The sequence below is a fragment of the Oryctolagus cuniculus genome, chromosome 7 (genome assembly GCF_964237555.1).
Source record: "Oryctolagus cuniculus chromosome 7, mOryCun1.1, whole genome shotgun sequence".
NCBI classification, from domain to species: domain Eukaryota; kingdom Metazoa; phylum Chordata; class Mammalia; order Lagomorpha; family Leporidae; genus Oryctolagus; species Oryctolagus cuniculus.
This window is the reverse complement of record NC_091438.1, coordinates 14,945,810-15,013,027: the sequence shown is the minus strand read 5'-3', so window position 1 is coordinate 15,013,027 and position 67,218 is coordinate 14,945,810. Positions and strand designations below refer to the sequence as shown.

The 67,218-nt window shown below is 42.7% G+C and overlaps 1 protein-coding gene and 3 pseudogenes across 1 annotated transcript; all 4 read left to right on the top strand.

Annotated features, from left to right (window-relative positions):
• Window positions 1–10,581: 10,581 nt before the first annotated feature.
• LOC127486644 (5-hydroxytryptamine receptor 5A-like) lies at window positions 10,582–28,098 on the top strand (annotated as a pseudogene).
• A 739-nt stretch (window positions 28,099–28,837) lies between these two features.
• Window positions 28,838–32,093, top strand: LOC100340111 (ADP-ribosylation factor GTPase-activating protein 2 pseudogene; annotated as a pseudogene).
• Window positions 32,094–38,739: 6,646 nt separating this feature from the next.
• Window positions 38,740–39,658, top strand: LOC138850338 (syntaxin-18 pseudogene; annotated as a pseudogene).
• A 22,467-nt stretch (window positions 39,659–62,125) lies between these two features.
• Window positions 62,126–62,875, top strand: LOC103350008 (nucleoporin SEH1-like). Its single transcript, XM_070076735.1, has one exon. The coding sequence runs from the start codon at window positions 62,126–62,128 to the stop codon at window positions 62,720–62,722; it is 597 nt and encodes a 198-aa protein (XP_069932836.1). The 3' UTR covers window positions 62,723–62,875.
• The last annotated feature ends 4,343 nt before the right edge of the window (window positions 62,876–67,218 follow it).

Sequence of the window (67,218 nt, the reverse complement as noted above, 5' to 3'; positions counted from 1 at the left end):
GCCTGGGTCACACTGTTCTGTGTGCTCAGAAGGCGCCTTCTGTGACACCCCCCCCCCGGGCGCCCCCTACAGACTCAATGATACTTTGTCTTTCTTGGCCTCTCAGCTCGGTGTCCTCCTTCCAAAGGGCCCACTGGGCCCATCTTCACCTTCCTCTCCCTCTGTTTATCTTGGAAACTCTCTGAGGACAGTGAGTTGGAGCAATGACAGGGCTCCCCCGCTGCGTTCCTGTCACTTCTTTTTTGCTAGCTGTCAAGGATCTTGAAAATACTCTATTTTGTCTGTCGCTGTGGTTGCTGTTATTTTTAGTTCTTTCGGGCAGGAGAGCTAATTCTTGTTGCTGCAGCACCCCTACTTCAAGAATTCAAAGTTGGGGCCATCATGGTATAGGGGATAAAGCTGCTGCCTGTGACACCAGCATTCTGTTCGGGCACTGGTTCCTGTCCCAGCTGCTCCACTTCTGATATAGCCCTGGTAATGGCCTGGGAAGAGCAGCAGATGATGGCTTAAGTGCTTGGTCCTGCCACCCATGTGGGAGGCCTGGACAAAGCTCCTGGCTCCTGGTTTTGGCCTGGCCCAGCCTTGGCTGTTGCAGCCAATTGGGGAATGAACCAGTGAGTTCAAGATTTTTTTTTTCTCTCTCTCTTTCTGAAACTCAGATGTTCAAATAAATAAGTAAATCTTAAAAAAAATTCAAAGTTGGAGAATGCCTATCTGGATTCTGAAAGGGGCTTTCACGGAATGCAGAAAACAACCACAGCCTGTGCGAAAGCTGTAACTAGGAAGACTTTAAAAAGCACCTTGCTTGTTCTAAGGACATTTTCTGCTTGACCCTATATGGGGGGGGGAGGTGCAGAAGCCCCATCAGCCCTGCCCCAGGAGCTGAGTAGACATCCCTATGAGATCCATGGTGAGAGCCTGTCCTTTGGGAGCCACCCCCTATGAACCTTCAGCCTTGTTCACTGCTGCTGTCCTAAGGGAAGGAGGAACAATGACTACAGCAGGCCACATGGACATCTCAACCTTCTCTGAACTTTTTGGGAGATTTTCATGCATAACAACCCATGCTAAGCTGACCTGTGTTCCCTGGAGAGCCAGAGAAGCCATGCCCTTGGCCTTAGGCTTCATCCAGGACCCTCACTGGGTACTCAGAGTCCCCTGGAAGAGAAGGTTCCTCTCTGAAGGTCTTTCTCTCCATATTGCAGGAACAATCAAGTGTGTTATTGGCTAAGCTGCAGGCCCAGCACTGGGTATTGTCTGCAAGTTGGTGAGATTCTGTGCCCATGACAGAGGGTCAGAATGGAAGCAGGAGGGAGACGTGGCCAGGTGAGATATCTGAAACATCTGGCCCAGGTGGGTGAAGACTTGGAGGTGTTTTGCCCCCTTCTGCATAGTGGGGAAGGCTGGGTGAGTGTGAGGAGAGGTGACCAGTGATGGGTGTGGTTACAGAACTCTCAAGGAACTGCAGGCCCTGACAATTGAAATCACAATTAGAGGAGGAAGAAGGGTAGGAGTGCGGGTGGGAGGGAGGGTAGGATGGGAAGAATCACTATGTTCCTAAATTTGTATATATGAAATTCATTAAGTTTGTATACCTTAAATAAAAGGTTCAGGGGGGCTATCAATTAAATAAGAAATGCCAGACAAGGGGAAACTCAGCTCCTCTACTACTACAAATTTTGCTGGCTCAGACTGCACACTATGTCCCCTCACAGGTAAGGTCTCTCCTCCACAGGCAGGAAATTGGAGGATTCTGACTCTCCCAGAGGACACACACACTCCCCTTCCCCCTTATCAACTGTCTTGTTCATAGCCCTGAGCTCACTCCACACAGCTCTGCCAAGTCAAGTTCTAACAGCATCTCTGGCCTACTTCTACAGCTCTGGGATCATTGGTCATTAAGTGGCTGCCTAACCAGTAGCCCTGTGCTGCCTGATCAACATCAGACACTCCCCACTGATGACATCAAGACCTCTCATTTTCCCCAAGATACACCCCACCCTCTACCCACCTCTCCCCTCCACTCTGCACAGCTGCCCCTGGGAAGCACACACCCAAGGGTGCAGTGACATCAACATCTCCACCCACTTCAGGTGCCCAGGCATCCATGGCAAGTTAAAGAGGTTTCTTTCTCTCTTCTTTGGGTGCTTGATCTTTCTCCCAAGTTACACACCAAGGAGAGGCATTCTAAGATCATCTATTGTGTCCATACAAACCTTTTAAGTATAGGAAAACAGGATGTGAAAAAATGTATAAAAATTATAACATTTCTATGAACAGAATAAAAGTTTATGTGGGGGCTGACGCTGTAGCATAGCATGTAAAGCCACTTCCTGCAGTGCCGGCATCCCAGTGTGGGCAAGAATTCAAGTCCTGGCTGCTCCACTTCCAATCCAGCTCTCTGTTTTGGCCTGGAAAAGCAGTGGAAGATGGCCCAAGTCCTTGGGCACCTGCACCCATGTGGGAGACTTGAAGGAACCTCCTGGCTCCTAGCTTTGGATCCGCTTAGCCCTAGCTGTTGGGACCATTTAGGAAGTGAATCAGCAAGTGGAAGACTGTTGCGTCTCTCTCCTCTCTCTCTGTCCCTCTCCCTCCCTCCCTCCCTCTCTTTGATGCATGAAAGGACCCTGTATGGGTCCAGGGTTATTGCTCAGAGTACCTATGGGTGCATTTTCTGTGTGTGTCCTTCTTCCTTCTCTCAGTACCCAAGGAAGCATTTCTCACTGTACAGAACACAAAACATGAAGATTCAGAGAAAGGAGCTGCTGGCTGAAGAAAGGGATAGAGGATGAGTGTTTGCAGAGTGAAGTTAGAGTAGAAAGCTCAATTCTGCCTGTGCCCAAATACTTGGACCCCTGCCACCCACATGGGAGACCTAGATGTAGCTCCTGGCCTTGACCTGGCCCAGTGCTGGCCACTGGGGCCATCTGGGGAGTGAACCAGTGGGTGGAAAATTCTCTTTCTCTCTCTCTCACGCTGACGTTCAAATAAATAATTTTTTAAAAACAATAAAAGAGTAGTGATGTGTACAGTGCAATTTAACTTATCATCAAGACTGGATATCATCATGATAATTCTGGAAAAGATGAACTTACAAGCCATACTAAGTTTTCCCTTTATTTCTCCACCTGTACAAGTCTTAGCTGCAGTCCCCAGTGCACACTGAACACACATCTCAGTCACCCAGGGACTCAGAGAAAACTGAGCAGGAAAGGCCCCCAGACAGGCCCATTGCCTTATCATACTGATGAGGAATATGACTCCCAGAAAGAAAAAAAGATTTTCCCAAGCCCCTACCACAAAAAGTAGGGATTCTTATCTGCTTTAGTTACTCCATATCCCAGAGCCTCCACAGGAGACTGTGGGTAAATCAATTAATAATTGTCATATTCATAGCTAACAATCAGCAAGGATAACACACTTTTTTGTTTCAATAATAAGCATCCCTTTATTTGCTAATGCCATTACAAAAACTGGTTATACTAGTAACAAAAAAGTATCCTCTTGAATTGAAGTCAGAGGCAGTTACTCCCCAAAATGTTAAGTAAAACAGTGTACAACATCAGTATTAAAATGTGAAATTTTACATTGTCTTTACCACAGCTAAAGCTGCTGCGTGCAGTGCCGGCATCCATTATAGCCACCAGTTTGAGTCCTGACTGCTCCAGTTCCAATCTAGCTCTCTGCTATGGCCTGGGAAAGCAGTAGAAGATGGCCCAAGCCCTTGGACCCCTGCACCCACATGGGAGACCTGGAAGAAGCTCCTGGCTCCTGGCTTTAGATGGGCCCAGCTCCAGCTGTTGCAGTCATCTGGGTAGTGAACCAGTGGATGGAAGACCTCTCTCTCTCTCCACCTCTGCAGGACATGAATGTGGGTGAAGCAAGGTTAAATTCATTAAGTGTTTGTTTAATAAAAGGCAGAAGTGAAAACCAATCACTTAGCAAAAGAGACATAAATCATAGGCAACAAAACTGCCAAAGGACTGTTTTAAAATTTACTGTAAATGAAAGAAGTTGAAAATATTTCCATTTGATTATTCTTTATGGGGCTAGCCTATTGTCCAGCCTGTACTTTTTATTAGTTAACTCTTTCTTTAGTGGAGCACTAAGTCTTTGATTATAATGTAAATTGAAAATATATTATCTCAAAAATACAAAACAATAAGTTGAAAATAAAACTGCAGAGAGGGCTACACATCTTGCTCATGGTCACGGATTAGTGACTGAGTTGGAATTGGAGTCAGGTCAGGCCATGAGCAAAGCCCATGCTATCAGCTTCTGTGCTGTCGAGCCATGCTCTGTTTAAGGGTGGCTCCAGGAAAGCACAGGTTACATTTCCAGGGCAGAGCACACCAGGGACGTGGAGACAGTGAGGGTGGCTTTTACTGCCAGAAAAATATGGAGAGCCCGTGAGGGTGCAGACAGGGCAGTTGGGCTTCCTGAGTTTCCTCCCTGTGACCCCACTCTTGTGGCTGTCATCGCCTGTCCTCCTGCCTTCATTACAAGTGCTTGGAGAACAGAAAACTGTTAGGACTTTATCATGCCTCTGAGGGAGGCCACAGCGCAGGCATCAGTTCAGTCCTTCAATATCCACAAGGGTCCCCGGATGGACAGGGTTACTGATGAAAGGTGAAAAAAATCCCTAGGACCCCATTCTTGTCTGTGGTTAGAGTTCTATTTTCAACAAACAATGCTGAGATTTGATGATTTAAAAAATCATTAATAGGGGCTGACACTGTGGTGTAGCGGGTTAACACCCTGGCTTGAACTGCTGGCATCCCATATGGGTGCCAATTCTAGTCCTGGCTGCTCTTCTTACAATCCAGCTCTCTGTTATGGCCTGGGAAAGCAGTGGAGGATGGCCGAGGTCCTTGGGCCTCTGCACCCACGTGGGAGACCTGGAGGAAGCTCCTGGCTCCTGGCTTAAGATCGGCCCTGCTCCAGCCATTGATCTCATCTTCACATGATTACATCTGCAAGAACCTTATTTCCGCATAAGGTCACAATCACAGATAGAGGTGTTAAGATTGTCTTGGAACGGGGAGGGACAACTCAACTCACACGAAGTGGTTATCAGGGAGCTGGATCAGAAGTAGGGCAGCTAGGAATCAAACTGATGCCCATATGGGATGGTAGTGTCACAGGGGGAGGCTTAACCCATAATGCCACAATGTCAGCCCTATGCACACTTCTTTCAATTACATCTTTCAAGGGGCCATCAAAGAAGGCTGCACTCTTCTCTGAAGGGAGGAGAGAACTTCCACTTTGCTTATGGCCCTAAATACTGACAGAGTTTGTGGTCACAAAAGGCTTCTGTAGCCTTGGCAGCTCATGGCAAGAGCCTTGGGTGATCACTGAAGTCATAAGTAAAAGTGTTAATAGTTAAATTAACAACAGGAGTCACTGTGCACTTACTCCACATGTAGGACATCTGTCCTTAAGGAGTTGTACTATGAGAATTAACTGCAAAACTTGTTCCCAAACAGTAATTTTTACATTGTATGTGGGTATGTGTGCAAACTGTTGAAATCTTTACTTACTATAGAGTTGGTCTGCTGTACATAAAGTTAATTAAAAATGAATCTTAAAGAAAAATGAGATGGGAGAGGGAGTAGGAGGTGGGGTGGGAGTGGGGGTGGGAGGGTGGGTATGGGGGGGAAAACCACTATATTCCCAAAGTTGTGCTTATGAAAATTATATTCACTCAATACAAGATTTTTTTAAAAATTACATCTTCCATGATTTTTTGAAGTACCTTTGTATTTTTAACCAAAGATTTCAATACATTTACAACTTTTCTTCTCATCTGTCCAGTTCTACTAAAATTCAACATCAACACAGTGGACTAATGTGCAGTTATGATGAATGCGTAGAACAGGAATTCTCAAACATTTTGGTCTCTGGATCCTTTTATATTCTTTAAAATTTATTGAGCACCCCCACAGAGCTTTCTTTGCATGAGTTACACCTATTTATATTTACTAGGATGTAAATTTAAATGGAGAACACCTAAACATATTTGTGTAGTATTAATTCAAAATAAAACAATAAACCCACTGCAAGTTTATATAAATAATACTAATTTATGAAAAACAACTATATTTTCCAAAACCAAAAAAATGTAAGTGGCATTATTTAACAGTTTTTTCACATCTCTTCAACACAACTAGAATCCCATATCTGTTTCTACATTCCATCTGTTGTGATATGTTATTTTGGTTTAAGTTTGTGAGGAAAATCCATCCTCACACCGAGCTAGCTAGAAAGTTAAGGAGTATTTTAATAGTCTTTTCAGATAGTTAGGGATATTTTTCTGTGATGCCGTGTTAAAATTCAGTTAGTGGCAGTTTCTTAAAGCTTTGTTATAATGTGAAATCTGAAATCATACCATGAACTTTCTGTGCCTGCTAGGCTGTAATTCATTGGTCTTAGGCCTTTTCCCACTTACGATTTTGTGGCAATATGGCCTGGCCATTTGAATAACATTAGATCCCTGAATTATCCAGATCACCCAGCTGTTGAGGAATCTCACATACTGCAATATAAAACATCACAGTTTTGAATATCGCATCCATCTTGTTGGAAAGGTAAATGCTGGGGTGATGTCAACTTCACAATGGTGGATAGGAGTTTTTCCAAATGCTGATTTTCTACCTACTGGTTCCCTCCCCAAATGACTGCCTTGGTGGAAGCCAGGAGCTCCTTCTGGGTCTCCCACACAGGTGACAAGGATGGAAGCACTTTAACTACCAGCTGCTGTTTCCCATGTGCATTTGCAGGGAGCTAGTTCAGAAGCAGAGTATATGGGATCCAAACCAGCACTCCAATATTGGATGTGGGTATCCCGAGTGGTGGCTTAACCTGCTGTGCCACAATGCCAGTCCCTGAGAGCTCCAGTTTTGTCAATTGTTTTCCTTGAAGTGAAGGCTCACTTCATTCATTTTTTTAGAAATGGATTATTTAGAAAATGTTTGCCAAATACCTAAGACCAGATGCTGATAGTTATCTGTTGATAACCCTTTCAAATAAAAATGATTTTATTTTCCTACTTTTAAAAAGATTTACTTATTTATAGATTTGAAAGGCAGAGTTACAGAGAAAGAAGGAAAGACATAGAGATCTTCCATCTGGTAGTCCACTCTCCAAATGGCCAGGCAGAAGCCATGAGCCAGGAATTTTATTCTGGTCTCCCATGTGGGTGGCAGGAGCCCAAGTACTTGGATAATTCTCCATTGCTTTCCCAGGTGCATCAGCAGAGCACTGGATTGAAAATGGAGCAGCCAGGACCCAAACTAGCACCATAACATGCCGGCATCACAGGTGGTAGCTTAAACCTGCTATCCACAATGCCAGCCCCTCATTTCCTTTTTTAAGGTTTATTTTATTTTCAGTTGAATGGTGGATTTACAGAAAGGATGGACATGCACACAGGTGAGAGTGAGTGTGAGAAGAGAGAGAGAGAATCTTCACCTGCTGGATAACTTCCCAGATGGCCACAATGTTCTGGATCCCGGCCAAAGCCTGGAGCCTGGAACTCTATCCAGGTTTCTTTTTCTTTAGAGATTTATTTATTTATTTGTAAGTCAGAGTTACATAGAAAGAGGAGAGGCAGAGGGAGGGGTCCTCCATCTGCTGGTTCACTCCCCAATTGGTCACAACAGCCGGAGCTGCACCAATCCAAAGCCAGGAGGCAGGGGTTTCCTCCAGGTCTCCCACACGGGTGCAGGGGCCCAAGGATTGGGCCTTCATCTACTGCTTTCCCAGGCGTAACAGAGAGCAGGATTGCAAGTGGAGCAGCCAGGTCTTGAACCAGCACACATATGGGATGCCAGCACTGCAGGCAGTGGCTTAACCTCCATCCAGGTTTCTAACATGGGTGGCAGGGCCAAAATACTTCAGCCGTCTTCTGCTGATTTCGCAGGTGTATTAGCAGGGAGCTGGATCAGAAGTGGGGCAGCTGGGACTCAAATCAGTGCTCATATAGGATGGAGGGGTCACAGGCAGTGGCTAAACCTGCTGTCCCACTACACTGACTCCTAAAATGATTTTAATTTCTGCCTCTGCTATTTCACAAGCACTTTTCCTTAAAATAGGCACCTTCTCTCCATGAGTACTCTATGCATACTTTCTAATTTGTTGCACGGAATATTAAAAATGTACATGCAAATGTTAAGATAACTTTATTGTTTTATTAAAGACATTCTTTTAAATTTTTTGTTTATTTATTTATTTTATTTGATTTGAATGGCAGAGAGACAGAGAAAGGGATACAGAGTTAGAGACAGACAGATATCTCTTCTCTGTTAATTCACTCTCCAAATACCTGCAACAGTCTGGGCTGTGCCAGGGCAAAGTCAGGATCCTGAAACTTAATCCAGGTCTCCCACAGGGGTGGCAGGGATCCAAGTACTTGAGCTCTTAACTGCTGCCTCCCAAGGTGTGCATTAACACAAAGCTGGAATTGGGAGCAGAACTGGTACTCAAACCTAGGCACCCAATAAGGGATTCTGGTATCTTAACCACAAGACCAGGCAGTGCCACATTAAGGACATGAATAAGTGAAGCTGGCAGTTTTCTCTCTTCTTCCCCTGTGTTTACACAGAAGTGAATAATGGCAATGAGTGCTGTCACAATTTCCTATCACTGCATCATTGCAATGATCTGTGCTAGGCATTCACAGGTTTATTCATCATCACCAATGAGTGTCAGCACAATGAGGCAAGCAAACCATATCTCAATATCACTGTGAAGATTGCTTTGACCTTGAAGTCCCACAGAAAGGGCCTGGGAGATTCCTAGGGACTCATGGACCACAATGAAAACCATTGCTCTTTGATCTTACATGATACAGGGTTCTTCAGACTATATTATAACAGAGAGAGGGAAAGTTTACACAGTTGTAGAGCAAGAACATCAATGCTTGCCACTGTCTGTCCTAAGTTAGTTCAAACTGCTTTGATTCTCCTTTGTGACAGGTGTGGAAGAGGAGTCGGTAGCCATATCTGCAATGGCATACTTGGTACTGAATGCTGTGCTCATTCCATATTACAATAACAATATCCAATGTGGGGTTTGTAATCATCCCAATTGCATCCTTGAGCACTGGAGAAGTATACCCTGTGGGACCACTGACCCAATGCATTCACCATGAGCTGGATTTAGCCCAGGCCTCCATTCATCAGCTGGCCCCTAATAGCTATTTCTCCTTTAGTGAGACCACATTGGCACTTCGGGTTCCTGAACATCAATGTCAGTCCACTCCTGATCCAGCTCTCTGCTATGGCCTGAGAAAGCAGTAGAAGATGGCCCAAATCCTTGGGCTCCTGTACCCGCATGGGAGACCTGGGAGAATCTCCTGCTTCAGATTGGCATAGCTCTGACCATTGCAACCAACTGGGAAGTGAACCAGTGAATGGAAGACCTCTCTCTTTCTGCCTCTCCTTCTCTCCCCATGTAACTCCATCTTTCAAAGAAAAAATCTTTAAAAAAATAAATTCAGTCATTCAAATAAATAGAAAACATATAGCATCACTTTGAGATTATCAGAAATAACCTTAATTTATATATTACAATGCTTCTGTTCAGATATCTTTAATTATGTAAGTTGCCTAAATTAAGTACTAAATTACTAGTAGACTCAGAAGACAATTTTCTGTGATTTTGTTCTTTCTTATGTTTATGCCTGTACATGTAAAGTTCTCAGTGCATTCTCTGTTAGAAACCGAATCTTTTAACAATGGATGTTTTTGGGCCAGTGCTGTGGTGCAGCAGGTTAAAGCTCTGGCCGCAAGCGCCGGCATCCCATATGGGTGCCGGTTCTAGTCTCTGGCTGCTCCTCTTCTGATCCAGCTCTCTGCTATGGCCTGGGATAGCAGTAGAAGATGGCCCATATCCTTGAGGCCCTGCACCTACATGGGAGACCCGGAGGAAGCTCTGGGCTCCTGGCTTCGAATCACCAGAGCTTGGGCCATTGTGGCCATCTGGGGAGTGACCAGCAGATGGAAGACCTCTCTCTCTCTATCTCTACCTCTCTAACTCTTTTAAATATATAAAATAAAGCTTTAAAAAATGAATGTTTCTTATTTTCTGTGGCTATATAACTTCTGCCCAGATTCACTTGTAAATATGTGGGATTTCATGACACTCATTGTGTGTGCACTTTAACAAAAATGCTTCTTGCCATCTTACTTGCCCTCTTGTGATATCTTTTTCTTTGTCCCAAGTTCCTCTATCTTGCTTTCTCTCCATGAAGTACTTTGAATCCCAACATCTGGGTAGGAGCTTTAGATACTTAATCACTGCTGTGGATAGTGTGTGTGTAAGTATGCACATGTGGGGGAGTGGCTGATGCTCCCTCCTGTTCTCACTGAGGTGGAGCCTTTCTAACGACTTACATGCGAGTTTCCCTGCATGAGAAGCAAATTTAGTACAGCCTGCTGAAGAGACTTCTCGCCTTCTTTATAATTCCGAGGAAATAGATTAATGTTCTGCCGCAATATTCAGCCTTCTCTGGGAGCAGCCGTAACTGCTGTCTTGCCTTTTCTCTTTTAAGGAAAACATCCCTTAAGAGAAGCAGCTCAGTGTTGTGTAAGAAGGAAGCAATCATACAAAAACCTCTGGAGAAGAAGTCCACAAGAAGACAAGCACCTACCGGGACTGAGAAACCGCTCAAGCGCTCCCGACCACCCCTAGAGGGACGGATGTGGGAGGTGGCTAAAAGGATATTTCAAAAGTTCATTGGTCAACTTGTTCCCCGCAGGGGGCCATTTCAGGAAAACCGTGGCAGAACCACGGACAGCACTAAACGGTGCCCTCAGGAGGGGAGAAGCCTAGGGACGGTGCGCTGCGGGCCCAGAGGTGAGAGGCAAGAGCAGCACCCCAGACAGCGCCAAAACGCGCGCTCCCGGAACCGGGAGGCGGGGAGAGGCGACCTCATCAGCTGACCGCGTTCCATAGTGCTGGATAAAGCAGTCTGGGTGGGCGCGCCAGCGTTTGCTCTGATCCGCAGCCCCAGACGGAGTGGGGAGGTTGGACTGCGCAAAGCGAAAGGCAGGTACCAGAACGCTTGGCTTCCCAGCACTGCGCTGAGGCTGCAGGCGGCCGCCTGGGTAGGGGCAGGTAGGGAAGCAACGCTGCGGGAGCTACCGCTCTGACGCACCAGCCCTTCTGGCGCTCACACGCTGCAGGGCTGCTCTGCCCTGCTTGGGCGGACATGGGAGCGATCAGACCGCCGTCTCCTCCAGGTGAGGAGTCCTGAGACAGGTGACAGCCTGGGCTGGCCGCGAGTCCAGCTCCTCGTCTCTGCTTTCCTAGCCTCCGAGGGCTCCAACGTTAACACGGCTTATAGCCCAGGGAGCGCCCTCCTCTCCACCACACCGTCTCCCGGGTTCGCTCACCAGCGGGAGGCTGAAGACAAATTCACAGGCGCTTCCCAGAAACCCCGCCGCTGGCCGGGGGTGCAAACATCTGGATTGGCTCTGGGCGCTGCTTTCATCTTAAGTCCTCCTGAATGTCCCTTCTGCACACACCCCGAGCCGGCTCCTAATCCAGAGATGGATTTACCGGTGAACTTACCTTCCTTTTCCCACTTGACTTCCTCTCCTCTGGAAGAGGAGCGGCAGCCTTGGCACGGAAGACCTGCTGCGCCCCAGCCCGCACCTGCTCTCTGTCTTCGGTGTGCTTGTTCTGACCTTGCTGGGCTTTCTGGTGGCAGCTATATTCGCGTGGAACCTGCTGGTGCTGGCGACCATCCTGCGTGTCCGCACCTTCCACCGCGTGCCACACAACCTGGTGGCGTCCATGGCCGTCTCGGATGTGCTGGTGGCCGCGCTGGTCATGCCTCTCAGCCTGGTGCATGAGCTTTCTGGGCGTCGCTGGCAGCTGGGCCGGCGGCTGTGCCAGCTGTGGATCACGTGCGACGTGCTGTGCTGCACCGCCAGCATCTGGAACGTGACAGCCATCGCCCTGGACTACTGGTCCATCACCCGCCACCTGGAGTACACGCTCCGCGCTCGCCAGTGCATCTCCAACGTGATGATCACGCTCACCTGGGCGCTGTCCGCTGTCATTTCGCTGGCCCCGCTGCTTTTCGGCTGGGGGGAGACATACTCTGAGGGCAGGGAGGAGTGTCAGGTCAGCCGCGAGCCCTCCTACATCGTGTTCTCCACAGTGGGTGCCTTCTACCTGCCGCTCTGCGTGGTGCTGTTCGTCTACTGGAAGATCTACAAGGCTGCCAAATTCCGCGTGGGCTCCAGGAAGGCCAACAGCGTCTTGCCTGTATCTGAAGCTGTGGAGGTGGGTGCTATAGCGATCCTTAAAATACTCTACTTGCATCTGTACAGGCTGTATCCCTGGCACTCACACACACACACCGCATTTGTAGAAAGTGGAACTTTTTGGTTGGCAGGGAGGAGAGACTTTGACAGTTGTGTATCACAGAGATAATCATGTCAGTCATCTCCAATGGGTTATTTCCTTATGCATAAAATGCATTCATCTCCAGTGGATTATTTCCTTATCCATAAAATGAGGCATTTGGGCCACATACCTCTACAAGGTCCGATCTGGCTCCAGAATTCCATGGGTCTGTAACACCCTTGGAACATCTGGGGAAGTGGGTGGCTGGGGGTACACTGGGGTTAGCACACTGAAAAATATGAAGCTTCCTGCACTTAAAGTAGGAATGTCCACGGGGAAAGGGAGTGATGGGAGCCTGGCTGACAGGAAGATTGCCACACATCAAGCACAGCAGATTAGTGTTTATTCCAGTCCATATTCTTCTTTGCAAGTTCTACCAACTGATTTTGCAAAAATATGCCACCTCCTAGGTTACTGTCATTTTGCAGCATCCTGATCTAAGAGTAAAGATGTTGATTATAGTAGTGTCAGAGCTTGCCTTTGTTACCTGCTTCCATTGTTTGTGGAACTACTTTCTGGGTTTTATTTCAATCCCCCACCTCACTGCACTTAGGCTGTCTGTGTGACTGAAAACCACCCCAGAAAAAGCTACAGGAGGAAATTAAAAATCCAGGATAGATGATTCCCACTCTCTTCCTTTCTCCCTGTCTTCGTTTCTCCCTCTCTCCCTCTTTCTTTCCCTCTCCATACACACATACTACTTCTAGACATTTGTGGAAAATGGAATTATAAAATGTTTATTTGGGTGCAGTATATATACTGATTTCTTTTTTCTCTGAAAGATCACTGTCTTGTGTTTTACAAATGTTTTATTTACTTATTTATTTGGAGGGATGAGGGTGGGAGGGAGGGAGGGAGAGAGAAAGAGTGTGAGAGAGAGGAGCGACCTTCTAGCCTCAGGTTCACTCCCAGTGTCTGCAACAGCTAGGGCTGGGAAATGCCGAAGCCAGGAGCCAGGAGCTCCATCTAGGACTTCCACATGGGTGGCAGGGATCCGGGTACCAGGGACATCACCTACTGTTTTCCACAATCACCAGCAGGAAGGCTCAGATGCACGACTCAGTCTCTGGCCCTCCAGCCTCTGGTATGGGATGCAGGGGTCCCATGTGGCAGCTTAACCTGCTGTGCCACAATGCCTGTTCCTGTCAGATCACTCTCAAAATGAATCCTATGGGTTTGCGAGGCTGCCACATGATCTAGGGTTCTGCATATAACACCAGGGTTGCCTCTGCCCTATGTTTTGCTGAAGAATTAATTACAAACCAGGCGTCTTGATTTCTCCATGGTAGTGGGTGTCAAAGTTTCTAAATACAGTTCTACTACTAGCTGTGTTGCCTAGGGAAACCATACTATTTCCTTCCTGTTTCTTTGATGAATTTTATTCAAATACATTCTGAAACCCTAACTTATGTCAGACATTGAGATGGGAACTGGTCTCATAAGATTAATCCAGATTCATCACTCAACAAACATCCGGATTAATCTGGATCCTCCAGGGGGATATTGTGCAACAGATTTCCTCATTTCTGTTTGAACTGCACCATGAAAACTGCTGCTGTCATTGTCTTTTCACCTCATTTTTGTTGAAGTCACATGGTTAGTGTTTTTGATGTGTTCTCTAAGGGAATTTACCCAAATATTCTTTGAAATTACTTGAAATGATAGCCCCCCAGGTCAAAGATGAACAATAAGCAAGTTAACTACTTGTATCTCCTGTGTAACTCAGGAGACGGTAAAAGTTAATGGCTGCTACTAACATCTTTTTTTAGCTATAGACTGAAATTAAGTTTATTACCAAAGAAAGGTAATTGAACACGCTAGAGAACAGTTAATAGTAACGTTTTACTACATAATAGTATAGTTAGTTGACATGAACATACACATTATTATACAGACACAAGAAGAGATTTCCCTCACAAAATAATTTTTTCATTAAAATAACAATTTTTCATTAAAAATTATGTTTGACTTTGTTCTAATGACATATCTTGTGTTTGTATTCCATAAAATTAGCTTAAGTGTCATGAGCAAACAATAAGCTGCTTGTACCTATAAAAAGGCCTTTATACATCTGGAATTGGGGCAAACATTTAAGGTACTTTGTTTTAAATTTGTTTTTAGTTTCAGGGTTTAGGTTCTTTGAAAAGGCAAAATTCTGGGGGGCCAACATATCATATAATAGACTCAAATTCTTATACCTTATACTTTATTCAAAAGAAAAGAACTGTGATACTTAAATGGGGAAAATAATGTCAAATAGAAAGGCTGAGGTTAGTGAAGAAAGAGGAGAACTAGAAAGGTAATTTTGTCTATTTATACTAGTTTGAGTTGGGCTGTCTGGAATTTCAAATACATCATGGTCTACAAAAATCAGCATCACAGATAAAAAGATATGATTAGCCCTAAAATGAGCAGGTGATCAGGACGATCTATCCTGTAACCAAATCAAAATTAATGAAAACTGTGATGATGACTCATCAATTTTTATATAAATTATATTTTGACAAGTAAAGTTTCTTATGAATTACAAATTCAATGTGAATTCATTGAGGGTTTATTTTATTCTTGAACAAAAATCAGCATCAGGTAAACTGAATATCTCACAAATCCTAAATACTTCTCAATTTTACTTTTACATGATAAAACTTTCAGATTATAAATGTTGGCATAGGAATTACTTTGAAATAAAGGGACAATCTTAACTACACCACCACCACTGTTTTTCAAATCTTACTTAATTTCTGAAAACTCCACAGCAGAAAGTAAAAACTATTATTTATTTATTTTGACAGGCAGAGTGGACAGTGAGAGAGAGAGAGACAGAGAGAAAGGTCTTCCTTTACTGTTGGTTCACCCCTCAGTGGCTGCTACAGCTGGCGGGCTGATCCGAAGCCAGGAGCCAGGTGCTTCTCCTGGTCTCCCATGCGGGTGCAGAGCCCAAGGACTTGGGCCATCCTCCTCTGCACTCCTGGGCCACAGCAGAAAGCTGGACTGGAAGAGGAGCAACCTGGACAGAATCCAGCACCCCGACCGGGACTAGAACCTGGTGTGCCAGCGCCACAGGCGGAGGATTAGCCTAGTGAACTGCAGCGCCAGCCACGTTTCCTCTCCTTCTATTTTAATTGAAACTTGCATTTCCTTCAGAGTTCAAATCTGTTTCTAACATTTCTCATTCAGCCACATTATACTTTAGTCTTCAAGATGTTGCCTTGGTAGGTATATTTTTTCTAATAAAACCCATTTTCCCAATGAGATTACAAAATACCATAGAAAATGATGACTGCTTTTATAGTTCCTTAAATAACTATGCCTAAAAGAATTCATCAGTTGAGGAAGTATTAATTTTTGTTGTTGCTAATGTTAAATTAGAAAGGAACTCTGATTAAAATTAAGTAAGTGTATTTATTTAGTAGGAATCATGCTCATCATGAAATTATGAGACATGTATTGTGTGTGAATTTGGGTGTTGGATACTGGTAAAGAGATGGAGAGAGATTGAGAGAGACAACAAGAAAGGGAGTCCATTTTCCATGAGACATAGAAGATAGATCATGTACCAATGAATGATCATTATTGCTATAAAAACACAATTCTTTTTTCCTGAAACCAATTTTTAAATAATTCACAGTGAAAATGTTAATGTTTTATAAATATAATATAATCCTATTTAGTAATGCAATATTAAAAACATAAACCTTTTAAGAAACAGTTGTTAAAATTTTCCATTGTTACTTCTCTCCCTCTCTGTCTCTCAATGCATAAGAGTACAAATATGCATTAAATATGTGTTTTCTCATATAGGTGTATATGTACAGTGAAATAGACATGGGAGCTTGCTATGTACCATTTCTTTTCATTGAGCAATGTGTGTACTTCAGATATACTGTGAGCAGTATATGATAATGCTTTTTGAAGATTTAATTTTTTGAAGGTCAGAGTTACAACAGAGGAGAGACAGAACTTCCCGCTGGTTTGCTTTCCAAGTGGCCACAATGGCCAATGTGGAGACAGACCAAAGCCAGGAACTGGGAGTTTCATCCTGGACTCCCACATGGGTGCAGGAGACCAAGGACTGGAGCCACCTTCTGCTGCTTTCCCAGGTGCATTAGCAGAGAAATGGAGTAGAAGTCCAGCAGCTGAGACTTGAACTGGGACCCATATGGGATGCTGGTGTTGCAGTCTGCAGCCTCTTGATATTTGAAATACAGCAGAAAGTCGGTTTCAGTGAAGCACAGAATATTATTTATTTCTTTCATGGATCATGCCTCTGCTGTTGCTTCTTAAATGTGTTGGGTCAGCACTTTTGTGTAGTGGGTAAAGCCACCGCCTGCAGTGCTGGTATCCCATATGCCAGTTCCAATTCCAGATGTGCCACTTTCTATCCATCTCCCTGCTAATGCACTGAGAAAGCAGTGACAGGTGGTCAAAGTTCTTGCCCCGTGCACCCACTCGGGAGACCCAGAAGAAGCTCCTGGCTCCTGGCTTCTGATAGACTCAGTTGCAGCTATTGTAACCATTGATTGCTAATCAATGGATGGATGATCTCTCTCTCCTTTCTCTTACTTTCTCTCTCTCTCTCTTTCTCTTTCTCTACCACCCCATGTGTGTGTATGTCTCCCTCTATCTCTGTAACTCTGCCTCTTAAAAAAATAAATAAATAATTTTTAAAAATTTTCTGTTTGTGGGTATAGATGTGTGTGTTTTACAAATCTTTTAAATATTTAAGCAGTAAATTGTTGAGTGTTTTTTATTTTGTTATTGTAGTTGTTTTACTGAATTTTTTCCTAAAAATTATAAATTTTAAGGAGGTATCATGCGATGTTTAAACAAATGTAATGTTCAGTCAGGATAAATAAATCTATCTCTCCAAACATTTGTCATCTTTTGTGGTGAAATCATTTAAAATCCTTCTTTAAGATTTTGAAATAATACAGGATACCTTATCATTATATATTGTAACTGTGTTTGCAAGAAAACAGTATACCTTCTTTTTTGTGTGCAGTGGAAGTTAAACTGTGTGTAAAGAATGTGCTGTGTAGCCGGCGCCGCGGCTCACTAGGCTAATCCTCCGCCTAGCGGCGCTGGCACACCGGGTTCTAGTCCCGGTTGGGGCACCGGATTCTGTCCCGGTTGCCCCTCTTCCAGGCCAGCTCTCTGCTGTGGCCAGGGAGTGCAGTGGAGGATGGCCCAGGTGCTTGGGCCCTGCACCCCATGGGAGACCAGGAAAAGCACCTGGCTCCTGGCTCCTGCCATTGGATCAGCGCGGTGCGCCGGCTGCAGCGCGCCAGCCGCGGGGGCCATTGGAGGGCGAACCAACAGCAAAGGAAGACCTTTCTATCTCTCTCACTGTCCACTCTGCCTGTCAAAAAAAAAAAAAAAAAAAAAAAGAATGTGCTGTGTGCACTTGTGTACAATATGTGTTTTACTGATGTTAATGAAATGTTTTGTAGATGGCTGTTAGGTCCATTTGGTCTAAATTTTAGTTTAAATCTGGTATTCCTTCCTTATTGTTCTGTCTGGATGGTCTGTTCATCATTGAAAAGAGAGCATTGAAGTCTTCCATTTTTATTGTATTTCTGTCTGTCTTCTTTAGTTTTGATATTAACTTTATCTATTTGCTGCTTTGATGATGAATGTACATTTATACAATGTTATGTTCTGATGAATCGCCCTCCAGATTCATTACGTAACACTTCAGCTTTCTTTTGCTGGCCATTGGAATGGAATATCTTTTTACATCATGTTACTTTCATCTTGAGTTAGTATAGCTAAAATGGATCGCTTTTAGGCAACATACAATTAAACTTTAAAACTTTATCCAGTCAACTTCATGTCTTTTACCAGTTGACTCGCAATATAACTTTTTTTCCGCCGAGGCCGACCCTCCGCCGCTGCCGCCCGCCTCCGTCGGCGCTGGGCGCGCGTCTCCCGGCTGCAGCGCCGCTCGCCGTCCACCAGGCGGCGCTGCCCGCGCCCAGGACTCCCCGGCCCGCCCCGGTTCCAGGACTCGTTGTGCGGGAGGGGCGGGGCGGGGAGAGGCCGGAGCGCGGAGACCGGCAGGGGGGGCAGGTGTCCGACGGGACCCCGGGAGCAGGAGCAGGGGGTGGGGCAGTGAGGCGCAGGCCGGCGTTCTCGATATAAAAATTGATAGATAAGGACGTTTTTCTTATTATTAATTAATCCCTGTTTTTTGTAGCTACTTTACTGTTTCCTCCTTTCTTGCCAGATATTTTCCTTGTGATTTAGTGAGTTTGTGTGTGTGTGTGTGTGTGTGTGCGCACGCGTATATACTCTGATTCCTTTCTCTTTATCTACTTCAGGTTTGTTTTATTCCTGATTACAATGAAACATAAAACATTTAATGGTTATAATGGTCTACTTTTAATTCTTAACAACTTAAATGCCAACTGCCTGCAAAAACTCACATTTTGACTTCTCTTCCGACCATATTTTGTAATTTTATAACTATTTATATTTAATTATTGCAAATATAGCTTTTTAATATTTTATCTTGTAAATTTTCTAATGTTGTTAAAAATAATTTTGGCCCCAACATTGCAGTTTTGGAATATTCTGAACTGACTCACAGTCTTACCTTTATCATGGACTTAATATTTTCATATAGTAACTTCTGTCCTTTTGTTTCAATGTCAAGAACCCCATCATATTTTCCCAAAAATTAAAAAAAGAGGATAGAAGGAGAGAGGTTCAGGGAGGAAGGCAGGGAGGGAAAGAAGTATGGTTATCTTCTTATAATCACACCTCTGAAATACATGAAATCTGATTCATATTAATAAAATTAAATAAATATATATCACAAAACAAAAGCAAAACAAAAATGAAGTTTGAATAATGACAACATCTCTCTGCTTTGATTTCATGAACAAGGTTTATCTTTCGTATCTAGTGTACAGTATTGGGAATAATCTAGGCTGCATCTTTTGTTATTTTTCTTTCAGCACCTTGATTATATTCTTCCACAGTCTAATATCCTGCAAGGTTTCTCCTGAGAAACCCACCTATTTCTCAGCAAAAATAAGAAGTTGTACATAGGATGGGGTATTAAATTCCTGTAAAGACCTCTAAAGAGAAAAGATGCATGACTTTTTTCTTGATATTTTCAAAATTCCCTCTTTAAAAAAAAACTTAGACTTTTGAAAATCTATCATTAAAATGTCTTGATAAACACCATACATAATCTATTAAGGATTCCTTAAACTTAGTGGAATGAGCAATTATTTATCACTCCAATTTGGCAATTTTTCTGTAATTCTTTTTAAAGATTTATTTATTATTTGAAAGGCAGAGTTACAGAGAGGCAGAAGCAGAGAGAGAGAGAGAGAGATCTTCCATCTGCTGGTTCACTCCCAAAATGGCCACAATGGACAGAGCTGGGCCAATCTGAAGCCAGGGGCCAGGAGCTGCTTCTAGGTCTTCTGCATGGATCAGGGGCCCAAGGACTTAGGACATCTTCCACTGCTTTCCCAGGCCGTAGCAGAGAGCTGGATCAGAAGTGGAGCAGCTGGGACTGGAACTGCATCTCATCCGAGATGCCACCACAGCAGGCAGCAGCTTTACCTGCTATGCCACAATGCCAGCCATTAATTCTTTAAATAAGCCTCTGTTCTTGTCTCTTTATGTGCTCCTTCTAGGATTATAATAACACATAGATTAGTCTTATTGACAGTGTCCTTTATGCCTTCACTCGTGTGTGTGTTTTCTTTTTGTTCTTCTGACTGCATAATTTCAAGTAAGCAGCCTTTGAGATCACTGATTCTTTCTTCTGCATTGTTTGCTGTTGAAGCTCTCTATGGAATTTTCAATTCAGTCATAATATCCCTCTGCTCCAAAACTTCTGTTTTGTTGATGTTACGGTTTGTATGCTTATTAAACTTCTTATTTGTTTTCACATATTGCTTCCCTGATTTCTCTTATTTTTTGTTTGTTATCCTTAGAATTCCCTGAGCTTCTTTTTCTAAATACTTATTTTTATTTATCTAATGAGCAGAGATTCAGAAAGGCCCCTCATCTGCTGGTTTGCTCCCCATATGGCTACAAAAACTGGGGCTGGACCAAGCCTAACCAAGGAAACTGGAGACTGATCCAAGTCTTCCATGCAATGGCAGAAGCCAAAGTGCATCAGTCACTTTGTTGGACTTAGTGTTGGAAACTTAATCTTCAGTACATTAAAGACAGAGAGATAGAACCCCAGCCAGGTAGATGGGATCATAGGAGACCCTTCCCACCACCTGGAGATGGGTCTTAGAGGGCTGCAGAAAAGTCACCCACTGGCTCCTGTGAAGGGCGTTTAAATCAAGGTTTATCTGGATGGTCGCACCTGATCTAGGTAATGAGAGTTTTACACGTCTTGGGTGGAAGGCTTCATGTGCTTTCTGTGGTTTTATTGACTCTCAATTGGAGACTTAGTCACCCAATTAACCAGTCAAAAAATCACTTCTCAATGCCTCTTCCAGACCAATCATGGGAATTTATAGTCTATACAAACCCCAAGACAATCAGCCCTCAATGGTTCCCTCCATTAGAGAACCATTTTACTGCTTGCAGGAGCTCTTTTACATTTGCTTTCCCCTTTCACTTAATAAACTACTTCTACTTTACACATTCTTTCTTGTACCTGTTCTTATTGCTTCATGGTCAAAAGACAGGATCCCCAGTGATTAGAACTGCAGACTTCTGCAACATTTCTTGAGGGCTCACCTGGAATTGTCATAAGGGTAATTGAAATGATCAACTTTCAACTTTTTTTTCCAGAGACTTTCTGAACTCCACCATAGTCTTTTATCAATCAAAAATGCCAAAACTCAGTTAAAAAGCATCTAGTGTGGCTGCCAGTATTAAAAGCTAGGAGGGGAGGCTTGTTGGGGGGTATATCTGATTAACCTCTCTCTCCTTTTGGTGCTGGGAAAGCTGGTCTTCCTTTTTTTGTAAATTCATCCAGTGGGTGATACTGGAGTGTGGTCTTGGAGTAACTGAAATTTCCTAGGGAGGCTCCCTAATAGGAGCTGACTCCAACAGCCCCTTAAGGTATTGGACCAAAATCTACACTCCTCATTCCCTCTCTCTCCTTCCTACCCCTACTCATTCAATGTCAAATGTCAGGAGGAGAGAGGGGAGGCCTCTAGCTACAGCTGGACAGACTGGTTTCTTCACCAAATTTGGCAACAGAGAAAACTCAATCCTTTGATCCTTTTCTAACCTGATGTTTTCATATCTTTTCTCTGCAGTTTGCGTTTTGTAGTGACTTTCTTCTTCATCTCTTGCCAATAGGAGCATATGATTCTCTATTGCTTGGTAAAACTGAGTCTTAAAGGGGTTGGCATTATCTGCCCATTTTTAACTGTTTGATTACCATAACTCTGATTAGATCAGGCTGACAATTTTGTTATTCTTTCTATTCCTGCTGCAGCAAGTGTCCCAATTAGAATCCTGGATCACCGTTCTCAAATGAAATCCTGAGTTTCTGAACCAACTTCGATCTTGGAAGATGACCTCAACATGTCAAAGGAAAATGAATATTCCTGCGAAGTTACCAAAGGACTTGAACTCCTGTATAAAAAAGAGTAATTAAAATGTTACACACACTCTTCCCCAGCTTTTACCCCTCAATTTTGTCATCCTTTAATTCTATCATCAAGATGGGGGATACCGTTGCTACTCAGATTGCTAATTTCTTTTCATCTTATTCTTCACCTGCTTATTTCCACTAATGGTTTGATGCCATGTTTTTAATGCTGTTGACAATGGAATACACTGAAGGATGACAGAATTGCCCTGCATTTCAAGCACAATGCCCTTGACAATCCACTCTTAGAAAGCCCTGGAGTGAGATACTGTACATACAGAAGCCTCCTTTGGTTTGTCAGTATTCCCTCCTTGTAGAGATCTGTCTTAAATCTCACTCTTTTAGTTCAAAAGGGATGGGGGCCACAATTATACCCATCAAGGCTGAACAAACTTCTTTAACTTATTAAGTTCTATGGTCTTGTAGTAAAATAGTAGGCGTTAGACATCCTCATGTCCCAACAAAGTGGGGCATGTAGATTATTAAATGAGACATACTGACTTTGGATTAATACCTCTCATCTGTTATAAGGAAGTACATAAGTTCTAAATGGCAATATCAGGCTCATAAGACAATTAGACAGGTTTAAGTCCAAACTAGCTGAGTCCTTCTTGTCCTATTTAGGACTCTAACATATGGACATGGATTTTTCCTTTTGTAGCTCCTCTTTGCAGTTTTGTAATACCGCTTTTGTTTGGCCCTGTATGCTCAACTTTCTTATAAAGCTTGTCTCTTCCTGTCTAGAGGTTACCAAATGCTTGTAGATGGAACAACAGATACAGACCTTTGATCTGAGAACCCTAGACAGACCTTTGGAGGAGGAACACTTATTGTCTCCAACATCACCCATCTCCAGCTTGAAGTAGCCAGAGCAGTCATCATCCCTCCTCTCTAACAGCAGTTAGGGTACCTCTTAAGAGGGGGATTGATAGACTTCTGACTAGGTAGACAGGGACTGGGGGAGTGGGGGACTCTCGCCATCATTTGGAGATGAGTCTCAGAGGACATGAGAAAAGTCAAGCAACAGACTTCTGTGAATGATGTTGATGTCATGTGCCAATCATCTTATTCAAGGTTTTCCAATGTAGTTGTTACTGATCTAGGTAATAAGAGTTTTATACAATTTGGGGGAAAGTTTCATTTGTGTCTCAACTGTAGAATTAACTTTCACCCAATTTAACAACCAAAACTATCATTTCATAATTTGTTTCTTAGACCAATCATGAGAACCTCCTGTCTTACAGCCTGAAAAATCTAGACAATCAGTCCTCAATGGTTCTCTCCTTCAGAAACCCCTCTCAGTGTGGCTGGGAGCTTTCTATTTTGTTTACATTTTATCTTTTTACTTAACAACTACTTCAGTTTTGCACACTCTTCCTTGTACATGATTCTAAATCTGTGGTCACGTAACACAAACTGGGCATTTGGAATCGCAGACTCCCGCAGCAATATTAGAAAGGTGGACCTAATGGAAGTTCCTTAAATCATAAGGGCTCTGCCTTCATGAGTGGATTAATGGCATTATAGAAAAATTTGTCAAGCAAGAATTTACTGCTTACCATCTTCCACCACCTGAGAATGTAATGACAAACTTTCACCTGATGCCAGTGTCTTAAACTCGGACTTCATCGCCTTCAGAACTGTGAGAGACAAATATTTGTTTTTAAATAAATTACTCAGTCTCAGAGTTATTCTGTTGTAGAAAAGTGAAAAAGACTGAGGTACTTACTAATGCATATATTAAAATGTCAAGGCTTTAAGTAGTCATACATATGTAATAAATTTTAATGTCCTCAGACGAACAAAGGGAAAATAGAATTTAACAAAAGTAAAGTGGTCATATTTAAGATTATAATTTAAGAGATGCTTATGAAACTAAAGGTTTCAATTACTAAATGAATCCTAAACATTTATGGGAAAAATATAACCCTAATTTCTCTAGCATTGTTAGGTCTTTTTTCCTCTCTACATGCATTTTAGATATGATTTGTCCACTCAGAAGTCATGCTAGAATGCATTCTACATTGTGAGATATTACAGAGTGAAAACCTATTCCAACTATGGTGTTTAAAGTTTGTTCCTAGGGCAAGCATTGTGGCACAGCAGTTTTAGCCACTGTCTGGGATGCCAGCATCCCATATGGGTGTTGGTTCATGTCTTGAGTGAGTGTCCCACTTCCAATCCAGCTCCCTGATAATGCTCCTAGGAAAGCAGCAGAAGGCAGTTCAAGTGCTTGGGTCCCTACATCCACATTCGAGATCTGGATGAAGCCCCTGCATTCTCATGTTGGCCTGGCCCAGCCCTGACCATGGTAGCCATCTGGGTACTGAACCAATGGCTGATTTTGTAGGTGTATAGAATGCAAAAATTATGGAATCTTTGCTGAGATTTCTGTGGAATGCCTTGGAGACCAGCAAGAAATTTGGTGAAGAACTAGAATTTTTGCAAAGAACACCCAGTGGATTAAATGTCTGGTAGAGCTATGGGAGGAAAGCCACAGTGGTGATGCCATAAATGGAGAACAACCACCAACATCCCATGCCTTTCTGTGAATGCTGCTGATAAGAGTGTGCAGCCACCAGCGGCAGTCACTTGACCCACGTCTTGGGACAGTGCTGCCTAAAGCCTTGAGGAGTCCATATCTTGCTATAGTACACACAAAACGCCAGACTTGCTACTTTAAGATTTAATACTTTTTTTTTGCTGAGTTTCCAACAGTTTTTGGACCTATTATTCCTTTCTACTTGACTATTCTTCCTTTTTGGAATAGAAATGTGCAGAGGAGATGGACTTGGAAAGTGAGGATATCAAATCCCCATGCCTTTATTGATTGATTGATTGATTGATTGATTGATTTTGGTGTTCACATCTCTCTTTCTCTCTATGGTAACTGATATCCTAATAACTAACAGGTCCACTTTCTCGGCTAGCTGTCCACAGTCTGTTAGATAACATCTTGCCTTTGATCTAATTTTGTCTGTAAATGTATATAAGCAACTGCAGGGGGCATGGCACACATGATTGCCTATGGATGGGTATGGACAGGTTTGTGATTGCTTGTGAGTGGTACTAATGATTGATGTGGCTATGTTTGGCTGTCTGTGGGCTGTATGTAGAAGTCTCTCTCTCTCTCTCTCTCTCTGTGTGTGTGTGTGTGTGTGTGTGTCTTACTGCAACTGTGAACACAACACCAGATAGCTCCTACGGTCCCACCACCATAGGGGCATGTGGCTGTCCTCACTGCCACTGTAAATAAAGGGCATATAAACTCACAAATGACTCCAAGTTGCTCCATGATCTGTTGAAATCTGGATCTGCTTGTCCTGGGCCTTAAGCCCTAGGCAAACAAGATGTGTACCTTCTGCCTGTTTCATTATTGGATGTAAATAATTTCTTCTTACATTATAGGACTACAGAGCAAAGGATTTTGCTTTATGACTCAGAAGAGACTTTGCATTTTAACCTTTTGGATTAGTGCTGGCCTCTGGATATTTGGCCTATCAGTTAAGCCACCAGATGGGAATGCTTGGATTTGATTCCATATCAAATTGATTTGATTTGATTCCATATCAGAGTGCTTGGATTTGAGTCCTGGATCTTCTCCTATTTAAATTTCCTGTTAATGCCCTCCCTGGGAGAAGCAGGTCATGATTGAAGTAGTTGTACTTTTGCCACCCATGTGGGAGACCTAGATGGAATTCTCAGCTTCTGGCTGAAGCCTGGCCCAGCTGTGGGCATTCCAGTCATTTGGAAACTGAACAGTGAGTATACATGCCCCCCTCCTTCTCTCTGTCTCCTTCTCCCACTCTATCTTTTGAATATCAAATTATTTTTTAAAAAATAAAATAATACATTAATGCTGGAATGAGGACTTTGGAATTATTGGAGAAGGAATTATTGTAGTTTTCATACTGAGAAAGACATGGGTTTGGGCAGCCAGGCATGAAATGTTATGACTTGACTATAGCTTGATGTCTGAGTTCAATATTCATTGTGAGTATTAATAGGATGCAAACACCACTCAATTGTAATATTGAAAGGTGACATCTTTGGGAAACAAGGTTTAGATTAGGTCCATTGTGAAGAGTCCCCAAGATAAAACTCAAATGGATTTACAAAAATTCACTAACACAAAGACATGGATATCTGTGCTCTCAGTCTCTTGTCATATGATGGCTCTACACTGTTTTGGGACCCTGTCATCAAGAAGGCCATCACAGGATAACTCCCATAAGCCTTACCCTTCCAGAACCATGAGCCACATTAATTCCAGTTTATAAAGAAAGAATTAAAGAAAGGGAAAATATAAGTATCCTACTTCAGCTATTTGGCTATAATAATGTGCATCGAATATTATGAAATGGGGCCATAGTTCCATGTAACTGACATTTTTCTGTATTGTTTAAATAATAAGTTTACAATTTAAATAAAAAGGAAACACTATTTCATTGAGATAGAGCTCAGAAATCTGCAAATTACATACAACCGGGAAGGTAATTATGATAACTTAGCCATATTTTTTTTCTAGTAAATGCAAAATGATTCAGACAACAGTGACTTCCAAAAGTTTAAGTGTCAAAATGTCTGTATCATGCATGCATGCATGAGTGCAAGTGTGTGTGTGTGTGTGTGTGTGTGTGTGTGTGTTTAAATTTATCTGGGAGAACTCAGTGAGTTGGGAATGGAAATGACTTTTTCTTGCAAAGCAATCAGTGTTTGATTGATTATGCCTGTGTATACACACATTGGGTGCAAAAGTGATAGTATCTTTAATTGCAGATTCAACACCTAATTAATGTTGTTCTGAAGTTTGGTAACCTTTTAAAAGAGAAAAGTATTTCACATCAATCCTGTGTTGTTACTCACCTGAATTCCCATTTTCATTCATTTGAATACAAGTTGCAATTGGACTACATATCATTAGTCCTTAACAGCTAGGGGTAAACTGCTAAATTGCTTTCATAAAGACAAAAAAAAAAAAAAAAGAACTAGAGGTAAACTGTCTGGACTCTCCAGATTCACAGTATTCATTAGAAGCAGAATATTATTTTGGTTGAAAGAAATTTGAGTAGGGCAGTCTATAATAGCATTGAGTTCATGTTTAACTACTATCTGCTAAAGACCTTAGCAACACATCTAGATAAGATAAACTTCACATTTACATTAGTGACAGGCACACAGTATGAATTCATTAACAATTGTGCATAGACATCTATAATACTGATGTTTTATGCAACTATACAACTTTATGCAGTAGTGTCAGAATAACAGAGCTAAATTATACAGGTAAACACTTAACTACAATGATTAGTATACAATTTCAGGCATTTAGGTTATTTTTAAGTAAATGTTATATAAATATGTTTCAGTCAAGAATTAACAGCAAAGCAAACATGCCAAAATTTAAACAACTGCTAACATAAATGCTAAGCTGACACACAACTTTTTTGTTATTTGCTTTGCTTGTCAGAAACTCTGTGATGTATGCTAGGTAGATGTCACTAATATACTTGTATATTACAAGGAAAAAGAAGCAATACATTTTAGTTAACATTTTTAAATAATTACACTTAAATATTTTAAACAATAAGTCACATACTGAAATTTTTTTTTTCTAAAATTTTACTTGTATAGCTCTGAGTCATAGTTGACATACAGTAAATAGCATCATATAAAATATGGAATCTGTGATTTTGCACATTTTTACACCTTAGACATCCATTAATTCATCAAGATAATATTAAACACACCAAAATTCATGTCTTTTCTTCTTTTTTTTTAAAGGTTTATTTATTTACTTGAGAGTCAGAGTTACACAGAGAAAGAGAGGCAGAGAGAGTGATGCCCATATGGGCATCAGCTCGAATCTTGACTGCTCAACTTCCCATTCAACTCCCTGCTAATGCACCTGGGAAAGCAGCAGTAGATAGTCCAAGTGCTTGGACCCCTGCACCCATGTGGGAGACCTGGAAGAAGCTTCTGGCTCCTGGCTGCTGGCTTTGGGCTGGCCCAACCCAGCTGTTGTGGCCATTATGTGAGTGGACCAGTGGATGGAATCTCTCTCTCTCTCTGCAACTCTGCCTTTCAAATAAATAAAAGTAAAATCTAAAAAAAGAATTAGTCAAAATAAAATGTATCTAATACTTTTACAAAGGATAGCTTATAAGATTGATAAAGTATTCTATATAGTTACTGATCTTCCACCTGTTTCTTCTATCCGTTATTGAAGGTTATTGAAATCTCTTTTATAATTAAAGATTTTTAATTTATATATACTATACTTTTGCTTCATATATTTTAGGCTTTTATTAGATACATTTTCAATCACTAGAACTCTTTGTTAATAGGCCTATTTATTAGTGTGTATTGTCTAAATTTATCTTTGTTAATATTCTTGCCCTGAATTTTTTGTTATCTTATATTGATCTATCATTGCTCATCAATTTTAATAAAAACTGTTGTAATGATATGTTTTTTTCACTGCATTTATGCTTTGTATCTTTATATTTAATGTGAATGTATTCATTGGCAGGCTACAGTTGTGTGTTACTTTCTTTTTTAATACAACCTCAGTTTTTTTATTTCACATAGACATTTAGGTCATTTATATTTGGAATGTTTATTGAATAATTTACATTAAATTTTTTAATTTGTTCTTTTTTCTATTTATCTGTTCTTATACATTTCACTTTACCTCTTTTTCATCTTGTTTAAATTAGCTAAGCATGCTCTAGGATTCTAATTTATTTTATTTATTGGCTTATTAGACAATCTTTTGCTTTGTGTTAGTAGTTGCTTTAGGAAATATAATATGTAAAATAATTTACAGGAGAGAAAATGGCGGCAGAACTGAGCAAGACGGAAATCCAGACTCTATAAGAGGCTTTGAGCAATTCCCACCAACAAGGCCTGTTTCCACTGCGGCGCCAGGAATCCGAGCTGCGCCAGCATCACGTATGGTGTTTTCTTGTACATTGACTGCTGCGGGGTCCAGCGCTCCCTGGGCGTCCATCTCAGCTTCATCAGGTCCACAGAGCTGGATTCCAACTGGAGCTGGTTCCAGCTGAGTGTATGCAGACGGCCTTTTTCCACCAGCACGGCTGCACAGCCAGTGATGCCAACAGCAAGTGCAACAGCCGAGCAGCCCAGATGTACCGGGAGAAGATCCGGCAGCTGGGGAGCGCCGCCCTGGCCCTGCGTGGCACTGACCTCTGGATGGACAGCATGAGCAGTGCTCCTAGCCACTCCACAGAGAAGAAGGACTCGGATTTCTTCACGGAGCACACTCAGCCCCTGCCTGGGATGTGCCAGCCGCTGAGCCTGCAGGGATCCAGCAGCCAGCCCCGTCCGCAGAGAGCAGTGGCCTGGCCCAGCCGGAGCACGGCCCCAACACCGACCTGCTTGGCACCTCGCCCAAGGCACCTCTGGAACTGAAAAGCTCCATCATTGGCAAGAAGAAGCCGGCAGCAGCTAAGAAAGGCCTGGGCGCCCAGAAGGTGAGCGGCCGGAGCTTCAGCGAGATGGAGCGGCAGGCCCAGGTGGCAGAGAAGCTCCGTGAGCAGCAGGCGGCGCATGCTAAGAAGCAGGCCGAGGAGTCCATGGTCGCCTCCATGCGTCTGGCCTACCAGGAGCTCCAGCTTGATCGGAAGGAGGAGGAGAAGCAGCTCCAGAATCTGGAGGGGAAGAAGCGAGAGCAGGCGGAGCGGCTGGGCATGGGCTTGGTGAGCCGGAGCTCCGTGTCCCGCTCGGTGCTGTCCGGGATGCAGGTGATGGAGCAGGAGATCCCAGTGACCGCCAAGTCCTCCCGCTCGCAACTGGACCTGTTTGAGGACGTTTGGATGTTCACCTCTGAACCCCCGAAGTACAAGGACACCCCCTTTTCCTTGTTGGAAAGTTTTGGTTCCCGCTGGGATACGGATACCACCTGGGGCATGGACAGGGTAGAGAAGGAGGCAGAAGTGACCATCTCGAGCATCCAGCCCATTTCAGAAAGAGCCACAAGCCGGAGGGATGTGGAGAGCCGGAGCTCGGGCCTCGAGTCCAGCGAAGCAGGCCAGAAGTTTGCAGGTGCAAAAGCCATCTCATCTGACATGTTCTTTGGGCGGGAGGTGGACGTTGAGTATGAAGCCAGGTCTCCGCTGGAGCAGCTCACGGGCAGCAGTGCCATCAGCTCTTCAGACCTCTTTGGGGACGTTCATGGAGCCCATGGAGCAGGAAGCGTGTCTCTGGGCAATGTGCTACCCTCAGCGGACATCGCCCAGTTTAAGCAGGGTGTCACGTCTGTGGCAGACAAGTTGGCTGTGCTGGCCAATGGTGTGATGAATTCTTTGTAGGACCGCTACAGTTCCTACTGATAGCCCCATGGCTCAGGCATCGCTGGGGACAGCAGCAAGAAACCCATGGTTCTCAGGGCATGGGTGCCTCCTGTGGAAGCTGGGTGGCTTGGTTACCTAAGTGTGTGCTGTGCAGGGGGGTGGCCCTAGAGGACCCTGGGGGGGGACTCCTGTGGATTGAGCCCCTCCCCTGTGTGCCGTCAGCCTCTCCTCTGTGCAGTGTCCTTCCACTCCTGCCCCCAGAGCTGCTGCTCACTTGTCCTGCACACTGGAGGGATTTCTCTCAGGGTGGGAGGCCCAGCCCTTCCCCATGCAAGGAAAGGGAAAAGTGTACACCTTCTGCTGGCTCCAGGATCCTTCTAGGTGGTCTGAGGGCTCGGGCCTCTGCCCTCTGGCACCAGGGAGAGACCCAGCAAGAGGGGAGCTGCCGAAAGCCCCCCAGGGAGGGGTTCTGGGCTTGCTGCTGCCTCTGCTGCTGCTGCCAGTGCCTCTTCTGGGTATCAGGAGAGGGTAGAGGAGAGGAAGGACCTTGGTCTGGGCCTTACTAAGGGCTAGAACCTTCACCTGGTACCTAAAGGCTTCATTTGGGACCAGGCCTGAGTGATCCCATGTCCCCTTCCTCCTCCCCCCCTGTGACTGTAATTGCTTGGAGAACTTTCTGGGCCTCTCTGAAGCCTGGCACACCATCTACTGTGGGCCATCGGCCCTCCATTTTCTGAGATGTTTGGCCCTTCCCCTGGCCCGTGGCCGCTGTGGGTCCCATCTGGCCTGTGTCCTGACTCTGGTTGCTGTGAGCCTCACACTGGCCAAGAAAGCAGAAGACATGAGGGAGAGAAGCAGGCTCAGAGGGACCTGGCCTGGCCTGCCCCTGAGAGCTCGAGGGGCTGTGTGCGGGCCTCTCTCTGGCAGCCGGGCCATGCACTGTGTCATCTTTGGTGCCATCCTCCCCTGCCATGCTGGCAGTCTGGGCCCCTCGGCCACCTCCGGGTTGTAGGTTGAGCTCCAAGAAACACAGACCACTCCCTCGACGCTCGCCCAGAGCGACGGGACTCTTTCTGGACTGTTTGTATTGAAACAAAGTGGTGTCAAAATAAAGCCCCCATGGGGCTGGGGTCCTGCCAAAAAAAAAAAAAAAAGAGAGAGAGAGATAATTTACAATGTTTTAACATGATGCTATATTAAACTTCATGTACTGCAATATTATATTTTTGTTTCTCTTTTCCTGGCTTTCATAATAGTGGTTAGTTTTGAAAATTCTATATATTTTTATCTTCTATAAAATATTTCTATTTTTGCTTAAACAACTTATCTTTAAAATAGATTTAATTCCCTAAAAATGTCCATCTACATTCAGTATTTTTAGTGGTTTTTGTACATTTTTTTGGATGCCCAGATTTCTATGTGGTATTATTTTCCTTCTAATTAAAGAGTTTCATTTACCATTGAGTTCCTAGGGGCCAACACTGTGGCATGGAGGGCTAAGCCTCCATCTGCAGCGTCAGGATCCCATATGGGCATTGGTTCTGGTCCCAGCTGCTCCTCCTCTGATCCAGCTCTCTGCTATGGCCTGGGAAAACAGATAATGACCCCCAGTGCTTGGGCCCCTCCACCTGCATGGGAGCCTGGAAGAAGCTCTCCTGGCTTAAGATCACTCAGCTCCAGCCGTTTTGGCCATTTGTGCAGTGAAAGAGTGAGTGGGAGACCTATTTTTCTCTCCCTCTCTCTGTCTGTAATTCCACCTCTCATATAAGTAACATCTTAAAAAAGGAAAAGGTTGAGTTCCTAATTCATTAACCTGGTGCATTTCTGGCAGTTGTTGGTATTTGAGGAGTGAACCAGTGAATGGGGGAGCTCATTTTCTTTCCTATTAAAATAAACATTTTTTAAAAAACCTAAAAGCAATAAATTATTTAATTGTATGGTTTAGAGTCAAGAGCAAATTGATTCTAGCTGAAAAATCTTTAATAATTTTATTTTATTTTATTTGAAAGGGGGAGCGGGGAGGGAGATCTCCCATCTACTAGTTCAGTTTCCAAATGCCTGCAATTAGCATCTGGGAAATCAATTCACATCTCTCAAAGGGATGGCAGGGCTCCAACTGCTCGAGGCAGTATTTGCTGCCTTCCTGGGTGCACATTAGCAGGGAGCTGGAATCAGCAGCAGAACTGGGTTTCAAACACAGACACTGATATAGAATGTGGGCATCACAACTGGCTGCATAGCTGCTCCACCAAAGCCTGCCCAGGTTCCATTGTAGCAAAAGCACATCGGTATTTAACAATGTCAACTATTTTAAAAAACTCATAGTTTAATGATGCAAAAATAGTTTTAGAACTGGAAAGAACTGCACATTAGTGGGGCTGGCACTGTGGAGTAGAGGGTGAAGCTTCTGCCTGTAGTGCCAGCATCCCACATGGGCACCAGTTCAAGTCCCGGCTGCTCCACTTCCAATCCAGCTCTCTGCTGTGGCCTGAGAAAGCAGCAGAAGATGGCTCAAGTGCTTGAGACCCTGCATCCCCAGGGAGATCTGGAAGAAGCTCCTGGCTCCTGGCTTCAGAATGGCTTAGCTCTGGCCATTGCAGTTATCTAGGGAATAAACCGGTGGATTGAAGACCTCTCTCTCTGCCTCTTCTTCTCTTTCTGTGTAACTCTTTCAAATAAATAAATAAATCTTTAAAAACAGAATTGTTAAGTATTCATACATTATTTACTCTTTAAAAAAGCTCAGAAGGATGACTAGATAAAACACTACCCCAAATATCCATTTCTTTTAAAAAGACAGAAATTTAAATCATACAAATATTTTTGTAAGACTAATCGTATAGTTTGCATAAATACAAAACATGACTTTTAGGAGTATTGAAAAGATTCTAAAACAGTCATAGCTTTGTTTTTTTTTTAAGATTTATTTGTTTATTTATTTGAAAGTCAGAGTTACACAGAGAGAGGAGAGTCAGAGAAAGAGAGGTCTTCCATTCAATGGTTCACTCCCCAAGTGGCTGCAACAGCCAGAGCTACGCCGATCCAAAGCCAGGAATCAGGAGCTTCTTCCTGATCTCCCATGTGGGTGCAGGGGCCCAAGGACTTGGGCCATCTTCTACTGCTTTCCCAGGCCATGGCAGAGAGTTGGGCCGGAAGAGGAGCAGCTGGGACTAGAACTGGTGCCCATATGGGATGCCAGTGCTTCAGGGCAGGGCGTTAACCCACTGTGCCACAGTGCCAGCCCCTAAAACAGTCATAACTTTGGATATTAACATTCTTTGGAGAAAAGAATTGCAGATAAATGAGAACAGCAGGTTTTTTTTTTTTTCTCTTGAGGCATTCTTAAAACCATCATGCCAAGAAATTGAGTAGAAGGTGATTGTCAAACAACATTTTTATTCAGAAATCTCACTAAATATAAAAAAAAAAAACTACAAAATTTGCTGTCAAAATCCACTAAAGAGATAGCACAGAAAAACATGAGCTTTTCAGAATTAAGAATTGTTGCAGGGCTATACTTAGAAATAGGAGGAAAAGTACCTAGCACACAATGTTCTCGATCATGTCTAGGGGATCTTCCTGGAACTTAGCTTCCTGCGAGGAAGCACATCTTACTGTTTCTCATAGTGGAATGAGTCTGATGATTTTTTGTGCTTTATTATCACTATAAGACTACTGACAGTTATGACAGAGCTGTCCTTTCCTGCCTTATAAGACTTTCATCTGAACTATTCATACTGTAATTACCTCAATTGAATCATATGCATTGTCAGAATTATACATATCAAGTTTGATTACTAGTCAAGATGTCTTTTATAATGTTCTGGTATGTTTCAGCTTTAGAACACAAAATGTTATTGTGTGTGCAGAGGTACAGAAGTAGAATCCAGGGCATAAATAGAGCATTTGTGCATCAAATATTCATTGAAGAAGGAATGGCTGCAATTGCAAAAAATTTTTTTGAAAGTAAGAAACAATGGCTTAATGGGATGTAAGAAGCCACTGCCAAGTAGGGGAGATATGCTATTTTATTATCCTGCAATAGTCAGAAGGATGTTGGAACACTGGAAATGGGAAAGAATTAAGCAGAGGAAATTGTCAGATTTCTTTTTTTTTTTTTTTTTTGACAGGCAGAGTGGACAGTGAGAGAGAGAGACAGAGAGAAAGGTCTTCCGTTGCCCTTGGTTCACCCTCCAATGGCCGCCGCGGCCGGCGCGCTGCGGCCGGCGCATCGCGCTGATCCGATGGCAGGAGCCAGGAGCCAGGTGCTTTTCCTGGTCTCCCATGGGGTGCAGGGCCCAAGCACCTGGGCCATCCTCCACTGCACTCCCTGGCCACAGCAGAGAGCTGGCCTGGAAGAGGGGTAACCGGGACAGAATCCAGCGCCCCAACCGGGACTAGAACCCGGTGTGCCGGCGCCGCTAGGCGGAGGATTAGCCTAGTGAGCCGCGGCGCCGGCCTAGATTTCTAATAATATAAGAGGAACAAAGAGGGGAGGGAAGCATAGGGGAGAAAGAGAGAGAGACAGAACCCAAGGCAATTTGCATATTGCTTAGGTTGTCAGTTTCTTGGAATCTCCCAGGTACTTTTTACGGAAGTAGTTTAAATTCTAGGAATCGGGGCTGACATTGTGACATGGCAGGTAAAGCCACCACTTGCAGTGCCCGGATCCTATATTGGCACCGGTTTGAGTCACAGCTGTTCCTTTCCAATCCAGCTCTGTGCTATGTCCTGGGAAAGCAATAGAAGATGGCCCAAGTCCTTGGGCCCCTGCAATCACGTGGGAGACCCAGAAGAAGCTCCTAGTTCCTGGCTTTGGATCAGCCCAGCTCTGGCCATGGTGGCCATTTGGGGAATAAACCAGCAGATGGAAGACCTCTCTCTCTCTCTCTCTCTCTCTCTCTCTCTCCCACTCCCTCTCCCTCTCACTTCTGCCTCTCTGCTGCAACTCTGCCTTTAAATAAATAAATAAATCTAAAAAAAAAAAAAAAACCTCTAAGAACAACTAACTACCTTGAGGGAAATAAATCACAATAAGAATCCAGTGAAATAAGATCTACTGATGTAACATCAACATCAAAACTTGAAAAATGGATTGCATTGGCTTGGAAGAAAGTTCTGGACATAATAATTAAGAACTTGTCTATAACAGTGCTGTATAACAAATATTCTATTGTGTGCTCATATAAGAAACTGCCTACGATGAAAGAAAAATATTATCAAATGTTTAGGCTATGAATGAATTTTTGAGATTCCTCATTTATTTTTCATACTGTCCAACATCGATATAAAATAAAAATCCAAGAAATCCAGAATAGCTATTTCAAAAAATGTAAAAATTCAATTCATATACAGAAGTTTAGAAAATAGAAATACTCATCTGGCTTGATAATCATTTACATCTGAAAAGTCACAGAATTTACAGGAATCTGGAATCCTATGACCTTACTGCATTTTAAGGATTATGTAGTCATTTAGGCAAATCAGAGAGCTGAATCTTCCTAAAATAGCATCCTGTGGCCACTGTGGAAAGATAAACATTGTATTGCTGTGAGAGTGAGAAATAAGAGAATATCAGGTTTAGGGTGTGACTAAGGAATACACAACAAATCAGCCATTAAAGTTTGCAGAAAAAAAATCTAGGTAATAACAGTGATTTCAGATGGTTATTTCATCAGTTCATAAGATAATGTTAGACATGGTACAGGCTACAACGAGAATGTTTTTAGATATTGATGACAGTTGAAATAACCATGTGAAAACAATCAAATATGCAATTCATATTTTTATTTCTAGATAGCACTAGTGGCATGCTTGATCACTGAATTAGCCACATAATTTTAGAGCAAACTAAATTTCCCATTAAAGATTAAAAGCATAAGAATGATGTTTTCAAAATATGATTATTAAATGAAGATTTTTGAGAAAGTCAAAGTAAAGAAATGAATATTATTCCTTTACAATGAGAAAGCTATCTTCTGTATAAATGATTAACTGTGCTGTCACAGAAAGCTCTAATTTAGAAATAAAAACTAATAACTAATAGGAATAACTAATAACTAATAACTCTAGGAGCAGACATTCTGCAACTTGAGACACACACGGCCCAAGTGTGAGAGTAGTTGTGTCTCAGCCACTCTGCTTCCTGTTGAGCTCCTTGTTAACACATCTGCAAGGCTAGCATGACAGCACCAGTGCTTGGGACCCTGACACTTATATGGGAGGCTTGGATGGATCCTAGCTTCAGCCTTGCCCAGCCCTGGGTGTTATGGCCATTTGGGGTATTAATCAGCAGATGAATGACCAGCCTCTCCCCTCCTCTCTGCCCCTCCCCTCCTCCCCCTCCACTCTCCTCCCCTCCCCTCTCCTCTCCTCTATTTTTTCTCTCTGTCTTTAAAGTAAGAAAATCTTTTAAAAAATTAATAACTTTAGATTAAATTGCAGATTTTCTTTTTTTTTTAAAGACATTTATTTGAAAGGCAGAGTTACAGAGAAGCAGAGGCATAGAAAGAGAGACATACGTTGTCCATCTGCTGGTTCTCTCCCTGGATGGCCACAATGGCAGGAGCTGCACGCCTCCAAAGCCAGGAGTCAGGAGCTTCTTCTGGGTCTCCCATACGGGTGCAGAGGCCAAAGCACTGGGGCCTACTTCTACTGCTTTCCCAAGCCACAGCAGAGAACTGGATCTGAAGTGGAGCAGCCAGGATTTGAACCAGCACCCATATGGGATGCCGACACTGCAGGTGACAGCTTTACTTCTATGCCACAGTGCTGGCCCGAAATTAAAAATTTTCAAAGAAACACTGTCAACTGTTAATGTAATCATTAGTTATTAGAAATACCAGTGATCGGCCAGCAGCATGGCTCAATAGGCTAACCCTCTGCCTGCGGCACCGGCACACCAGGTTCTAGTCCCGGTTGAGGCACAGGATTCTGTCCCAGTTGCTCCTCTTCCTGTCCAGCTCTCTGCTGTGGCCGGGGAGTGCAGTGGAGGATGGCCCAGGTCCTTGGGTCCTGCACCCATATGGGAGACCAGGAGAAGCACCTGGCTCCTGCCTTCGGATTAGCGCTGTGCGCCTGCTGCAATAACTGGCTGCAGCGGCCACTGGGGGATGAACCAACGGAAAAAAGGGAGACCTTTCTCTCTATCTCTGTCTCTCTCTCTCACTGTCCACTCTGCCTGTCAAAAAATAAATAAATAAAAAATAAAAAAATAAAAAAGAAATACCAGTGATCAACAGATAATGGCAATTATCTGAAGAGTAATTGAGTATCTGTGTAATGATAAGGTATGTTTTTGCAACTAGAAGAAAAATAATACATTAAAAGGAAGCAAATTTTCACAATTTTAACCTGCTGGCCAGTCTCAACATCACTCATATCAGGAGACAGGTGACTAAGTTCTATGCAACATTTTATGCAAACTTAACCATTAAATACCATGTATAATGCAATTTTTGCTGGGAAAGTTTAATTTGAGTCTAATAGTTCTTTACTTTTGAGTTCTCCATTTAAAAGAATTAGAGGGAATTGAAATGATTGAATCATCACCAAAATAGGGAATAGGGATATATGTCTACTCATCAATAAATCAGAATATTATTAACAAAAGGACTGCTGAAAATTAAAAAGTCTGGGTGCATAACAACCACCTACAACTGGTTCTGAATAGATCCTGTTGTGCAAAATGAGCTGTCATAATGATTTTGAGGAAAAATACTAAACAGGAATAGTTGATGAGCAATTTTAAATTTGTGATATGTCATCTTTACAATGTAAGATAATTTTATCTGAAATATGCAAGAATTAAAAATTGAATTATTTATATTTTTGAAATGTTAATATTAACTGTACTTATTTAGAGATGCAAATTAATTTTATGTATACCATAAATAGCTCAGATTTGAAGGAGCTTTACAGATTTGTGTGTGTGTGTGCATGTGTATATGTAGATACATGAAGCTTCTTCAAATCTCAGCACGCACACACACATACACACACAGTAACCTAATACTCAAATAGTTGAGCTAGGGGCTCACTTTTCTCTCTGATCATCGGTATAAAGATTTCTTCTTTAGCACAGCAGAGAATTGTTTTTCCTGCTTAAGTATTATTCAAAGTATTTTGTTTGAGGTAAATGCTGTTCAAGCATCCTTAGTGTCCATGAATAGTATTTATATAAAAATCAGTAGCTGACCCTTCAGATTCACAGGTTAGACAGTGACAGAGAGAGAGAGAGAAAGGTTTTCCTTCCGTTGGTTCATCCCCCAGATGGCTGCTAAAGCCAGAGCTGTGCCAATCCAAAGCCAGGAGCCAGGCACTTCCTCCTGGTCTCCCATGCAGGTGCAAGGCCATCCTCCACTGCCTGCCCAGGCCACAGCAAACTGAGAGATTTTCTTCTGGAGCATAGGAAAGATTATATTAATGCTTATAGCCACGTTCTGTCTGACTGGCAGGATGACAGACACAGAGGAGACCAGATAGACCAGGACGCACAGATCTTCATGAGGACCTGCTCGGAAGCAATTCAGCAGCTCAGGACAGATGCGCACAGGGAGGTCCCCTCCCAGCAGGTGAAGGAGCACAGCACTGCCACTCTGGATTTCATCGAGGATTACTTAAAAAGAGTGTGTGAACTTCACTCAGAACAGAGAGTCATCCGAGTTAAACGAGTGGTGGATAAGAAGAGATTATCTAAGCTGGAACCAGAACCAAATGCAAAAACAAGAGAATCCATCGCTTCTGAGAAAGCGTCACAGAATCCTTCAAAAGACTCTGAAGAGAAACCTGCCTCTGAAGAGTTCCCAGAAAAGACTGTGTCTGAAGCGCAGCCTGACTGGAGTGCCTGGGGAGATGGCAAAGGAGAAGAGGAGTTATCCCCAGAAGAAATGCAAATGTTTGAACAAGAAAATCAGCAGCCCATTGGGGAGATGAACAGCTTGTTTGACGAAGTGAGGCAAATCGAAGGGAAAGTGGTTGAAATTTCCAGACTCCAAGAGATATTCACGGAAAAGTTGTTGCAACAGGAAGTGGAGGTTGACAACATCACCAGTTGGTGGTTGGAGCGACTGGAAACATCAAGGAGGGCAACGAAGACATAAGAGAGGCCATCAAGAACAACGCCGGCTTCCGCGTGTGGATCCTCTTCTTCCTTGTGATGTGCTCCTTCTCCCTGCTCGGGCGGCGGCGCCGGCAGTCTGCACTGGCAGCTTGGCAGGCGTGCGCCTCTGCATGTCTCTGGCACTGTGGCGTGACTGTCACCAGGGTGTCACAGAGCTGCTTCAGGGGAGAGGGGCCTGAGCCACACCTGCGGATTCCCATACGAAGCGACACCCAGACTTGAGTCCTTAGCTGAGCACACGGAAGTGGTCTGTGCAGCAGTCACTGGGCAGGGTGGGCTCGGGGAGGGGCGTTAACCACCTGACCGCGAGGCTGCCGGCCAGCGGCGGCTCCTCACTCAGCAGAGTCTGACCCTGCCTGTCCCCGGAGCTCCAGGGAAGAACGCGTCTAATGACGGCTCTCACGAATGCTCGCTCCCTTGTCTCTGCACGGCTTCCTGTCTGCCCGAGTCAGCGGATGCGCGGTCCGAGAAAATTCCCACCTGCCTTGTTCATCCAATAAATCTGATGACGGCCCTCTGTTGTGTTGTCGGTGAGTTAACAGCCCGGGCCCTCGGCCACAGTCTGCCTGGCCCGACTAAGCCCAGAACCACTCACAGCAGGTGCAGGCCAGGGCACCTGCGGCCTGCTTTCCCATCACTGGGTCTATGGAAGGGGCCACGGAAGCGCGGGCCTACTGCCCCGACCCCCGGAAATGTCATCAGGGCAGCAGCCGGTTGCAGCCGGAAACAAGGCCCGAGTCGGCTGTGTGTGCAGGGTGTGTGTACAGGGTCAGCGGCAGCAGCACCGGCGGCCGAGCGTCCCTGCACAGAGTGGGCGTGGCGAGTGTGCGGCCTCTGCTCCTGATCTCGCTGTGCCTGCGCCCAGGGCAGCACTCGCCCACCTGCTGAGGGCATGGGTGTCAGTCATCCCTGATGTCGCCAAGCGCATTCCGGGGAGCAGCAGTGGGGCTGACCGTGGCCACCGTGCCGGTCTCATTATTTGTGATTTATTTCTGACCTCAGCTGTGTGACTTTTGGAGCACCTGCCAGAGACAGCACAAACAACACGGAGAAAACAGCTGCGAATATCTTTTTTTCTATTTAATTGACTTACACATTTAGTTTATCTAACTGGTGGTTTTTGTAAACATTTTAATGTCGAGATTCAAATTGAAACGTGGTTTTCTTACAAAAAAACAGTCCTCTGGAAGAGGAGCAACCGGGACAGAACTGGCACCCCAACCCCCAACCAGGACTAGAACCTGGGGTGCCGGGGCCTTAGGCAGAGCATTAGCCTAGTGAGCCTCAGTGCCAGCAGCAATGTGACTTCTTCAAGGCTTTTGGCATAACTGACAATCTGCACAAGAGCGACCAGCACTCAGTCCTCTGGTGAGCCATATTTCTGTTTCTGTGTTGCTCTTCCTGTTTGCGTGATCCTGAGAGCAGAGAAATTCTACCCAGGCAGGCTCTGTGGGAAGCAGGAAGAGGGGTGCTTCTTTGTAACAGTTCTTTGTGGAACTGCTACAAACACGGTATCATGCATGTCTCCCTTGGTTTCCTCCTCACAATCTGTGAGCTAGATTGTCCTCATTTCATGTAGAAGGAAACCAAGGCTCAGAGAGGTCAGCCAAGGTGCCTGAGGTCACACAGCAAATGAATAGGATGCCAGAATGCAAGGAGTCCCCACCTGCGCCCTTCTGACTCTGCCAGTCAGCGGCTGTGAGCCTAGGTAGGTGCAGACCAGCAGCTCCTCTCAGTGTCAGATGCAGAGAAGTCACCAATTGCATCGCTGGTCTAGCGCCTCCTTCATCGATGGGTCTCCAAGCTCCAGTTGCCTTATATTAATCAGCGCAATTCCAAAAATGTGACAACTCCAAAATGTAATTAACAGTTCATCTTTTTTTTTTTTTAATCAGCAAAGTGAATGATCTTTCTTTTCTTTTTTTTTTCATTTTTGTTATTTATTTGACAAGCAGAGTTAGTGAGAGAGAGACAGAGAGAAAGGTCTTCCTTCTGTTGGTTCACTCCCCAGATGGCCTCTAAGGGCAGCATACTGTGCGTATCCTAAGCCAGGAGCCAGGTGCTTCCTCCTGGTCTCCCATGCAGGTGCAGGGACCAAGCACTTGGGCCATCTTCTACTGCCTTCCGAGGCCACAGCAGAGAGCTGGACTGGAAGAGGAGCAACTGGGACAGAACCCAGAGTACTGGCGGCACAGGCGGAGCATTAGCCTAGTGAGCTGTGGCGCCAGCCTAGCCCAACTTTTAATCAATAAGATTATGTCACTTGCCCAGAAAAATAATACAAACAGCAGTGTTACTCTAGGATAATGTCACAATACTCTCTAATAAACCTTCCATTCAAGGTTCTTGCACAGGATGAAGTCACACAACTGAGTGTTTTCAAAATATAAGCTACTTGAGTTTATGCCTATTTGCTAATGTGTGCTTGTGTGTTAAAGTCTAATCCTAGAATTGCTCTCACTTGACAACAGGTTTGGGTAGAGGGGAAAAGGAAAGAACTTTAATCCTAAATTGTTTCAAATTTTACTTACATCTAATGAAAGAAAGTAATGTATGCGATTACCAAAACTGGTTTAACTGTTTACAGTATGCTTAGGCCACAAACATCATTTATTCCCTTTGTTATTATCTCTTTCACATTAAAAAGCTCCATTTTTTCCAACTTTCTGTGTTAGGCAAACTTGATCCACTATTATGATAACAACAGTTATCATAGTTATGATAACAACAGTTATAATTTTGATATGATATGATAACAACAGTTATAATTTTAGCTAAAGAAAATTTCTGTAAATGATCCAATGACAGCTTATCATTTTATTTATCATGACAAATATTGCTTCCCTAAATATTTCAGACCATATATAATATAGAGTACACAACATAGTGAAAATGTTGTTTCCATGTTACCCATGAAACAAACATATTTCAATTTACTGCTTAGAAGCTATCAGTACCCAAAAAACCCATGCAACACAAGGTAGGAACATAGTATTAAATTTAATGGAAATCATGGAATGTGGACTTTCTAATTACCATAGTTATCATTTTGATTCCTATGTATTAGCTAGAAAATCTACAGATGCAAAAACAACACAAAGGATATTAATGAAATAGATATTTATATAATCTTGCCCATTTCCTTTAAAGGAAAAAGATTCAAACATAAGCAAGAGTCAGTTACATTTAAATCAGTACTCTTAGAAAATTTTATTCCATCTGTTAATATAAATATGGACACGTGAGTAAATCAATTTCAAAGTCAGTTCATCCTTTATGCTTTAGATAACTACAGCACCTGCAAATGAATGTCATGAGGACATTTAAATTGTCTTGCCAATGAGGTGAAGTCAGCTCAGTTAGTGGAAGGCTAATCCTGATAGTAATTCTATCATCACCAGGAAAACGAATCCTACTTCTGGGAATCACATCTCACTCTCAGCCAATGGTGAGGGGATAATAAGGTTGTGTATCATTTTTTTCAGACTGAAAAAAATTTTCTTAATAATCATCTAAATGAATGCCCAGGTTTCTTCACCTTCAATTATAAGCGTGAGTCATTTTTAAATTTTTTTTTTGACAGGCAGAGTTAGACAGTGAGAGAGAGAGACAGAGACAGAGACAGAGACAGAGACAGAGAGAAAGGTCTTCCTTTTTCCGTTGGTTCATCCCCCAAGTGGCCTTACCTGCTGGCCTGCAGTGGCCAACGCACTGTGCCAATCCAAAGCCAGGAGCCAGGTGCTTCCTCCTGGTCTCCCATGTGGGTGCAGGGCCCAAGTACTTGGGCCATCCTCCACTGCCTTCCCGGGCCACAGCAGAGAGCTGGACTGGAAGAGGAGCAACTGAGACAAAATCCGGTGCTCCAACCGGGACTAGAACCTGGGGTGCCAGAGCCACAGGCGGAGGATTAGCCTAGTGAGCTGCAGCACCGGCCACGCATGAATCATTTTCAAGCAGAACCTTAATGAGAAAGAGAACAAGTGAAATTTCACCTTGGAAAGAAGTGATGTACAAAAGGTCAAAGTACTCCATCAGTGTTGTCCTTAGTAGAGCCATTTGAATAAATGAGGACCAAAAACTTTAAAACAGCAGTAAAATTGTGTTATTCCATCCATTAGCCTATGTGGTTAATGAATTCTAATTACTAATAGTTCATTTATTCATGTGCAGAGACAGTTATTAGTATGTCTCCTAGGCTTATTTCTGATCTGTGTCATTCAATCATAGGGATTCTTGTATTTGAGTACAATAAATGACCTAGTTTCTACTTATGTATTTTTGGAAACAACAAAATTAATAATCTTTCTTCATTAATCAAACTCATGAATCCCAGTATTTGATCAAAAGACACGTCTAATCATAGTACTCATTGCCATTCCAAAATTGATTTACAGAATAATTACCATGGGAAAGGGTTAAAGATCCAAGTAATTTTACCTTAATATTGGTTTTCAATTCATATCTTCTATTAATATTTTATAATCTGTTCCACCCTCTTGGAGGTAAGTGTGTGATTGCTATTTTGAAAATTTTTGATGAGGGAGATGAGAATTAGACTGGTTATAGCTTATGCATATGATCACTTGACTCATTAATGACAATGCAAAGACCTCAACTCCATTTATAATGCTTTGTCTGTCTGATTCACTGTTAGTTCCAAATAATGTCTTAAGCAATGCGTTTCTCTTTGAGAATCACCTTTAAACCATACCTAAAGAATTCTAGTGAAAACTGTCAATATTGAGCATTACTAAGGCCACATATTCAATAGTCATGTTTCATCTTAACAACTATCATTCAAATCTGTCGCTCGCCCTCTTCGTGGAGGAACGACACAGGACCCTGCGCTGTTCTTTCGTCTGCTCGGCCCTCCCCGGGTTTGCTGCTGGTTCTTCCCGGGTTGGCTACTGTCCCTTCCACCTCCGTGGAAGGGCGGTTCCCCCTGGCCACATTCCCCACTTCCGCAGGGGAGCGGCACACCGCCGGCCGGCTCTCTGGGGGGCTGCACAGGTGTTCCCCTTAGATGTTCCCCATAGATGTTCCTGGTGCATGCCGTCTCTCTCCTCCTTTATAGTCCTCTTCCACCAATCCCAACTCTGCTACCCACATGCTGAGTACGCTGCTCTCCTCCAATCAGGAGCAGGTCCCACAGTTTATTGGTTGAACTGGAGGCAGCTGTGCGGAAGCTGTTTACTTCTCTCCCAGCGCCATATTGTGGGAGAGCAGATGCATAGAATAAGTCTTAATTCCAGTAACTCAGTCTAGTCCGGGTTGCTCCCCACAAAATCGCTAATATAATAAAAATTTATAGCCACTCTATATATTCATCTCTCAAAATAATCAACCAATTATTCTTACTTAAATGATACAACAACACTATGATCAACAACAATTTGAAAATGGGCAAGCTAAGATTTACAAAAGCTGTGACTACACATTATAGACCTGCAACCTTAACTGGGCTTTTGATTTGGAACTTATGCTTACAAAAGTGATGTTGATGCATGTATGATAATTCAATGAATGTAACAACTGTGAGAAAATTATGTGAATGCTATTGAAATAATAATAATGATTGTTATTAGGAGAATTTAAACTTTTATCAGGAAGGTGATATTTGTGAGAATACTACTTTTAAAGTATATTTTGATTGTGAAAGACACATTTACATTTTGTCATGGGATTACAGACTTGCTTCCTCTCTGATTCTGAAGGAATTATTTGAACTCCAATAACCTTATTTGCAATATGGACACATTGATGTTCAGTGCTGCATAAGGAGGTTGTTATCAGAATTCTCACAGGTTATCTCATGTAATCCTCACCACCTTCCAATGAGGTGATTTTTCAGATGGTTGAAGAACTAAATCTGGGGAGATTTAGTTAATAAATCTCTTCATTCTTACATAGGAATGAATTCTGATTCATATCCAGATTTCCCTGACACAAAAGTTCATGCTTTTTTCACTATGCCATGTAGTTTACCCAACAGCATAGTTAATAAGACACAATATCACTGATGATGTATTTGTAGAATCTTTGAATTGAATTTGAATGCTGATCATTTTTAGCCAACTATAGAAATACAGAAATTACTCTGCCAGAAAGTAATGTGTAACCAATTCAAGTGATACCAATGAGTTTTTAGAAATTGTGCACAATAACCTTTTTACAAAATGGTTAATTTTTCCCAGTACACACATATGGCTATCTCATAGCCCTTTTAAATAGAGAAATATGATTTTCACAAATATGGGTTTACAAAGCATGGTGGTCATGAACTCTTTTCTATATTTCCAAATTGGACAGCCAGACATAGAGTTCCTCTAAGTGGTTGGCCCAGTGAATCATGTCACAAAGATAGTACTGGTTGAAAGAACTGAGTACCAAACTCAACTCTAAATGTTCTATTTCAATCCAGTAGATTCTATTGGGGCTGCTCTTGGAAAAATGGCAGGCTGGCTTACTTCCGTATTTCTCATTCATCCCTGAATTGGAGGGAAAGAGCCAAAAATTGAGAGAAATAGATGGGTTTTTAAAAAAATTTCTTTCACCTATATAATTTAAAATCATTTTAATTGAGCACCACTGATAGCTAATAAATAATTCAAAAAGGGGTCTTCCTAACTCTTACATTTAGACAGGATGAAAATTGATTCACATTTGAAATAATTGCTTTATGACTAGTGAATTAATCATGTGTGTGGAATATAATAGGTGGTGATTGATTCCATAAGAAGTTTGCAACATAGCTAAATGCAATAGTATTGAATTGGTTTCAAAGTATTCTATAACATGACCAGAAACACTGAGAATTAGAAGTATTAAATAGATTACTTGCTTACAGTCTTCAGGTCTAAGTAGGTATGCAGTCTAAACTGAAGGAGATATTTCAAGTAGTCCACAGCATAATCAAATAGAAGAGAAACTTAACGAGAAAACACAAATACCTGTGTTGTCAGCACAGGCATAATAATTTGTTTTAAACCAGTAGAATTGTCATTCTAATACACAATTTTTAGATTAAATTTCTCAGTAGCTAGCTTCCTACTGACTCCAGTTTTAGAAATAGCAATACATCAAAATAAAGTGTAGAAGCAGTGTACTTCCAAAATTTTAAGAGTTCCCATGTCTTCATTTCAATACCACTCAACTTATATCAAAATCTACATAAGTATAGAATAGATAATACTTTTATATAATTATCATATTTAATTATAAATGGAATGATGTCATAGACATAATGTCTAACATTTTTTCTGGTGTTCACAACTCTATTTGAAAAATTAGATTATTTCAAAGTTGATTTCAAAACTGATGCAGAAATGATAGAGAAAATAGAATATACTATAGTATATAGGTCTTATCATATTTATTTAGCCAAAGTATCTCTTTTTTTATTTATTTGAAAGGCAGAGTTACTGAGAGGCAGAAGCAGAGAGACAGAGGTCTTCCATCCGCCAGTTCACTTACAAGATGTCTGCAATGGCCAGAACTGCACCACTCCAAAGCCAGGAGCTAGGAGCTTCTTCTGGATCTTCCACCTGGGTGCAGTGGCCCAAAGACTTAGGCCATCTTCTATTGCATTCCCAGGCCATAGCAGAGAGTTGGATTGGAAGTGGAGCAGCCAGGACTTGAACCAGTGACCATATGAGATGCCGGCACTGCATGCAGTAGCTTTACCCACTATGCCACAGCGCTGGCCCCCAAAGTGTCTTCTCCATAAGTATGTTCTTGTGTAACTGTAATTACTTCTTTTTTTCTTTTCAGGGTTTACTCTGGTTATTTACTGTTAAGCAAGAATTGGAATCCAGATTGTTCTGTTTTCAGATAGTTATTTTGTTTAACATAACCTATCAAACTCTTTACAAAATTATTTATCATATTCTGTTTGTTCATATGGGTAGTTTTCAAACTTCAGTCATACAAATAAAATTCAGGTAATCAGTGATTCATTTTGTCTTAAAAATTCTATGTATTACTTTAAAAGAAAATCTGTCCAGCTGAACATCATGACACAAATGGACCATTTTTACACACATATTCTTATAATTGTATCCAAGGTTGATAGCTAACAAGAAAAAAAGAAATCAAAGTGCTTCACAATCTTAAGTGTGCTTGGTATTGATTTGCAGATGTTGACTGGATTGTTTTTAGTTGAATGATGAAATTATTCCAATGATGATTTTTAGAACATGAAGTAAAGGATATTGAAGGTTATTTTTTTCTTCTTTCAGTTTAGCCCATTTGAAAGGGGATAAGAAAATTGTATTTGGGAAAACAGAACCTTTAAAGGAGTATTAATTATATTTTTAAAATACTAGTTTATCTTCATCTAATTGAAAGAGAGAGAGAGAGAGAGGGAGAGAGAGAGAGAGATGTCTTCGCTCTGTTAATTCATGCCCCAAATGTCCACAACTGTGAGGACTGGTCCAGGCCAACATCAGGAGCTCAGAAGTCCATTTGCGTCTCACACATAGGTGGCATGGGCCCAAGTATTTGAGCCATCATCTGTGACTCCCAAGATTCACAGTTGGAAGCTGGATAGGAAGTGGAGGAACCAGAACTTGAACCAGCACTCAATATGGGATGCGAGAATCCCATGGGGTAGGTTAACACACTGCTATATGATGCTCATCCAAGAAAATTCAATTTTGAATATAATGTCATCTGAAATATGCTGATATGTAATTGATATTAACAACTGGAAGATGATTAATAAAAAAGTTTACTTTATAGGATAACTTATTAACAGACAGTAGTCAAAGAAACCTTTGAAGGAGATAAATGAGTCGGTAGAAATAACTATATCAGGGAAGCATTAAGTTAATAGAGGGATCTAAGTTAATAAAACCTAAGTCAAGGAGAGTTAACAAATGTGCACTTTATGAATAAGAGGTTTCAAGGCTTTGGATCTGTAATTTTAAGTTGAAGATAAATACTAGCAACTGATAATGAACAATATTAAATTGCCAGAGATATTGTTTCTATTTAACAAACTTTTTATACTACATGTGATCATGATGTTGTCATATTGTGTTACATCAGAAGAAAAAGAATCAAACAAGTAGATCCTTTCATTTATGAGCCTTCAAATAATATTAATGAACTAAAATTTCATAAATTCTCTCTCAAGCTTGAAATTACATAATTGATTTTAATATGAATAAATAAGATTTCCTATTAGAAAATGATGTACTTTATACAATTTTAAGAGTTAATAAAAGTATTATGTAAATCTTTTTAAACTCTCTATTGTATATACCAATGGCCAGTATCCTGAACAAACTGATAAAGGCAAGAGTGAAAATAATAATCCTTAATTTATTTTTTTATTTTGTTATCCCTTAGGACTTAATTTCTTTTTTTTTAAGATTGATTTATTTATTTGAAAGTCAGAGTTATACAGAGAGAAGAGAGGCAGAGAGAGAAAGGTCTTCCATCTGCTGGTTCACTCCCCAATTGGCTGCAACAGCAGAGCTGCACCAATCTGAAGCCAGGAGCCAGGAGCTTCTTCTGGGTCTCCCACACAGGTGCAGGGGCCCAAGGGCTTGGGCCATCTTCTACTGCTTTCCTAGGCCACAGCAGAGAGCTGGATTGGAAGTGGACCAGCTAGGACTCCAACCAGTGCCCACACGGGATGCCGGCACTGCAGGAGGCAGCTTTACCAGCTATGCAAGAGTGCTGGCCCCAGTACTTAATTTCAATAACTAAATGCTAACAGAAATATTAGAATATAGATATGATATAATAAATCTCTCACTCTAAAAGAAAGAACTCACAGATCTGCTTTATAATGCCACTATACTCTGCAACACCAGGACTGTAACAATCATTTCTCATTTCTCAATGCATTGTAATCTGCCTGGTAGATCTAAGGGAGAACCTGCCTTCATTCCATTACTCTGGACTAACACCTTCCAGAACAGTCTCCTATGTACCTTATAGCGACCCTGTAGGACTGCAGTGAGGTGGCTCACATCTGCTAGTCCTAGGACTCATGCTGTTGTTATAAGACACAGCACCGGGCCTGGCACTGTGGCACAGTTGGTTAATCCTCTGCTTGTGGTGTCGGCATCTCATATGGGTGCCAGTTCTAGTCCTGGCTGCTCCTCTTCCAGTCCAGCTCTCTGTTGTGGCCCGGGAGAGCAGTGGAGGATGACCCAAGTGCTTGGGCCCCTGCACCTGCGTGGGATACCCGGAAGAAGCACCTGGCTCCTGGCTTCAGATCGGCACAGCTCTGGCCGTTGCAGCCATCTGGTGAGTGCATCAGTGGATGGAAGACCTTTCTCTTTGTCTCTCCCTCTCACTGTAGCTCTACCTATCAAATAAATAAATAAAATCTTTAAAAAGAAACAAGCCACAGCACCAACTGCACTCTCCTGGCAGGACCCGAGGAAGGGTTCATCCACATCACACAATCCTAGAGCCACAGAAATCGGTGCCACAAGCCCTGATAGCACTCAGGCTTGACAGCAGGACAAGCGGAGAACCATTCTTGTCTCTCTCAGCACCAAGAACAAGTCCTTGGACATCATAATCACCAGGGAGTCTGACACCAAAGTATCTATGGGCTAAAGATACATACTCTAGGAAACCCATATTCATCCCTGTGTTATAATTCTACCCCTATGAACTGCAACAGGGTAGTCTATTCTATCACTTATAGACACAGCTGGCAATGATTAAGACAAAAGACATTATCAACTATACTCCAGGGCTCACCTAGAACCAAAGCCAAACAAACAAGCCAAGTGATACCCTATATTCCAGCTAAATCATAAACTCTTTTCTAACAAAACTTACTCCATGAAGGAGGATGAGTAAACCAGATATGCAGATGTCAACACAGGGCTCAGGACACATGAAGAAGCAAAGTAGGATGATGCCTCCCCCCCCCCACAAAAAATCATAATAATCCTCCAGAATTAGATCTGCACTTAAGGAAATCTATGAAATGTCTGTTATAGAATCCAAAGATAATGATTGTAATGAAACTCAATGAGATGCAAGAAAATGCAGATAGATTAAAGAAATGAGAAAATCAGTGGCATGAATGAAAATATACTAAGGAGCTAGAACTCATTAAGAAGGATCAAATAGAAATTTTGGAGATGAAATTTTCCATCAGTAAAATAAAAAATAATATTGACAGTTTAAATAGCAGAAAAGGCCAAGTGGAGGAAAGAATTTCTAAAGTATAGGACAAGACTCCTGAAATAACCCAGAGAAAAATAAACAGAATAGAATTAAAAGAATGAAGAAAATCTACAAAATAAGGGATGCCATTAAATGTCCAAATACAAGCTTCATAGGTATTCCTGAAGAAGAAGGGGAAAGATGTGTTGAGAACCTACTGAATGAAATACTAGTTGATAATTTACCCTGTCTTGAAAGAGACATGAACATCCAGAAACTAGGAACTCAAAACTTAAGAATAAGGAGTGAATCCTAAAGACAGCAAGAGAAAAGCTTCAAGTTAAGAATAAAGAAAAATCAATTAGATTAACATCAAACTTCTCAGCAGAAACCCTACAGATCAGAAGAAAGCAAGATGATATATCCAGGGTATTAAAATAAAAGAAGTAGTTCTACACTTGATCTTAGCCAAAAGGCTGAGAATCAATAAATGAAGTAATTCTAATACTTGTTAAAACTATCAGAAAATATTGGCCGGCGCCGTGGCTCAATAGGCTAATCCTCCACCTAGCGGCGCCGGCACACCGGGTTCTAGTCCCGGTCGGGGCGCCGGATTCTGTCCCGGTTGCCCCTCTTCCAGGCCAGCTCTCTGCTATGGCCAGGGAGTGCAGTGGAGGATGGCCCAGGTGCTTGGGCCCTGCACCCCATGGGAGACCAGGAAAAAGCACCTGGATCCTGGCTCCTGCCATCGGATCAGCGCGGTGCGCCGGCTGCAGCGGCGGCCATTGGAGGGTGAACCGACGGCAAAGGAAGACCTTTCTCTCTGTCTCTCTCACTGTCCACTCTGCCTGTCAAAAAAAAAAAAAAAACTATCAGAAAATATTGAATAGGATGGAATTCTGCTAAACTTATTTTAAGTCCAGCATCACTTTGATAATAAAACAAGACCTGACAGGAAAAGAAAACTATAGACCTATAGTCTTAATGAGCATAGATACAAAGATTTTCAACAAAATACTAGCAAATTGAATTCAAAATCAAATCAGAAAGATCCTATATCACGATCAAGTGAGATTTACCCCAGAAGTATAAGGATGGTTTAACATTTGCAAATCAATAAAGGTCATACATCACATTAATGGAATGAGAACAAAAACCACATGGTCACCTCAATAGATGCTCAGAAAGCCTTTGATAAGATTCAACACCCCTTCATGATAAAAACCCTCCACAAATTAGGTATTGAAGGAGCATTCCTCAAAATTATAAAGGCTGTACACAACAAGGAACAGCCAATATCATACTGAATGGGGAAAAGCTGAAGACATTTCCCCTCAGATCTGGAACAAGACATGGGCTTCCATTTCTGCTGCTCTAATTCAATATACTATTGAAAGTTTTAATGAGAACAAGTAAGGAGGAGAAAGAAATACAAACAAAATTGGAAAAAAGGAAATAAAACTATCCATGTTTGCAGATGACGCAATGCTATACATGGAAAAATTAAACACTCCACTAAAAGCCTTTAGAATTGATAAACCAACCCAGTAAACTTGTAGGTTACAAAATAAACATTCCTAGAAAGTAGCTTTTTTATATGCTAAAGGTGAACTCAGTGAAGGAGAAATGAAAAAAGAAATCCCATTCACAATAACCACAAAATGATCTAGTATTTAGAAATAAATTTAACCAAAGTGGAAAAATTTTACAATTAAATTTATCAAACATTTATAAAAGAAGCCATCAAGGACACAAAAATGGAAAGATATTCCTTGCTCATGGATTGGAAGAATCAAGACCATTAAAATGTCTACACTATCTGAAGCAATCTACAGATTCAGTGTAAATGCTTTCAAAACACCAATGACATTCTTCACAGAATTAGAAAAAAGCAATCTTAAAATTCATATGGAATCACAAAAGACACTGACTAGCCAAAGCGATCCTGAACAAGAAAAATCCAACAGGAGGCATCAAAATATCTGACTTCAAGGCAATAGTAATTAAAACATGATAATATTAGCACAAAAATTGATACATAGGTCAATGGGACAGAATAGAGTCCAGAAATTAAATCTGTACATACATTTATATCTTTATCTATATCTATTGCTATCTATGAATGAAATCAGATCTATGGCTCTCACTATATACAAAAATCAACTCAAGATGGAGCAAAGACCTAAATTTAAAATCAGAGACTATGGGCCGGCGCCGCGGCTCACTAGGCTAATCCTCCGCCTAGCGGCGCCGGCACACCGGGTTCTAGTCCCGGTCGGGGCGCCGGATTCTGTCCCGGTTGCCCCTCTTCCAGGCCAGCCCTCTGCTGTGGCCAGGGAGTGCAGTGGAGGATGGCCCAGGTGCTTGGGCCCTGCACCCCATGGGAGACCAGGAAAAGCACCTGGCTCCTGGCTCCTGCCATCGGATCAGCGCGGTGCACGGGCCGCAGCGCGCCGGCCGCGGCGGCCATTGGAGGGTGAACCAACGGCAAAGGAAGACCTTTCTCTCTGTCTCTCTCTCTCACTGTCCACTCTGCCTGTCAAAAAAAAAAAAAAAAAATCAGAGACTATGAAGTTGTTGGAAGAAAAAATAGGAGAAACACTCAAAGACATTGGTGTAGGAGACAACTTCTTGGACAAGACCCCCAAAGCACATATGACAAAGGCAAAACTAAACAAATGGAATTATATCAAACTCAGCTTTTGCACAGCAAAGGACACAATCAATAGAGTGAAAAGACGTCCAATAGAATGGGGAAATGTATTTGCAAGCTACCTATCTGAAAAAGGATTAATGTCCTGAATGTATCAGCTTAAAAAACTCAGCAACATCTAAAAAAAAAAAAAAAAAAAAAAAAGACTGCAAAGTGCAAAGGACCTTAACAGACAAATTTTAAAAGAAGAAATACAAAGGGCAAACAAATATATGAAAAAAATGTTCAACATCACTAGCCATCAGTGAAATGCAAATCAAAACCACAATGAGGTATCACCTCACCCCTGTCAGAATGACTAAAATCCAAAACACAGAGAGTAACAGATGCTGGTGAGGATACAGGGAAAGAGGAACACTTATACACTACTAGTGAGAATGTAAATCAGTGCAGCTTCTGTGGAAAACAGTATAGCAATGTCATAAAAAATAGACTTGTCATAGAATCCAGCAATCTCACTACTGGGTATAAACCCAAAAGACATGAACAGGTTGTATCAAAGAGGAACCTAAACTACCATGTTCATAGCAGCACTGTTCACAATAGTCAAAATTCAGAATCAACCAAGGTGTCCATCATCAAATGAATGGATAAAGAAAATGTTGTGTGTGTGTATATATATATATATATATATACACACATGATGAAATATTATTCATTATAAAAAGAATGAAATTCTACCATCTGCAGCAAAATGGATGCAGTTGGAGGACATAATGTTGAATGAAATGAACCATACTCAGAAAGACAAATACTGCATGTTCTCCCTTATATGAGGGAGCTAAAATTAAAAAAAAAAGGAAGGAGGGAGGGAGGGAGAGAGGAAGGGAGGAAGGAAGGATGGGAGAGAGGGATGAAGGGAGGAAGGAAGGAAGGAGAAAAAGAAGGGAGGGAGAGAGAGAGGAAGGGAGGAGGGAAGAAAGAGGGAAGGAGGGAGGGAGGGAGGAAGGAAGAAGGAAGGAAAGATGAAAAATCTGTGCAAATCAGTATAGCTGCAGATATAGTTTTGTGAAATTTTGTTTTACACCTTTGTCAAACCAATGGTTAGAAATATTATACTATTATAGTTTTAATGATCTGTGATTACTTTAAATTTTACTGTATACAAATGAAATGATCATTTGCCATTCAATTATTGTTTATAGCCATTGTCTATATTACCACTAAACTAGGTTTAGTTTACAGAGAAGCACAAACACAATATAATGACTCCACTTTCTATAAATGGTAAAAAAAAGAGAGATTTGATATGACATGAAATAATATACATTTTAACAAGAGTTGAAGCCAAAATGAACTGATACTTTTGCATATCCTTTTCCCACAATACTTGATAGCAGAGAAATAGTCTAACTTGGTTCTAAGAAGCAGTCCTTAATTTCAAGAAAAGAGTAGTAAATAGGATATTATAATATAAAATGAGCATATTCTCTCTCTCTCTCTCTGCCTCTCCTTCCTCTCTCTGTGTAACTCTTTCAAATAAATAAATAAATCTTTAAAAAATCTAATAGCAATGTGTTATTTTTCACAATTTTTTTGCTTTCTTTTTTTTTTAATTTGTAGGTAGATTTATAGACAGTAAGAGAGAGACAGAGAGAAAGGTCTTCCTTCCATTGGTTCACTCCCCAAATGGCCACTATGGCAGCACTGCGCCAATCTGGAGCCAGGAGCCAGGTGCTTCCTCCTGGTCTCCCATGCGTGTACAGGGACCCAAACACTTGGGCCATCCTCCACTGCCCTCTGGGGCCACAGCAGAGAGCTGGACTGTAAGAGGAGCAGCCAGGACTAGAACCGGCACCCACATGGGATGCCGGCACCACAGGCGTAGGATTAACTAAGTAAGCCACGGTGCCAGCCCTTTTTTTCACAATTAAGTCTATTTCCTGCGTAGTCAAATTGAGACATACATATAGGAATTTTAGATCCTATGCAATTATACACTTGTAGCTTAAAGTGATCTTAAGACTACATTCTGGTGTTGATTTGGGATCCTTACATAGTGTATAGTCAGCAACTGAACTGCAGACACATTAATGTTTAACTTTAAAATTGTTTTTCAATCCCTCCAATGTTATGTGATTTAATTCTTTTTTTTTAGAGAGAATAAAATTTTAATGGTATCAAAAACAGAACTTTTTTGGGCCAATTTAGTACTTGCTGGAATAGAGTTGCAAAATGTTACTCAGTAACTGACTTAGCTTCTAAATCAAGCCAGAATTACACATATTCTGTATAATATTTCAGTATACAAGTACATCTCATGATAACATGCAGAGACATGGAAACAAGAATACCACAAAACCCCAAATCGTCATCTCCACTGATGAAATACTGAATGGAAAAGAGACTACCTCTCCAGGAGTCTGGGACATCTATTTTGAAAAGAGGGTGTTGGATGTTGTTCTTTCCAAAAATTCAAATAAACTCCATGTGTTTACATTTGATTTTTTTCGGTATGAACAAAGGAAGAAGACATTCCGATGGGTATAGGAACACATAAAAAAAAGATACCAAACTCAAAGCTCTGACAGTTTTCACTCTTCTCAGGTGGAAAGGGTTCTTTACACTCCAGTGGAAAAGAACGAATCCCGTGAGGCTTAAGCGTCTGTGTCTGACACCACAGCCAGCAACCAACACTCAGTACCTTTAAAAGAGTCGTGACAGGAGTTTAATTTTTATGAAAACCAAACTAGATCTACAAAACAACAGGTTACGAAAATGACCTGAGTTCATAGGAATCTCAAAGTCTGAGAAAGATTGCTTCAGCTGTGCTCACCAAAGGCCTTTTATAGCAAACGTCTCCAGTGAGTCATGCACATGCTCATGGAGCCTTGGGATTATTATTTTTTCTTTTTGACAGGCAGAGTGGACAGTGAGAGGGAGAGAGAGAGAGAAAGGTCTTCCTTTGCCATTGGTTCACCCTCCAATGGCCGCTGTGGCCGGCGCACAGGTGCTTCTCCTGGTTTCCCATGGGGTGCAGGGCCCAAGCACTTGGGCCATCCTCCACTGCACTCCCTGGCCACAGCAGAGAGCTGGCCTGGAAGAGGGGCAACTGGGACAGAATCTGGCGCCCCGACCGGGACTAGAACCCGGTGTGCCAGAGCTGCAAGGTGGAGGATTAGCCTAGTGAGCCGCCATGGTGCCGGCCTTTTTTTTTTTTTTTTTTTTTTTTTTTTTTAACACTAAGAAGAACTGCTTTCTGTGGTGCAAATGCAATGGAAGGCCAAAAGAGCTGACAGTACTGATGGGGCTGGGGAAAGGCTATGCACGCCAGGGCCACAGCTTATCTTACAGAGGAAGGAGTGGGTGAGGCCACAGCTGACAACGTGGCCCCTGCTCTGACAGGGGTCACCTGGGAGCCAACACGTTCCCTGCAAAGTAGGTAAGGACAGCAGCTTTCGGGGAACCCAGAGGGCGTCACAGAAGCAATCCTCTCCAGAGGGTGAGAGCCTCAGAGAACACAGACAGGGGAACACATCGGCTTGTTGGCTGCTTTTTCCAAACAGAAACTGCGATGTGCTATTACTATCTGCCAATCACTAAGGGGTCACACACGAACTGTTAGTCACCGCATAGCGTGTCAAAGAAGACAACCTGGCCTCAGCCCGAGCACACGTGGACTTGCCCTGTGATCGAATGCAAGGCACTTGGAGGGTTTTGGTGCCTTGGTGTATCAGCATGGACTACAAGAATCAGCTCACTCACCTCGAGGAGCCACCACACAGGGAACTGAGTGCACACCTCTCAAAGGCTTTGAGCTCCTCAGATGAAAAGCACTGTGCAAACCCTTGAGGAAAACCCTGCCAGTGCCCAGTCCTGAGGTGCTGTGCCTTGTGCCTGTTTTCTTAAACACATCAAAAATAAAATGTCACTGACACTCCATTCTTTCCTACCTGTTGAATGTTTGGCACACGGATGTTTAGAATTTGAAATAGTGTCACAGTCTCTATTCTAAAAGTATTTATTAATTTTCTAACAAAGTTAATGAGATGTACCCAACATTCTGAGGTACATGTGAAAAACTAATATTTAAAGGAAAGATAATTGAACTAGTATTATTTATGTGAAACTACAACTTTTTAATGAAAAAAAAATCCTGAAAGTACGCCACAGTGCCTAAATATTCATCTGAAGAGTACAAAGATGGAGTTCTGAGAAAAAAGGATCTTAAACATTATAGAAATAAATGTGGTTCTTAAACTACTCTCAAAGGAAACATTAAAAATGTAATGTTTCATACAGTTAGAGGTAATACATTATAAATACAGTAGTTCAAATATTGTTTCTTTTTAAGTATTAGTCTTCTTTAAACAAGTTAAATTGAAAACATTTTAAATCTGTTATATTCTTTTTTTAAGGAATTGTGGAAATGCAAGCTTTCATAGAAATCTAAACAATGATACCATTTGTAATCTTTACGTAGAATACACTAGGCCTTGGCCACTTTAGATTTCTAACAGATCAATATGCCTTCATGTTTGGGCAAAGTCAGATTGTGATTTATGATGTTCACATGCAGTTGACCCAAACTTTCTTCTTTTCCAGGTTTTGTGTGATCACTCTGCAGGAGGTTCTGTCAGATTCATAATCAAAATGATGCAAACTATAAATAAGTTCTTTAGGATGGGAAACCTTTTTTAAAAAAAATAAAATAAAGTGCTTTTAAATTTAAATATTTCTTGCCCCTAAATAAAACTGAAACAACTCAGCCCTGAAATCTCCTTATCTTGACAAACACCATTTGAACAGGAAAAAAAAAAATCAGTTTTGGGCCATGAATGTCCTTTAAGAGTTCAGATTGGATCTAAACTTGGTTTTGCATCATTGTCGTGCTCACTGGTATTTTATCAGCCTGGTTCCAATACACGGGGTAGCACTCTCCTTGAACCACGTCCACCTAGTAGAGGCAGCCCCGCACGCACACCTGCTCCATGGGCACCAGCTCCTGCATCGCGGGCTCGTGCCTCGCAGCGCGCGGGCAGAAGCCGCTCCAGGCGCGGTACTCATCGTCTTCCTATCCGGAACTGGAGGCTGGGTCACACATGGTCGCCATCCGGGGCCTTGGCCCGGGGCCCGCCCCGGTGGCCTGCAGCAGGGTCTGGAGGCGAGCTCGATGCGGAGCAAGTCGTAGCCGATGAAAGGCTTCCAGTTCCTCTTGTCCTCCCTGTAGAACCAGCGCACCTCCTCCGGGCCCAGCTCCGTCACCACCTTGTAGGGATGCCGGGCGGCAGGGCTGCCGGGCCGCGCGCGCTTCCTCTACCTGCACCCGCCGCCCCCCGAGTTCGCCGGGCCCGGCGGAGGCGACGGGTGCAGCGATGAGGCACCGCCGCTCTCGCCCTCCCTGAAGTAGCGCAGCGACGAGCCCGACTCGGCCGAGCTGAAGCCATAGTTCTCGTCACTGAGGCAGGGGTCCAGCGCCAGGTGGGGGTCGCGGTCGTCGGCGCTCGGCGGCAAGTGCAGCCCGGGCTCCCCGCGCAGCAGGGTCAGGGGCGCGCTGCCACCGCCCGGTCCCCGCTGGGCAGGTGCTCCAGCAGCAGACGCTGCCCCGAACGCCGGCCCCGTGTCGGAGCCCAGCTCCCAGGCGCTGCCGCCCCGGCCCTTAGGCTCGGGGCTCCGCGGGGAGACGCGGCCCGCGTAGTTCATGCTGTGGAGACGCCGCTGGCTGCCCAGCCTTGGCCCCCAGTGCTTCGCCACACATCCAACGCCGCCGCCCTCTACACCGGGATTTGTTAATCTTTCAAATCCCGAACAGGGCTGCGGCGGGCGGCGGGCGGCGGCTCCACCTCCTAGGAGGCGCGCGGCCGCCACAGCCCCGTTCGGCGGCCCGCCCCTTTGTCGTGATTTAATTCTTTAGAAGATTTTTTTCCTTCAAAAAATTGAGAATATTTCTCAAAAGAAAACTGAGAACGAAAATAATGATAATTGGGGCCGGAACTGTGCTCACTTGGTTACTCCTCCGCCGGCATCCCATATGGGCTCTGGGTTCTAGTCCCAGTTGATCCTCTGCCAGCCCAGATCTCTTCTGTGGTCAGGGAGGGCAGTGGAGGATGCCCCAAGTACTTCGGCCCCTGCACACTCTTGGGAGACCAGGAGGAAGCACCTGGCTCCTGGCTTCGGATCTGCGCAGCTCCGGCCTTAGCGGCCATTTGGGGGGTAAACCAATGGAAGGAAGACCTTTCTCTCTGTCTCTCTCTCACTGTCTATAACTCTACCTGTCAAGTAAATAATGAAAATGAAAAAAAAAAAGAAAGAAAGATCATTCACATTGCTGAATAAAAAAAAAGATGAACTGTTAATTACATTTTGGAGTTGTCACATTTTTGGAATTGCGCTGATTAACATAAGGCAACTGGGGCTTTGAGACCCATCAATGAAGGAGGCGCTAGACCAGCGATGCAATTGGTGACTTCTCTGCATCTGACACTGAGAGGAGCTGCTGGTCTGCACCTACCTAGGCTCACAGCCGCTGACTGGCAGAGTCAGAAGGGCGCAGGTGGGGACTCCTTGTATTCTGGTGTCCTGTTTATTGGCTCTGTGACCTCAGGCACCTTGGTTGACCTCTCTGAGCCTTGGTTTCTTTCAAAGCAAAATAAGGACAATCTAGCTCACAGATTGTGAGGAGAAAACCAAGGGAGACCTGCACTATACCATCTTTGTAGCAGTTCCACAAAGAACTGTTACAAAGAAGCACCCCTCTTCCTGCTTCCCACAGAGCCTGCCTGGGTGGAATTTCTCTGCTCTCAGGATCACGCAAACAGGAAGAGCAACACAGAAACAGAAATATGGCTCACCAGAGGACTGAGTGCTGGTCGATCTTGTGCAGATTGTCAGTTATGCCAAAAGCCTTGAAGAATGCGCACTGCCAAGTAGGAAAACAGCCCTCAGTACTGCAGGATTCTCTAGTGGGAAGGACATGTCTGTCCTTGGGTGCACTAACAGAAGCTCTGCCCTCTGTTAAACGTGGGCATAACCACTTGCAGAACCAGTCATAGGGTTCATTCACCTTGTGTCGGGACAGAATCTTTGACAGCTGTTTGAATTGTTATCAAGCTGCATTTCTGTATATTTTTTGAAGACTATTAAATTACACATTTTGTAACGAGACTGATTCACTGAAATAAGTCACTGTATAGAAAGAAAAATAAATTTTGGTGTTACAACCATATGGTTTATGGGGCCAGTGCTGTGATGCAGTGGGCTAAGTCTCCTCCTGTGGCACTGGCATCTCATATGCACACCAGTTCATGTCCCAGCTGCCTCTCTTCCAATTCAGCTTTCTGCTATGGCCTGGGAGGACAGTAGAAGATGGCCTAAGACCTTGGGCCCCTGCACCCCCATGGGAGAGCCGGAGGAAGCTCCTGGATCCTGGCTTCATATTGATTCAGCTCTGACTGAGCTCTCATTTGGGGAGTGAACCAGGGGAAGGAAGACCTCTCTCTGTGTCTGTAACTTTGCCTCTCAAATAAATAAATAAAATATTTTCATTTTAAGAAAAAAAAGGACAGTGACAGCCAACTGCAGACTCATCCACGGGCCCTTCCAATGCAGCATGGGTGGGAATTTGGTCACTATCTGTTATCTCTCCCAGACTATTCACAGAAAGGAAATAAATGCGAAATTCCAGGTCATTGCTTTGGAAAAGAGAATACTTTATGCAATCAATTCACAAAATAAACTTACATTTGCATATTCAATTCTGTTATAAAAACACTGTTATCCATGTAAATTATTAATATATTTGCAAAATCACCATCTTAGTCTGAGGAAAGCAAGCTAATCAATTCTCAAGTCATTTCCAAAGCCTTAAAGTCCAGGTCATTAGAGTAACCAGGAAGAACAGGGTCAGATAGGGACCATTTTAAATGTGTACCCAGAGAATTGTTGGATATTTACATTGTGCATATCTCATTTATATCTTACATTATACCCTGTAATTATGGGAAGCCTTAGCTAGAGGTCTTCACTATTTTTTAAAATCATTTACATTAGTCAGTAGTAATTCAAGTAGATATAATCTCCAATAAACTGAGTTTGATTTCCTGAGCAAAGATGTACATGTGTGCATCTGTGTGTCTGTGTGTGTATCTTGTATCTCTGTGCGTCTTTGTGTCTGATACTGTTAAGAAGTCAATAATAGGCAAAGATACTGAGAATCTTGTTCTCACTGAGTATCTACACATTCTTTCTGATCTGCCTCCACTGAAGCCAGGAATCTCTCCTTTGAGCATTTGACACTCAAAAACCATTACTATGCCAATCAGGAAAACTGATATGAAGAACAGGCCACTCAATGAAACAGGGCACAAACTCCAAAGAGATTGCTACCTTCTGAGATGCTCAATATCAGTCTTTTCTCTCCACATGTTCAAAGACTCACAGCCTCTAAGTCAGGTGTTTTGTAGTTCAGGGATATGGCTCAGGTGTCATCACATGCCATAAAAGTGAGACTAGGAGGTGAGTTGTGTAGGAAGCTAGGAAGAAAGCCTGCAACTCATGGATGCTCTCTTAACCAGGTCTGCTCCTCCTGAGTGCCTGTCTCTCTCGACACCTGTGATGTATCTCACTGTGGAGAAGGAAGGCAGTGTCCCCTCATCTCCATCCGCATTGACCCATAGACTCCTGATGTGTTGTGGAGCTGTCCATCTCAACTGTATCCTGTAGACCTGTATGTGACTATGTCAGTGCCTTACAGGATAGGAGTAATTTTTCCCATGCGAAAGAGGCATTATCATAAATTCTAGAGCAACAGGCATAAGAACACATTAATCTGAGGGTCACTAAGCAATCAGTTCACACTTTTAAGGATGTTTTCATAGAGGCAGGGACTTGGCGCAAGCATGTGCCATAGTTGTATTTCTTGGAACCCTTTAAGCTCTTGTGCTCACTCTCCCAGGAGAGCTGTAGGGAGTGATGACAATAGTCCAAATGCAATGGCCACAGTTCAGATTTTTGAATATAATGAAAATACCAGGAAATATGCAAAAGCTGAAACTCTTATGACAGTCACTGATCCTGTTCATGATATTGCATTTGCTCCAAACTTGGGAAGATCTTTCCATATTCTAGCAATAGCAACCAAAGATGTGAGGATTTTTACACTAAAACCTGTGAGGAAAGAACTTACTTCATCTGGTGGACCAACAAAATTTGAAATCCATATAGCAGCTCAGTTTAATAATCACAATTCTCAGGTCTGGAGAGTGAGCTGGAATATAATAGGAACAGTGCTAGCATCTTCAGGAGATGATGGCTGTGTACGATTGTGGATAGCTAATTATATAGACAATTGGAAGTGCACTGGTATTTTGAAAGGTAATGGGAGCCTAGTCAATGGGAGTTCTCAGCAGGGAAATGTGAATCCTTCCCTAGGTTCAAATATTCCAAATCTTCAAAATGCACTAAATGGATCTTCTGCTGGCAGAAAGCACAGCTGAGTACAAGCTAACTGGAGTGACTTTGTTGTTTTGCTGCTTGTTGCATGCACACAGGAATGGAACGCAAACTCCTTTTCCCCTTCCCCAGTGCCGTTTGACCTCTCCCAAGATACACCAGCAGCCTGCTTGCTACTAACCACAGTCCAAAAGGCCTTTAAAAACACAGTGGATATCAATTTGTTTGTACTAGTCAGTTTATTGACACTACTTGAAACTTTTGAGATATAAATGGAGAGGCTTTTTGTTCAGACATTGTCAGCAAAACAATTTTTTGAAATGTTCTTGAAACTAACTTGGCTTAAAAATTAGAAAAATCCTTACTATCCTTCTGAGTGTGGGGAGGAAGGAAAATACCATTTTACTCCCTTTGGAGAATGTAGGCATGTTTCTTTTGTTTTCAAAAATGCAAAAATGATGAATTTTTATAAGTTTAATTTGAAGATTGAATAAATATCTTTCATAAAGAAAACTTAGCAGTCATTTCTGATTACATCCCAAAACTGATTTTCAAATGATGCAGTTTTTTTTTTTTTTTGACAGGCAGAGTGGACAGTGAGAGAGAGAGAGACAGAGAGAAAGGTCTTCCTTTTGCCGTTGGTTTACCCTCCAATGGCCGCCACGGCTGGCGCGCTGCGGCCGGCGCACCACGCTGATCTGAAAGCAGGAGCCAGGTGCTTCTCCTGGTCTCCCATGGGGTGCAGGGCCCAAGCACTTGGGCCATCCTCCACTGCACTCCAGGGCCACAGCAGAGAGCTAGCCTGGAAGAGGGGCAAGCGGGAAAGAATCGGGCGCCCCGACCAGGACTAGAACCCGGTGTGCCCGCGCCACTAGGTGGAGGATTAGCCTATTGAGCCACGGTGCCGGCCTCAAGTGATGTAGTTTTGGCTGATCAGGGTTCATGCTAAAGGTAGGCTTTGCTACCAACACAGCAATTCAAACTTCCTGCTATTTTTGCGTCATATCTATGAGAAGAATTGCATTTAAAAAAGGAAAAGAAAATGAATATTAATAGAATAAATGGGGGGTACTTTAAGTGAAAGAGAAAAATGTTCTTGATGTCCTTAAACAAGGTTTGTCAGAAGTCAACCACAAACATTAGAAAGTTAAATACTAAAAGAATAATTTCCAACTTATTCTATGAGGTCAACATTTGATTAAACAACAACAAAAATGAACAGGGGCTGGCAATGTGGTATTGTAGCTAAAGCCTCTGCCTGTAGAGCCAGCATCCCATATGGAAACTGGTTTGAGTCTTGGCTGTTCCACTTCTGTTCCAGCTCCCTGCTAATGCACCTGGGAAAGCAGTGGAAGATGGCCCAAGTCCCTGGACCCCTGCACCCACGTGGGAGACCTGGAAGAAGCTCCTGGCTTCAGATCAGTGCAGCTCTGGTCATAGCAGTCATTTGAGGAGTGAACCAGCAGATGAAAGACCTCTCTCTCTTTCTCTCCCTCTCTCTCTAGCTCTACTTCTCTCTGTAATTCTTTCTTTCAAATAAATAGAATAATTCTTAAAAAAAGATTCTTAGGAAACAAGGAATAAAAAGATTTTCCTCAGTTTGAAAAAGGACAGGCTGAAAACCCTCTTGTCAATGTTGCATTTAATGGGGAAAGCTTGAGTGTTAAGATCAAGAACAAAAGAAGGCCACCTACTCTCACTATTCCTATTCAAGACTGTATTGAAGGTTGTAGCCTGCTTAGGAAGTCAAGAAACAAAGTGTCCAAACTGGAAAAGAAGAAGGAAAAAGCATCTTTATTTTCGGATGATATGCCCACATATGTAGACAATCCAATGAGATCTCAAACAAACAAAAACCTCACAAACTGTTGAAACTAATCAGGGAATTTTGCAAGATTACAGGAGGTAAGACCGATATACAACATTCAAGCATATTTCTACATATCAGCAACAAACAATTGGAGGGTGGAAATTTGAAAATATTATTTACAATGCCATCAAAATGTGAAATAATTAATCTGGTAAAAAATAGTTGAGGTCTTTTTTTAAAAAAATAAAGATTTGGTTGTTTATTTGAAAGAACTACAAACAAGGAGAAGGAGAGGGAGATGAAGAGAGAGAGAGAAAGAGAGAGAGAGAGAGAGAGAGAATCTCCCATCCATTGATTCATTCCACAAGCAGCCACAATGGCCAGTGCCAGGCCAGGCTGAAGCCAGGAACCAGGAGCTTTTTCCAGGTCTCCTACATGAGTGCAGAGGCCCAAGCACTGGGGCCATCCTCTACTGCTTTCCTAGGCATATTAGCCGGGAGCTGGATTGGAAGTAGATCAGCTGGGACTTGAACTGGCACCCACATGGGATGCTGACGTTGCAGGAGGCAGCTTTTACCTACTAAGCAACAACATCAGCCCCCCAAAATTTAAGACTTGTACAACGAAATAAAAAAAAATCCTTGAGAGCTATTTAAGGAGACCTATGTAAAAGAGAGATATCTTGTTCAGGGCTGAGAAGACTCAAAATTGTTAATATGTCAATTCTCAAATTGGGTTCAGTGTCAACCCTAAGAAAACCTACAGCAGGCTTGTGTGTGAAAATTGATAGATGATTCTTAAATTATATGGAAATGGATGGAATCTTAATATTGAGAGAAAAATGTGTAGACAAACACTTTATGATTTCTAAGCTTGTTATAAGTTTGCAGTAATCAAGATAATGTTGCATTGGCCTCAGAATAAATGAATAGAGGGGCTGGCATTGTTGTGCAGTGGATTAAGCCATCTGTGACACCAGCATGCCATGTGAGCATGGGTTTGAGTCCTAGCTGCTCCACTTCCGATCAGCTCCCTGCTATGGCCTGGGAAAGCAGTAGAAGATGGCCCATGTGCGTGGGTCCCTGCACCTGTGTGGGAGACCTGGCAGAAGCTCCTGGCTCCTGGCTTCAGATTGGTCCATTTCTGGTCATTGTGGCCATTTGGGGAATGAACCAGTGGATGGAAGACCTCTTTCTCTCTCTGCCTTTCAAATAAATAAATATTTTTCTTAAAAAAAAGCTTTATTTTATTTGAAAGAGTTACACAGATAGAGGAGAAAGAGAAAGAGAAAGAGAAAGAGAAAGAGAAAGAGAAAGAGAAAGAGAGAGAGAGAGAGAGAGAGAGAGAGAGAGAGAGAGAGAGAGAGGTCTTCCATCTACTGGTTCACTCCCCAATTGGCTGCCAAGGCCAGAGCTGCAACAATCTGAAGCCAGGAGCCAGGAGCTTCTTGCAGGTCTTCCACGTGGGTGCCAGGGTTCAAGGACTTGGGCCATCTTCTATTGCTTTCCCAGGCCATAACAGAGAGTGGGAATTGAAGTAGAGCAGCTGGGTCTTGAACCAGCATCCATATGGGATGCCAGCGCTTCAGGCCAGGGCATTAACCTGCTGGGCCACAGCACTGGCCCCAATAAACAAATCTTAACACACACACACACACACACACCCCACACAAGATGCATTTGGGACAGGAGTTTTACCTGGCAGTTAAGATGCCCATGCCCACACTAGAATACCTTGGTTCAACATCTGGCTCTGGCTCCTGACTCCAGCTTCTTGCTAATGCAGATCCTGGGAGGCAACAGGGATGGCTCAACAAACTGGGCTCCTGCAACCCCCAAGGGAGACCTGACTGAGTTCTAACTCATTGGCCCAGCCCAGCCCTGGCCATTGTGGGAGGCACAGGGGAGATAACTAGGAAACGGAAGTGCTTTCTATTCGACTTTCTCTGCCTTCAAATATAAATCATTTCAAAAGATTAATTTTGATCCTTAATTAATATCATATACAAGAATTAACTCAAAATAGACTATACACCTAAAGGAAAGATGGAAACCACAGTACTTCTACAAGGAAATACATGAGAAGTATTTGTGATTTTGGATCAGGTAAAACTAAAATTAAAATTACAAATAATTTTAATTAAAAACAAATAAAATTATAAATAATCAAATTAATATGCTGGATGTCATCAAAATTAAAAACTTCTGCTTTTCAAAAGTCATTGTTTATAACATGTAAAAACGTAGCTACAGACTCGGAGAGACTATTTCCAATCATGTATCTGGGTCTTTTTCTGACTACATGAAGAATTCTCAAAACCCAGTAACAAGAATGCAGTCTAACCGAAAAAAATGGGCAAAATGTTTGAACTCAACAAAGAAGACATACAGGTGGAAAATAGATACAGAAAAAGATGGCCACGCCATCAGCCATTGGTTGGCAAAGATGTGAAGGAGCAGGGAATCCCACTGCCAAAGAGGGTGAGATGGAGCGATCACTTTTTCCATGTATGGTGGTTTTCTTCTCGGCCATCCCATTTGCTGGCACACAACTGTTCCTAGTAGTCTCTTAGGATCCTGTACATCTGTGGTACCAAGTTTCAGTCCTTCATTTCTGACTTCATTTGCGTTTTCAATCTTTTTTTCTTATTCTACTTAAAATTGCCCAAATTTGCTTATCTTTTCAAAGTCAACTCTTACTTCTTGTTCTCTATTGCTTTCTGTTTCCCAG

Coding starts and splice junctions, on each gene's coding strand:
- LOC103350008 (XM_070076735.1), top strand. CDS start 62,126: ATGTGCCATAGTTGTATTTCTTGGAACCCTTTAAGCTCTTGTGCTCAC.